The sequence below is a fragment of the Arvicanthis niloticus genome, chromosome 10 (genome assembly GCF_011762505.2).
Source record: "Arvicanthis niloticus isolate mArvNil1 chromosome 10, mArvNil1.pat.X, whole genome shotgun sequence".
In the NCBI taxonomy this organism is placed as follows: Eukaryota; Metazoa; Chordata; class Mammalia; order Rodentia; family Muridae; genus Arvicanthis; species Arvicanthis niloticus.
Genome location: NC_047667.1, coordinates 23,119,574 through 23,191,124, shown reverse-complemented (window position 1 = coordinate 23,191,124; position 71,551 = coordinate 23,119,574). Strand labels below are relative to the sequence as shown.

General features: G+C 47.2%; 1 protein-coding gene across 1 annotated transcript; it reads right to left on the bottom strand.

Moving 5' to 3' along the window:
• Positions 1-14,042: 14,042 nt before the first annotated feature.
• Fmod (fibromodulin) lies at positions 14,043-24,939 on the bottom strand. The gene is made up of 3 exons (XM_076941208.1): positions 24,689-24,939; positions 21,003-21,988; positions 14,043-15,876 (listed from the first exon to the last, which is right to left on the bottom strand). Exons 2-3 carry the CDS (start codon positions 21,979-21,981, stop codon positions 15,725-15,727), a joined length of 1,131 nt encoding a protein of 376 aa, XP_076797323.1. The 5' UTR covers positions 21,982-21,988; positions 24,689-24,939; the 3' UTR covers positions 14,043-15,724.
• Between the last annotated feature and the right edge of the window lie 46,612 nt (positions 24,940-71,551).

Sequence of the window (71,551 nt, the reverse complement as noted above, 5' to 3'; positions counted from 1 at the left end):
TCCAGAGTGCCCCTCGTCTTGGCATTGCTTTCCCAGGCTCCCTTCTCGGGCCCCCTTCGTTGTCTTGTACATCGATGGTGTTGGTGATCACTCAAGCGCCTCTCTCCTTACTGTTAGCCACCCTAACCCACTTAGGGAACTCAACATCTGTGGGAAACAGCTGGGATCCTCTGACAGTATAGGTGGTTTCTGAGGACATAGGTGCCGCAAGTTTGTAAAACAAAGTATCTTTTCCTGGTTCCTCTTTTTACCAGGACCTACCAAACACCTGCTGCCTTTCCTCTGAAAAGAGGAGGAATGTGGCCCAGGTCATCTCTGATGCACCAGACAGCCCGGATTTCCACACCAGGACATCAGCTTCACTCCCAGGTCTGCATTGGAGTGTCCTTTGTGTGGTATCTGATGAAACCTGCTGAGACTCATATGAGACGTATTCCATCAGACTACGGGGGTAGGTGAGGGGTGGAGAGGAAGGAGAGGTAGTGCTGTTCCTGAGATCCCAGTCTTGAGTCAGGCCATCACTGAGGTAGGTCCTATCGCCATAAGGACACACAGAAGCTTTGGATTTGGGCAGAGAGTTCTGCCTGCTAGTCTCTCAGCTGGGATGAATGTCAAAACACTACATGGAATCTTCAGTTCTGCTGTAATATTTTCAGTAAACTTGGGATATGACAACAAAAATATCTTGAGTGTTTCCTAACCCCTTCAGACATAAACACATATACACCTATAGACTCAGTAGTTAGCACCATAGCATCCAGATAAAGACTTTGAGAAATAGGTGACCAGGTCGGCCTCCATCCTCTGCCACTCACTGGCTGATTGTCACCCTGAGCAACAGTCACCCATTCTGAGCCTTGGTTTCTCTCTGTTTAAAATACTAATAATGACACTGACCTTCTAGTATGGTGACTAACGGCCACATGCAGAAAAATCTCAGCTAATAAAAATAAAGGAACCCCTTTCCTTTTTCACATGCAGTCAGCCTTCCAATGAGGCTTAGATGCTAGGGAGGAGACTAAATTCTTACTAACAAAAATCCTTACTAACAAAGAAAAATAAGAGCCAGGACAAAGTATAGTAAAATCTTCACACATTTATAGCCTAGGGCAGAGCCCACTTTGAGTATTTCTTGACAAGATAGGGTCCCGCGTCATCTCGTGGGAAAAAAAAAATGGCCGGGCGGTGGTGGCGCAAGCCTTTAATCCCAGCACTCGGGAGGCAGAGGCAGGCGGATTTCTGAGTTCGAGGCTAGCCTGGTCTACAGAGTGAGTTCCAGGACAGCCAGGACTACACAAAGAAACCCTGTCTCAAAACAAACAAACAAACAAACAAACAAAAAAACAAAAAACAAAAAAACAAACAAAAAAAAAACCCAAAAAAGACAAGCTAGGATTCTTCTTTTTCTGAAAAGTCTTTTTTTTGTTTCAAATTCTTCCCTCTCAAAAAATTTAGAACAGCAGTTCCAACAGCTAATTCCTCTCTACCTCCTCCTTGTCAGTTTTCAATATGTTGTGTGGACTGGCCTTGAACTTGAGATCTTTCTGTCTCAGCCTCCCAGGTGCTGATATTATACTTATATGCCAAACAGTAGCTTATTTTAATATAATTTAACATCCTCCTTTTATTATGGACTCTTCGAGTGTCCTTCCTGAGCTCTCGATGTGTGTTGTGTGTGTGTGTACGTGTGTGGTATTTATACCAACATATGCTAGAGCACCTGCTCAGAGCCCTGTCTCACCTGGAGACTTACCCAGAATGTTCTTTTGTCTGTTCTGTAGCAGTACACAGCCTTTCCTCAGTGAACAGAAGTTGGGCAGTCACAGCTCACAAATCCCTGGCAGCAATCCAGTTCTGTTACCTGGCAGACAGTGCTGACGTCAGAAGCGGACCTCTGTTCATGTTTTGTATTATTCAGAACAAAACCCCGGATGTATCTGAGGCACTTGGTAAGGCTAGGTGACTGGGGACAGGAAGGAAAACGAGGAGCACACAGCCTTAGGACAAAGTTCCCAGGAAGTCAGTGGACCTGGGTTTCAGGGCTCAGTCTGTCTTTAGGTGCAAGTCAATTAAACCTAGTAGGTATCAATTACTGCTCCTGTAGAGTGAACGAACCTACTTCCTTACCACATAGACATTTTAGGAAAGAAATGGGCCACAGAACTAACTGAAAGCACTTTTTATATTCATTTTGAAAATAAGTGTGGGTGAGGGAAAGGTAGACGGGCTAGTAAATCCATTTACAATCTATTATTCTTTACATGAGACCCAAAAGAATATAATCCTATGGGCGTTATTAAAAACTCATGAACACAGCTCTGTGCTAACTGTTGGGGGAGTGTTTGGAGGACTCATATGACATGGTTCCTCCCGTGAAAGAAGTTACAGTCCAAGTTGCTCAACAAACACATGAAACATTGATGTGTGGCATTGGCTGCAGCTCTTTAACGATGGCTCTCCAACACAGCCCGTTCTGTCCTTCAATGGGAGGGTCATCAGGCCATGTGACCATGGAGCTCTCAGAGGGACAGACCCCACTCTAAGCATCACAGTCCTCTCCCTCTCTGTCAGCTGAGCAAGGGCCTTCGCAGATGCTTCTCAAGCTCACCTGTGAGGCTGCCTTCCTCCTGTGACAACGCAGATGCCTGTTTCCAGTGTTGGCTCACCCACATCTGCCTGTGCCCCCGCCCCCCTCCTGTCCACTAATACCGTCATGGTCACTGTAGTTGCTCTCAGGTGGGCCCTGGGTTGGACACTAGGGTGCTACTGAAGGGCACTAGAGTGCCCTCCTACAAGAGAAAGAGTGTTAAGGTGCCCTTCTAATTGTACACCCCACCCACCCCACCCCCAAAGGCAGGTCACTAGAAAAGGTGCGAGCCAATTCGCTTTCCACAGGCCACAGAAAAGGAGGCGTGGCCTCTGTGGTGGAGGAAGTTGATCTTGACTGGGGCAGAGGAGCCGTTTGGCTGATCAGTGCTCTGCTGGGCAACCCCAGAGAGGTGAGGAATGCCAAAAACTTCACATCAGGGACGCGGACACACTAGGGTAATTTTTTTTTTTTTAAACAAAAGATGAGACATTTCAAATAAAAGTAAAATTAATACCAACTCACACCCTTTATGGCAATGGGTTGCTGCCCATTGTTCTGAAACAGTATTTGGTATCGGGAAGGTGTCCAGATGTGGCATTCTTGGTGACTCTTACTTTAAAGAGAGCGCCACTTACTTTAAAGCCGCTAATGAAAGCAGTGCCCTCCTCCTATCTGTAGATGCCAGAGTCTTAACTGGTGGTGCCTTTGCCTTCCAAGGGACATTTGGCAACTCAAGATACTTTGATGGTGTTCACTGGGGTGGGAGGGGGATACCCCAGAGAGACCCAAATGCAAGGACAAAGAGATACTGCATGGTAATGGACTGAAAACAGCTACCCTTCAACAAGACAGCAGACAGATAAATGCACAGTGGTTGGGATGGAGAAACAGGCTCTTCAAACGTCAATGTGGATAAACCTTGAATACATAATGTTCTGTGGGGAAAAGTCAGTTACAGACATTGTGTGAAGTCATTGTACAGTTTAAAGATACAACCTGGGTAGCCAATTAGATCAGCCGTTAAGACTCTGGTGGTAATCAACATAAATGACTCTAGCCAGTCTGAAATCTATAAATATGTAATAAAAGCCCCGACACTCCTTGGCTGATGATATAACCCAACCTAATAAACCGACCAGAAGTTGAAAGTGTGTTCAACAGACCTAACACTCTGTAGTTCGGCAACAGCGTCCTGCATGTCATAGCCTAGAAAAGAGAAAAAGCTCTGACATGCACTTTCTGCTGACAGTGTACCACTCCCTCACAATCGTAAAGTTAAACTAGAAGGCAAAAGTGGACTAGAGAGAACTTGTCTCCCGAGAGGGCAGACAGCAGGAGCTTCAGGCACGGTACCATTCATAGGACGTGAACTTGAAATTATGTTCGCCTGTACTAAGCCTGAATGGGGGATTCACGGGGCTTGTTACACTGATCTCCAGGCTTCAGCGTATGTTTTGGGGGTACTTTACAATTAATGAAAAGAGAAAGATGTAGGTTCCAGGCACATGCGTATCATCCTCTGTGCACACCAACCCAGAAATGGGGGGGGGGGTTACTTATATAATGCCCATTTTAACTATCTTTTTTTCTTGTCATGCAGCAGTAGGTTGCCTGGGTTTGTGGTGCTTGGTTTGTGGGATCACATGTATAAAATCCCCCACAAAGATCTTTCAGCCCTCCTCAGGAAAGTTCTTGTTAGATGGAGTCACGGGCTGCATAACACCTGACTCCGTGTCCACGGTCATCCAGACCATTAGAGTGTGAGCTCATCTGGAGACATTCTCTTTGCAAATGTAATTACCAAAAGCCTAGGATGAGAGCATACAGAACTAGGGAGGCCCTTAAAGCTGCACTCCGAGTCTTAGAAGAGATTACCAAAGGGACAAATAGAAGACACCAGATGGAGATGGGGACAGTAGAGATGGAAGTGACAGAGCTGCAAACCAAGCGCTTCCAGGACCTGCCGGGAACTGGAAGAGGCAAGCAAGATGAATTCCAAGCCCTTCAGAAAAAGCAGAGCTCTGGAAGGACATTGTGTTCTTCTGGCCTCCAGAATAAACAAGAGAACAGATAGACTCTAAACATCGCTAGATCACCTTATTTGTTGAGACTTTGTCAGCTGGGAGATGAGCATTGATGAGTGTTTGAAATCAACCTCAAGGCAGTGCTCGGCTCACACCAGAAGCACTATCTCTGCGCTACAAGGAGGAGGGACTCTGTAGGCGACAGTCCCTGTACCCATAAGGATTCTCTACACCCTGGTGGTGTCTCTTACTCAGCCCTTTGGATGGCACCTCGCAACCCCCATTCCACAGATTTCCTGGAAAAAAAAAATTATCTGCCAAATGTGTTTGGCTGCTCGGCATCGGAGCCGTTTATTTATTGTGGCGACTTCCCACCACGAGAGACAGAACCAGCTCCTACTCACTGGCGTGAGATCAGCAGCAATCTTGGGTGCTTCTGGGGCACCGGTATGGGACTTGGTCTTGCCAGACTGATCTAGGCTTCAGAGTTAGTGACATGAGAAAGCCTCATGAAACCTGTCCACTGAGGGTAGAAAGTACAGGCAGCCGTAGCCAGACTCCTCGAAGAAGCAGTGCACCGTTCTCAGTTCTGCTGATCCAGTGTGTGGGCCCCAGCGGTTTTTGGGGGAGGGGCACCATGGTCTTCAAGGACATGACCTTGGGGGCTGTTTCTGGGTTGCATGAGGTCCACTTTCATGTTGGCAGAAGCCCTCGGCTCCTGACTTGCCTTTATTCCTAGGCATGGTGAGGTGTGCCCCGAAGCCTTGATATGTCCAGTTCTGTTTGGGGACTTGGGCTTTCTGGTTCTTTCTGTGCAACAACTTTTGTTACAGCTTCTGAGCACCCGGCTATTATTGGCTCTTATCTGACTCCCATCTCCTCCTAAAACTGCTGGCTTAGCCTGAAGCCCATGGCACTCCTCTGTTGTCTTAGCCTGTCTCCAGAGTCTAATCTCATCAAGACCCAAGGCTCAATATGACAGCTGGGAAGGAGAGGTGGGGCTTGTTGGGATAGACTGCAAGTCCAAAGCTGTTGTCGACTCTTGTGGACTTATGAAGATTCAAGACTTGCCATTCAGTTTTCCTCCTAGCTCCAATCAGGGACTCTGACCCATTTTCTGGTGTAATTGTGCCCTTTGTCCGTGCAGTGTGCCCAGCAGCAAAGACTTAGGTGGAAACAGCTCATTTGTCTTCTGCATTTGCAATTCCTGTTGGGGCCCAGGGTGGCTGGGTGCGGTTGCTGGGCCCTTTGTCCTTCCTAGCCATTTGCCTGTAGAGTCTCCCTTCCTCTGCTCCCAGGGCTGTGCTACAGCCAAGCCTTGGCTCAGTCTAACGTAGTCCTTCTTGCTCCTCTTGTGGGCTTTGTCCCCAGGGCATGAACTAGTTTTCTGGAAAGCTTGCACAGCTGCAGGATTGAGCAAGCGTTGGCTCTGTGTGAGCACAACTTGGGGGCTTGAGATATCCATGGGCTCAACTGGTAGCTGAAGTCACGTTTATTAGCTCCTGACTGTATGACTGAGGTGGAACCTTCTGGGAGCGTTTGAGGTCCACCTGGGACCATTAATTTCCTGATGATATTGTAACTGTGGAGTCAGCACCTGGATGCATAGTAGAACGAGTGGCTTAGTCAGGAAATAAAGGAGAATGCTCAGGCCACTCCTGTTGCTTCCTTGGTCACATTGGTCCTCATCGTATAGGAGAAAGAGGAGGAGGAGCGAGTAGAAGTAACACTTCATCTATATACGTTATTTGGTACTTTTATCAAACTGCCATGTGAGTTTCAGAATGAACAGTATCTTTTACATCATTAAGACAAAAGGGACTCTGAGTCCCTACCTAACTCCACAGCAAGGACACCCCCCGAGAGCTTTATGGCTTTCACAGACAAAATGCGGCAGCTGCAAGCATATTATCTCATTCAGGGGTGCACCGGTTTGTCAAGTGATTGAGCTGTGCCCACAGAGAAGAAAGGTCCACGCCTGGCGCTCTCTCCCAGCATTCCTCCTGTGTTCTGGCCCTTTTCTTGTCTTTTCCTCAGCCTCCTAGATAAGGTCTGTGCGTTTGCACCAGAAGACAGACCTTCACTTGGTTTGTAGTTAATCAAAATTTAGCACCGCCTTCATTTCTGAAGGAGACAAACACTGCAGCACTCAAGGCTCCTCCAATTTCTCACTGAAATCCTAGATTTGAGTTTTGCTATTTTGAGACTGGGCCTCATGTAGCCCAGGCTGGCCTTGAGCTCTGAGGCTAGCCTTGACCTCCTGCTCAGCATGCTTCTATCTCCCGAGTGCTTGGATTATGGATGTGTGCCGCAATACTTGGCTTGAAGATCACAGATATTTTTATATTCCATCGCATCTATTGAAAAGACCTCAATATGCCTTTTGCAGTCAGCAATACTTTGAACTGACTTTAGTCAATAGGCCTCTAGATGAGTTTTGTTAATTGTAGCAATGAAGAATTATATACATTATATATAAATTTTATGTTTTACATTTTGATATCATACTAATTTGTTTAATTACTGACCTAGCCTGGACTGCATTTGAGATGCTGTTCAAACCAGACAAGCAAGCAAGCACTCTGAAAAGCTGAGCGTAGTGATTCCTGGAACCCTGCCTACGGTGAGACAAGAGGGTCAGTCATTTAAGCCAGGAGTTCAAGGCGAGTCTGGGTAGCATAGCAAGACTGTTTCAAAACAAACAATGCACAGACAGAACAAGATTCTGACAAGAGGCCCACAGGCCTTACCTGCTTTTGCCTGCACAAAAGGCTACTGGTGACACTGGGCCTTCTGGTGACAGTGTTTCTCAACCTTTCTGATGTTGTGACCCTTTAATACAGTTCCTCATGTTGTGATGACCCCCCCCCCCCCCCCAGCCCTAACATTATTTTCGTTGCTACTTCATTACAAAGTCACAGCTGTAATTTTGCTACCATTAAGGAATGTAGTTGAGAGCTGCTGGATTTGAACACAGGTTGGAGAAATCTGGCAGTCTTGGAAGCCTTTGAAAGGCTCTGGAGTCTGACCATGTGAGGTGAGATACTGCCCCCTTGTGGCCACAGGCAAAACAGCGAGAATTCAGAGAGCTGCCCTTAGTATGGTGGTAGTCTGAAAGAGAGAATTCAGGCAGTGTAGGAGTATTTGGTTTTAGTCTATTCGTGTGTGTGTGTGTGTGTGTGTGTGTGTGTGTGTGTGTGTGTGTGTGTGTGTGTGTGTGTATCTCCCTTCTCCACTAAACATCCCAACACCAGGTAGGTTAGAGGGGAAAGGGGACATAGGCCTCTGTATACTATTTCCTGCTGAGTACGGGCATAGCTCCTTGGGGCATGTCAAATCTTCATCTCGTCAGGGTATCTCCAAGTTCTTTTTGTTAAACACCACCAACAGCAACCAGGAGCAGCAGGGACCACCACCACCATTACCACCACCATTACCACCACCAGTGAGGAGCAGCAGCAGCAGCAACTTCCTCCTCCCCCTCCCCTACCCCATCTCTTCTTCAGAGCTCCTGGCCCCTCTCCTTGCTCTGGCATTTATACCCTCTTTAGAGTCCCCAGGATGAAACTACCTGCAGCTAGCAGAAATTCCGTCCCTGCTGGAGCACGAGGCTGCTGCTGTGGACCGTCTGAAGCAGCCTCATCTCTCATACCTGGGATCAAATAAAAACGTGTTTGCATAACAGTACTGGGTTTTAAGGAAACCAAAGCTCTCACTCCGGGCAGAAGGTGATTTGATTCCTATGTAGCATCCTGCCTCATTGCTTTAAATGCTCTCTGTGGTGGGGCCATTTTTTGTTGCCTAGCCTATCTGAAGCTTCTTTCCATATTTGGGTGTTATCCGTGGCCAGATCGCTGCCCCATCTCATCTAGATTACTGTGTCCCACTTCAAAGCCCTCGACATCCCAGTCAGACCTGTGGTCATCTTGTCAGCTCTTTCTCAGTTTGTAACGTCTGGTCCTTGGACTGTTCTTTCTGTTATCCAATGAATGTCAAGGTAGAAAGGCTGCCACACCCCCACCTGTTTACTAGTGAAGAGAGAATTTTAATTGAAAAACCACAACCATAAAGGCTAGCGGGATGGATTGAGAGTCATCCTCCACTTGCATCAGCCTTTTCTATCCTTCACCCCCTGGATTCTCGGGGCTTGGCAGAAGCACTGACAGGCTGAAGAGAAAGGTGGCTAGCATCACGTGGCCTACATGCTTCCCCTGGTGGGTGTGGCCAGCATCACGTGCCCTACATGCTTCCCTCTGGTGGGTGTGGTCAGCATCACGTGGCCTACATGCCCCCCCATGGGTTTGGCCAGCATCGTGGCCTACAGGCTTCCTTGATTGGTGACCCAAGGCCCCTGTGTCTCAGTCCTTGGTGTAAAAACAACATATAGTACATAGTGAAAACAGTAACAGCTGTGGCATAGCTGACACGCAGTAGCAAACAAGGCGATACAAGTTAAGTCCTGTGGTGGTTTGAATGAGGATGCTCCCAGAGGCTCATATATTTGAATACTTGATCCCCAGTTGGTGAGACTGTTTGGGAAGGATGTGGGGGTGTAACCTTGTTGGAAGAGGTGTGCCGCTGGAGATGGGCTCTGAGATTTCAGAAAACTTAGCTCTCTCTGCCGCCTGCTTGTGTGTCAAGACACACCCTCTAGCTGTTTGCTCCACCATCGTGGACTCTACCTCTCTACAACTGTAAGCCCAATTAGATGCTCTCTTTTATTCGTTACTTTGGTCATGGTGTCTTGTCACAGCAATAGAAAAGTAACCAAGATAAGGTCAAAGTAAGTCCTCACCAACATGAAGAAAAATGGTGTCTGAGTCTGAGGGACAGCCTCTTTCTTGTGCCTCTCATGTGAGGCATTTAGAAGTGAGTTTTGGAACTGAGGGGAAGCCTGGCTTTTGTTGATCTCTTTACCTGTCTTGGTTGGTGTTATATCCTAAGTCTGAAATGGCCTCCCTAGATTCATGCTTTAAACACTTGTCTCTCATTTGGTGCTGCTATTCTGGGAGGCTGTGGAGCCTTTAGAAGGGACCACCTTGCTGGCAGAAGCAGGTCATTTAGGGTGCAACTTTGAAGGTTATACGAAGTGCGTGGTTCCTACTCTGCCCTCTTGGTCTGCTGTGCTGTGAACAGCTTCTTCCATACACTCCCACTGCCATGAATGGATGGATTGAAACCCTGAGCCCGGATAAATCATTCTTGTCTTAACTTGTCTGTCAGATGCCAACGCAGCAAGGGTGTGTGTGTGTGTGTGTGTGTAACTAATCCTACATATTGGTGTCAGGGAAATGGGGACACTGATATGATTAAGTCTGCCCATGTGGTTCTTAGACCTTTCAAATTGGTTTGAGGGAATGTTTGCAGGGGTTTGGAGATGCAGAGTAAAGAACCTCTAATGATACAAGAAGATACTTGGTGGGTGGTTCTGGTGGGGGTCAATAGACCTCCACCCCCACTCTGTGCTAACGTAAACACAACAGTGAAGGCCTGGCACATGAGGTTGTTCATCTGTTTTTTTTTTTATTTTTTAGACAGAGTCTCTCTCTGTAGCCCTGGCTGTCCTGGAACTTACTATGTAGACAAGACCGGAACTCACAGTGATCTGCCTGTCTCTTCCTCCCAAGTGTTGAGAGCAAAGGTGTGTGCCACCATGCTCAGCTCTCTTGAGGTTTTAAATGTGAACAAGGACTCAAAGAATTTGGACGAGAGGCCAGTTGCGTTACAGAATGGCAAAGAGTTTACGTAGCTATTTCCCATGTTCTGAATTTTAAGTGAGGCTAAGGTGAAATGCAATAGATAATTGGGTGGAGGAAATACCAAGATAGCATTTGGGCTGTGGCGTGGCTCTTGCTGGCTGCTTCGGGGGGTCAGTTTACAGTGAAAATCAGGATTAAAAACAATTCAGATCAGAAGGATGCAAGAAGCACACAGTTTGGCCAGAAGAGGGAGCTGTTTAAGGTTAGGGATAAGGTTACTGTGTTACCAACAACAGTAGAAAAAGCTGAGCACTTTGTATTAAGACAACAAGAAGGATCCTCAGGGCACTGCAGAATTAGTGAGATTTTAGTCACACACATTTCAGGGTGTAAAACTGCAAACTTATTTGAAAGACTTCTTTAAACAGAGCAGGCCAATGGGGTGCCCTGTCGTGCCCCACTCGTCCAGCAAGGAAGATGCGAACAACTGGATCCTTCTCAACAGCCTTTATTGCAGAAGCACTCTTTTAGTTTTCAGGAGGAGACCCTGAGTGCCCAGGGCGAGCTGCTTATATACCCTCAGGCGGGGGGGGGGGGAAGCGCGTGGAGGTGCGTGATTGGTCAGAATTGCAGTGCTTCATTAGCATACCACATTAGCATACCCTGCCCGGGAGGGGGTGATTGGTCAGGATCGTGGTACCCCATTAGCATACGCTGCTCGATTGTGGTACCTCATTAGCATACCCCGTTTGGGAGGGGTTTGGCGCCAAACTGAGTTGACGCATGCGCAGTGCACTATTTACTAGTAGCCAATACCAGAGGCCGAGGTTGGCGCCATCTTGACCAGCTGAGTGGGGTTGGTGGCCTACAGTGCCCTACTTACAAGGGGATGCCTAAGGGGCAGCTTTTCCTAGTTCAGCTGCCTAGGCACTTAGAGGCCTCTGCAGCCATAATCCAAGGAAGCCCAGCTCTTCTCAGGCTGACAGCAGAACGTGGCAGTGTTTACACTGAGCTAGTTTTCTAGGTATGGAGAATGCAAGAGTTATGGGGCATGGAAGTTTCCTGCAAGATTCCAGAGAAAGGTCTGTGCAGCCAGGCCATGTGTGGTTAGCTGTACTGTGGAGGAGGTCTGCACAGCTATGCATGAAGCAATGGAGATAAAGCCCACGTTGCAAGAGACTCTGATGCTCTAGTTCCCAGGAACACAGGCTTTCGGAGGAGCATGACCCAAATAAAGAGATAATGTGCACTGCAAGCATTATAAGGGCTTATGGCCAGGGCAGCCAAAGTCCATTGGAAGCCACATCACACCGTCCTAACCGCTGGGCGTGCAGCTACGGGAGTTGACATTCGCCCTGCTCGGATGTGGATCTGCATTAGTTCAGTTCTCCCCCTTATGTCCCCATTCCTCCATTAGGGATAGGATGCTCACCCTGGACTGTAGGCTGAGAGCAGGCAGCATTCTTTTGACTCATAGGGCCTCGTGGTTAGAAGGTTGTCTTGAATCCCAGAAGGGTCTTTGAACTTTGGTCTTCTGTAAAGGCCTTGGGATTGTTAAAATTCTTGAAGTTCGAGTTGAGCAGGGAGTGGCACACTTTATCTCAGCACTTGAGTGGCAGAGGCAGGGGGATCTCTGAGCTCAAGGCTAGCCTGGTCTACAGAGCAAGTACCAGGACAGTCAGGGCTACACAGAGAGAATGTCTATGTCTGTGTCTATGTCTGTCTATGTCTATGTATTACTTATATATAATTATATATAATATTAATAATAATATAATATAAGGCTTTTGAAGTTGTGAGAAGCCCAAAAACTTCTGGAGGCTAGGGGTGGGCTATGATGGTTTGCCCTTCTCAGACTCCCATTTGAACGCTTGTTCTGCAGCTGGTGGTGCTACTTTGGGAGTCTATGGAACCATTAAGAGTAGAATCTAGACAGAAGCAGGTCACTAGGAATGCACCTTTGAACGTTATATCCAGATGTTGCCTCCTGCTTTGCTCTCTGCTTCCTGGTCTGCTGTGATGTGAACAGCCTTTTGCCACACACTTTGTGCCATGAACTGAGTTTTCCCTCCAGTGGTAGAGTGAGATCCCACAAAACCAAGAGTCACAATAAATCCTCCCTCTCTTAAGTTGCTTCTATCGGGAGTCTGTCACAGCAATCCCAAAGAAGTAGTACAGCTGAGGTAGCTGAGTTGCTAAGAACCAAGCTTGAAAGGCAGTTGTGGTTTGGATAGGCCCCTCCATAAGTGTCCCTTCTCCTCACCCTTCTCCAGCACCCATCTGTGGCAGATCTTCAAGGCTCTCGCACCCCACACTCCATCATAAAACACACTCTGGGCTTCATCAGTTCGCTTTGGAGTTGGAGCAGTCAGAGTTTGGCTTACACTCATCCTCTGCCACGTCCTCTCTTCCCTGTCTGGAATCCACAATCACCATCCTTACCTCAAGACAATGTTAGGTGCTTAGCCTGGAACCTGAAGGGTTTCAAGAGACACACTCTGAGAGGACCAGAGAGTAGGTAGGTGGCTCAGATTTAGCTCTACCAGAACCTGGTGGGTTGTGCATGGTGGGGCAGTGCTCAGTTTCTGGCAGATGCCACTAGAGGGCGGCAGCCATTAAAGCAATAATAGCCAGGCTCAGGTCCAGAATGACTCAGCTGACAGGAGAGGAGGCAGAAAAACATTTAGAGTGTATGTGTGTGTGTGTGTGTGTGTGTGTGTGTGTGTGTGTGTATGTGTGTGTGTGTGTGTTTATGTTTGTATGTGTTTGTGTGTTTGTATGTGTATTGTGTATGTTTGTGTGTCTCTGTGTTTGCATGTGTGTACTTGTAATGTGTTTGTGTTTATGTTTGTATGTGTTTATGTGTTTGTATGTGTATTTGTGTGTGTCTGTGTGTGTTTGCATGTGTATTTGTGTGTGTTAGTGTATCTGTGTGTGTTTGCATGTGTATTTGTGTGTGTGTTTGTGTGTGTGTTTGTGTGTGTGTCTGTGTGTTTGCATGTGTGTGTTTGTAATGTGTTTGTGAGTGTTTGTGTGAGTGTGTTTATGTGTGTTTGTATGTATACTTGTGTGTGTGTCTGTGTGTGTCTCTGTGTTTATATGTGTATTTGTGTGTGTCTCTGTGTATGTGCCTGTGTGTGTTTGTGTATGTGTCTGTGTGATTGCATATTGTATTTGTAATGTATTTGTGTATATGTTTGTATCTGTGTGTATGTTTGTATGTGTTTGTGTGTTTGCCTGTATGTATTTGTGTGTGTTTATGTGTTTATAAGTGTGTGTTTGTGTATGTTTGTGTGTGTGTTTGTGAGTGTGTTTATGTGTGTTTGTATGTGTGTGTGTCTGTGTATTTGTGTGTGTGTGTGTCTGTATATGTGCCTGTGTGTGTTTGTATGTGTATTTGTGTGTGTGTGTCTCTGTGTGTGTGCCTCTGTGTGTGTGTGTGTGTGTGTGTGTGTAGGGAAAACAATGACAATAAGAGAAACAAAACAAACAAACAAAACCCAACCCTCAAACCCAGTTTTTCTTTCTCCTGGGAGACAAATGAGTGTGTAAATAGTGAAAATAAAACAGGGACTTTCATAACACACCACCTGCTAACTTGAGTTTTCATATAGGCTACTTTTTTTTAAAGCCCTTATAAAAGATAGAGCGGATACGATTTGGGGCCTGTGTGATTGGGTGCCCCAAGGTGATGCCTCGGGCTGCTACCAAGGACTCCATCCTTGCAGATGCACGTATAAAATAACTTTATTGGTCAGGTTAGCCACCATTCATGCTTGCTTCGCTGAGGACCCTTTATAGAGACATGATGGTGTTTGCATGCAGGAGCTTCCCATGAGCCCCGGGCAGGGCAGCCGTGCTCCATCCGTGGCACTCCCTGGTTGAAACAAGCTGGTTTGGCTTTTGTGGATTTCAGGTTCTGGAACCGATGACACAGTCTAAGCACCCTGCCCCACCCTGTCTTTTTCAGAGAAGCTTGCTCCTAAGTGCACACAGAGTCAGGGGTCTAAGGCATCTGGGCAGGAACCCACCTCAGGGACCCACCTCCGGCTAAGATCTGGCTTCCCAGATGACACTATCCCAGTGGGGTCTAGAAGAATCTGTTGGTTGTACCTAGGCAACATCACCTTTAAAAAGGAGAATACGGGGTTGCTCTCTGACAAACTACAAATCGCAGGCACCATCAGGCATAAGGTGTGGCTCCATAGTGTGAAGGCAGAGGGAGCCAGGCCTAGTGTAGGCAAGACTTGGGCCTGGCTGGGGCTTCTTGTACCCCAGTGAGCATTTCCAGTAGAGCTGGTACTTTAAACTCTAGCTTTAGGGACAAGCCAGTTATTGAGATTACCCGCTAGCAGGTTAGCAGGTAGGTCCTCAGCTGGTGGAGTCTGCCTCTGCCATCTGTGCAACAAATCTACATACTTGGATCAAAGGACAGGCAGAGGCTCTTTCTCATGTTTTGAAGACCACACTTACCCCTTCGATACTAAAAGCCCAAGAAGGAGTGCAGATCGTGTTGGGTCAGATGAAATCGGAGAGGCGGCTGCTCCTTCAGTTCTGCTATTCTGAGGTGTCCCTTCCCCATCTTATTATGGATACTGGTAATGACCACCGGACCCTTCCCTCCTCTGACAGAGCCTCCATTATAAAGCTGGTTATCCCCTCTGCTAGCAAGTCGTGCCTGCCGCCATTATGCTGTTCAGTATGGTGACTTAAAGTCAGCTGAGGTTGGGTGTGTGTGTGTGTGTGTGATGATTTTAGACATCCTTTTAACCTCAGATAATAGTGTGACCTTTCTCCACAGGTTGTTAAAAGCTACCCATCGGCCTTGGGCTGTGTGTGTCTCCTGACTGCCTAAGACATTAGAAGAAGCCTCAGTCAAAGTGGGCAAAGATGGTGAGCTGGGCAAGAGGTATGCTTGATGTTTTCAGGAGCAAGGAGTAGGAGCCCAGAGCAACTGCAGAAGCAGCTGGCCATGCTGTTGAGCATAGCTCAAAAAGTCAGATTGTCTGGAAATGGTTATATGCTATTATCTGAGCAAGGTAATGGTCTGCCAGACTAGGTCATGGGGAAGGCTGAGGGATAGTAAGATTTGGGGGCTAGACTCTATGGCTATTTCTTTTTACCACCACGTTCATCCCCTGCAGAAACTGGCCTGGCCCCTGATCCCACCTAACTTTGCCTATTGGAAGGAGACTGAATAAGATCCTGTGGACTTCTGTCACATGCTTGTCCCAGACCATCCAGCAAAAGCCAAACCAGACCTTCAAGCCGAATGCAGCGGGGTGGCAGGGCGTGTGCCCGGAGCCCGGTGCTCGGTACCCAGAGCCCAGAGCCCAGAGCCCAGAGCCCAGAGCCCAGAGCCCAGAGCCCAGAGCCCAGAGCCCAGAGCCCAGAGCCCAAGGCAAAGCCCCTCAGATCTCGATGAGGCTGGCGAGGCGCAGGCAGAGTGGGGCGTCCACCGGCATGGCGCTACGCTTGATCTCGTTCCCATCAAGGCGTAGCACCTGCAGCTTGGAGAAGTTCATGACGTCCACCACCGTGCAGAAGCTGCTGATGGAGAATTCTGGGGGGACAAGAAGGGTGGGCAGGTGAGAGAAGCCCAGCTTAGGAACCAGTTATAAAACGGGCACAGAGGACCCCTTTGAATCCGCCGAAATAAAGAGTGAAGACTGGAGTGGGGTGAGGTGGAAGAGTTGAGACGGGGGCTAAAGTATTCTAGAATTGGAGTCAGACAGATTGGCACTGTTGGGGACTGTGCTGGGAGTGTGAGCTCAACCTACTACTCCCCTATTCCCCCCTCTGCTTTGCTCCCCAAATATCCTGGGTTTCTTTCCTTGTTTTTTTTTTTCCTTCCCTGTTTGTGGGCAGCAGGGGGAAGCAGAGGGTAAGTGGAGCTCACAGCATCTCTGAAAGCTTGGCTGCTTCTGGAAGGACGGCTTTGCCCGATGGCTGCGCACTACAAGAAGGCCGCTCCAGGAATGGGGGCACAGCATTCATGAACATTTCCTGTCATTTTGCAGGTACAGAAAGTAGTAGGAAGTGAAAGAGAGAAACGGCCTCTTGGCCATTTCTCGTCTCTTGGCCTTAGAGATGAGTGTCTGGGTGCTGGAGCCTTCAGGGAGCTAGAAGGAGAGGGCTGGCTGGAAGTGCCAAAGTCAAATAAATAGCTAGGTATGCTAGCAAGCAGATGTCTGTGAGTTCGAGGCCAACCTGAACTACATAGTGAGTTCCAGGACAGTTAAGGCTACACAGAGTGACCCTGTCTCAATAAATAAATAAATAAATAAAACCCTAAACCAAACAAAATCAAACAAATAACTCCCCTGCCTCTTTGTATGACCACATAGGCCTTTTTTACTTTGGGGGACAGGGTCTCGTATAGTCCAGACCACCCTCAAACTTACTATGTAGCTAAGCATAGCCTCAGACTCCAGATTCTCCTGTGTCACCTCCTGAGTGTGGGTTACTACAGTGTGTATCATCACACCTTGTAGCCTGCCTTGTTTATTTAATTTTTTTTTTCAATTTGTGTGTGTGTGTGTAGTATGTACATGTGTGTATCGTGTTTGCATATACTGCAACACCTGTATATGTGTTCACATATGTACTCGAGGCCCAAGGCTTATGTCAGGAATCCTCGTCAACCGCCCACCCTCACTGGGCTAAGGTCATTCAGTAAAACCCAGAAGGTAGCTCTACTCTCGGTAAGGAGCTATCTTGCCTTAGGGATCATTCATCTTCTGAGGTTAGAATTACAGACTGTCACCACCACTGGGGACTGTCCAGCTTCTGAAGCCCTGCCCCTTACCTCCCCACTTCCACAGGCCCTTCACAGGCCCTGAGTGTCCTGTGTGTCCTTCCCAGAGACCTTGTAGGTTCTGAGGATCTGAACTTTGGACTGGGGGTGTGGTGGGGACAGGGACAGAGCCATCCCTTTAGGCTGTGATCTCTTTTTATTCTCTGAAGTCTCTGGGGACTCTTTTGTAGAAGTGTCCCCCAAAGCCATAAAACAGACATGGTAGTTCTGGGTCATCTCAACACAACACTTCCCACAGATGTTTCTGCTGTCCTCTCGGATGAGATCACAGTCTACTACTGTCAGTAATCTGAAAGGAAAAGAAGATAACCAAGATCCCAGTTCAAACTCCAAAAGTGACCGAAAGTCCTCACTGGAAGCTGAGACCCCTGTCAGGGCTACCTTCCTTGCACTTGGCCCTCCAGAAGGGCACTTGTCATTTTCTGTGAACTGGTTTAGAATGAGGTAGCGTGTGTGTGTGTGTGTGTGTGTGTGTGTGTGTGTGTGTGTGTGTAAGGGGGTCTGGCATGAACATCATTCACAGATACGTTGCTGGCATAGAACAGGGCCAGCTTTGTCCCACCAGAGACTTCCCTCATCTTGCAAAGGTGTCTGAAACTATAATCAGAATCGATCTGGTAGTAGCTAACCCACTTTTTAGAGACAATGGGGGTTCCTCCTGAGGGAGGTAGGGAGAGTAAAAGTTGAGGTTCCCAAGAAAGATGGCACAGAAGGCTGAGGAAGAACGTGGTTTCGAGTTAGCACTGTCAGGTGCTTTTTAGTCTCCACTAAGAATTGCCGGAGATGGGTTGGTATGCTGTAATAAACCTCGCTGCACTGCATACGAATACAGAATTCAGGCCCAGAGAAGAATTAGGTCCTGGGAAGAGTGGGACCATGAAATACGCTATGAGGAGGAGCAGACCATCTGAGATGCTCTTTGGTATTTCCCTTCTGGTCCTTGGGAACGGATTGAGTGGTATAGTGCAGGTGGGGCTTGGGTCTGCGATCTGTGTACAGGGGCCAAGGGGACATGAGGTGGCTGAGCTTCATTTGTCACTTTCAGTCCTACTTGGGACTGAGCTAGAGGTCAGGACATGGAGCCTGCAGACTGTGCTAGCCTCCAAGCTCCCAGTTGTGGGCACATTCATGTGAGCCGTACCTGTGAGCCACTAGACACAGCATTTTGCCCAGATATTCATGGGGGAGCACCCCTCCACACACCTTCCTCAAGCCCACAGTAGATCAGGGCTTCTGTCAGGAGGCCCTGGCAGACATTTTTCCAGCCCAGATTAAATACTGAGTCTTTCCAAATTCCAATTTCCAGTCCTGCCCCACTCCACTGGATCCCACAGCTTCCAAATAACATTCCATGGCTCTGTCTGCTCCACCACCCTCCTCCTGCCAGGTTGGAAAATCTGAGGGAGGTATTGGAGGGAGGTGTGTGTGTGTGTGTGTGTGTGTGTGTGTGTGACTGCTGTCTAGTCTCCTGAAGGCTTGGAGCTTCTGTTCTGTGTCTCCCCCTTACCACACCTTCACCCCAACATGGTCACTGGCTGCCAGTGCAGGAAGACCTCCTTCCTGGTTACCCAGAGTGTGTGGTAGGCAAGCTAGGGAACCATTTCCTGTATCAGAGCTGGGTTGTCCCTGTTCTCAGTCAGAGATGTCTGACTTTAGGTCTTTTACAAAAGGCAGGGGTTGGGGGATTCTACCTTCCTTAGTCTGGGTGGCCTGGCTTTTCTTTTACTGTCCCAATCATGACAACTCAGAAAACAAGCCCCCAGGCGATGTCTGTGGACTCTAAAATGGCAACAAGAGGGTAAGCTGACACTGTTAGCAGGGATTGACACATGGCTTACTGATTCGAGAATGATAAGGCATGGGGGTTACTTTGCTTATTAAAGAGAAACTGAGAGAGAGAGAGACTTAGGAATAACCAGGAAGGGAGGAATTAGGTCCAAACCTGGCTCATAGGGATTTGGGGTAGCTGCTGACATTTCCCAGGGGTTTGAACAGAGAGCTTTCTTGCAGGGCCTCTGGACAACTTCCGATCAGCTTTTGGGAGAGGGGTTGCCTTGTATCTGATTGGATATTTCTGCGTAAAGACACAAGGGTGACTAGATGCTGTGACAAGTCTATCCTTTCTCTCTCCTGTCTCTCTGATTGGAGAGTCAGGCATTGGCTCATGCACTCTTTCCAGGGTGCCTTTCTGCCACATGTTCAGAGGTACAGCATATGGTGTGACATTTCGTATAGGATAACTCTTCTGGATTCAAAGTCGGTGGCAGGGTGGGACATAAAGCTGTGAGATGATGCCAAACTCTGGCAGTGTGTGATATCTTTAAAGTAGATTAAATGACTCCCACTGTCACCTTGGGACTAACAGAACTCTTCCCCCAAAAGAGAGACTTTAAGTAAAAGCCAGCCTAGGAGATGTGTAACAGTGCCTTGCTGTTTAAATGAAAGGACCAGAAAGATAGCTTTTGACTTCAGAGTCCCATTGCAACCTCCCCGATTCCCCCTGAGGAAGGCTGTCTGGATGTTAACATCTTGTTAAATGACTGATCTGTCGTCTCCTGAGAAGAGAGAGGGAGCAGGAGAGGACAGGACTGGGTCTCCCTGTGCTTTGTTCACTCATTCCTTCTCAGCAGGCTGAAAGAACTTCAAAGCCCACTGCCTGGTCCTTCCAGGCCTCCTCTCCACAGAGCAGAGAACTGAGCCACAGAGGGAGGGAGGCTAAATGCTGACATGGGGGTGGGGTGGGGGGTGGTACTTTCCAGCTGTGAACAAGACATCAAAAGCCACTGGGGTAATACAAGCACGCTCTGGACATCAGATCCTAACGGAAAGAGGCTGAAAGGCCTCTAGTCAATCATAAATTCATTTTTTTATCCCTCAGTCTCAGAGAGGTAGTCCTGCCTGTGCAGGGACGTTCTTCTAAAACACACAATCCTGTGCTCTTTCCCCAAGGCTTCTGGGTGGCCAGGCTCATGTTGCCTCAGAGAGGACCTTTGCCTGGCCACCAGGAGCTCCTTGGACTCCAGGGAGAACCGGCGAGAAGTCCCACATTCAGTTCTGGGAGGGCTGCCCATTTTCGTTCATCAACTGGTAAGTTTGAAAAACAAACAGCAAAACAGGAGACTAGCTGTGCAGTCGTGTGTGTGTGTGTGTGTGTGTGTGTGACAGTCTGCATCCTCTGGTGACTGTGAGGATGCTCAGGGACCTTGGCTTCTTACCAGCCCAGTCACCCCCTAAGGCACACCCTGAAAGAGAACACCAAGTCTCCGTGAATATCCGTCCCCCAGAGCAGTGCTTCCCAACCTTCCTGATGCTGTGATCCTTTAACACAGCTCCTCATGTTGTGGCGTCCCCCAACTGTAAAATCATTCTCATTGTTACTTCCTCACTGTAATCATGCTACTGTTATGAATCAGAATCAGAGATGCAGGTTATCTGATGTGTGGATATCTCACAGGATATCTCTTGTGAAAGGGTCATTAAACACTCTCAGGGGTTGGGACCCACAGGTTGAGAACTCTGCTCTAAAGTTTCCTTAAACTTTTTCTCAGTGCTCCTAAACCATGCATCCCCAGCTGTCTCCAACCCATGATTTGTTAAGTGGCTGGTTCTTCCCACCAATTCCCCATGCTAATTGTCTTCATCCCGCCTCCCTCCAGCCCATGTGCTCACCTTGAGACTCTTAGACTGAATCTTGCTTCTCCTAGGCTGTGGTCTTTGTAAGTCATCTCTCTTACCTCGCTGGAGGACCAGTGTGCACCTAGCTGACTACAAGGCTTTGGCCGTTGGTGTACTTGATCATTTGGTTCCCTGTGCTTATCTTTTTGGTGTTCCCATTAGCATTCGAGGAGTCCCCTCCCTCCCCCGGACCTCACCGTTGATCCTGTTGCCCTGGAGGTAAAGGTTCTCCAGATTGGTGTTGACAGGGGGGATCTTCTGCAGTTGGTTGTAGGACAAGTCTAGCTCTAGAAGGCTGCTGGAATTGAAGGTGTTGGTAGCAAGGCCGTTGTTAGTGAGACTGTTGTGTGACAGCCGGACGTACAGCAGCTTGGGTGACCCCCGGAAGTAGCTGTCAGGGACGGTGTAGACATTGTTGTGCTCTAGGTACAGCTGCTCCAGGGCTGAAGGGAGACCGTCGGGTACCCTCCGAAGGTGGTTATAACTCAGGTCTAATAGGATCAGGGACCGGAGGCCTCTCATGGAACTCCCCACTTCCTGGATCTCATTGTGATGGAGATATAAGGCCGTGAGGTTCTCCAGGCCCTCCAGAGCATTGTTGGGGACCCGTGAGATCTGGTTGTGATCCAGATGGAGCTCTCTCAGGGATCGAGGCAGCGGGCCGGGCATCCGGGTCAGGTTGTTGTGGTCCAGGTAGAGTCTCTCCAAGTGCCTCAGCTTGGAGAACACCTTCCTGCCTACCTTGTCACTGGTAATCTGGTTACCGTGTAGAGCGATCCAGAGGAGCCCGGTGGCATTGTCAAAGACACCTTCCTGGATGGCAGAGATCTGGTTGTTCTGGAAGTAGACGTACTTCATGCGGGAGGGCACAAAGGGCAGGTACTTGAGGTTCCGGTTGTCACAGTACATGGCTGTGGGGAAGTTGGGGGGACAGTCGCATTCTTGGGGACAATCACGGGGCTCTGGCGGAGGTGGTGCACCGTAGGCATAGGCTGGGCCTTCCTCCACTCCGTAGGGGTAAGGCTCGGAGGGCTCGTAGGGGTAAGGGTCGTAGGGGTCATAGTAGGTGGACTGCTGGTTTCGGAGGTATTGGATCCACCAGTGAGAGTCTTCATCATACTGGCCCTGGGAAAGAGAGCAGAGCCCGGCCAACAGCAGGATCGAGGCCCACTGCATTTCGTCTCTGCAGAAAGGGAGAGGACAGAGCAAGAGGGGGCATGAGTGAAGGTGCAAGGGGGGCAGTTGGGTGGCTCAGGCTGGCCATAGGCTCTGAACCATGCAGATGATGCTGTAACTACAGTCAAGCACCAGAGAGCAGGAGCTGAGCTTCCTCCCCACCCCCAGGCGCCTCCTCCTACTGGCTCTGCACACCTGTGGAGCTCGGCCTGGGTATCCGGAGGTCAGTGTTTTAGCTTCTGGTCTTGCAGCAATGAAAAGGGCCTGAGATTAGAGAAGAGCCTGAGAGGCGTGGGCTGCAGTTTTGGGAAGGACAGGTCCTTCTCATCCTCCAGCACCCGAGGGTCTGCTGCTGAAGCTGAGAACCTTGCAGTCTCTCTGCCTGTTCCCCCCCTCCCCCACTTATATACCTTTCTGTATATGGCGGGATACCCTGAGGCCTGAACTCCCATCTAGTTTGGACTTGCAGGGAAATTTTTTTCTGTGAGTCCAAGGACATGAGACTCCTAGTTCTACCCGTGTCCAGGAAGCCTCTAGAAAGGACTGAGACTCCAAAGGGGAATAGTTGAGTTACTTCCTGAAGATCCTTTGGGTCTCGTGGGCAGCCTGGGGGTTTGTGGTCCTGAGTGTGTGGGAGGGTGTGGCTCCCCTGTGGCCACCACAAGGTCTGGGCTACTCTCCAAAGTGCCATCGCCTGTGAGTCGTCTGGGTGAGAAAAAACGCAATGGTTAGCAGCTTGTGGCTGAGTGTGTAGCCAGACTTCAGTCTTTCCAGACTGGGGACCCAGTATGGCTCTAATGATTGTCTTCTGGGATGACTGTAATGTGTCTAGTCTGGTCTGCTTCTCTCTTCTGTGGTCCTGAAGACTGGAGGACTCCTCTCACCCACCATGGGGCTTTCAAGAGCCATGTGAGAGGCAACGGAAATAAATTAGGAACACTGAGAACTGGAATAGAAATGGAAGGGAAGGAGGGGAGCCAGGAAGGGGTTTAGTACCCCTTTTTCAGACAGGGTCTCCCTACACTGCTTTGGCTGTCCTGGAACTCACTATATGGACCAGGCTGGCCCCGAACTCCCAGAGATCCACCTGTCTCTGCCTCTTGAGTGCTAGAGTTAAAGGCATGTACCACATATGAGGCATACCTTCTCCTCTTCTAAGCTCCCTCCTTCAAGTGATGTCACCTGGCTTTCCAGGCTCAGTTATCATCCACACTGCTAAAAAGCCTGCTGCATTAGAGCTTGCTAGCAAGATAGACAAGACATGCTGGGGCCTCCGGAAGGGAATCTGCAGTTGTAAATTGATGGTGGGGGGCCAGGGGTGTCATATTTGACCTGGGTACTCTACCCTGGGCTCCTATAGCCAGTGCACTGCATCATTCCTAAGAGAAGGGGGATCTCCCGGGACACAACTATTAAGACAAAATGCTTAGAATCTCTCCTGGTGCTCTCGCCATTGGGCTGTGCTGGGGTTGGCAGCTGTGGACAGGACAGTCCTATGAACCGAAGAGAGGAGACCCAACTATAACAGTCAAACTACTCCATTTCTGGGCAGCATCCCTGTTGGGCCCTTCTGTTCCCTCAAAACAGTTCCCTTATGACTCTTCATCCCACCGTTCCCTGGATGGATCAGGACGGGCTCCCTGGCTCATCCCTGGGCAGCCACAGTCCATGAACAAAGGGCCACAGTGTTTCTGAGGAGCAGACTCAACTGCCCACTGCCTAGGATGCTGGCTGGTCCCTGACTTGGGCCAGGAGAGAAGACGGATGGAGCGGCCCATTGCCAAGAGAGCATTTTTCCATGCACAGCCCTGGGCTGCTGCAGGACGACCAAGGTGACTGTTTAGAGAGGGCTGGCACACTAAGCCTCTGTCCATTTCATCCCTCCTTCAGACTAGGCACTTTGGCAGAAGGGGACTACCTTCTTCTTCAAGGCTCAGCTTTCCATGGGGCTCCATGCCCAGCCACAGTGGCTTCCCCTCAGAGGTACAGTGGCTGGAAGGGCTTAGTAGGAGTGCAGGCCTGTCCTTATCCCACCCGATCTAGAATGTGGCTTCAGGGTTGCACACCCTTAAATGGTTTCTTGTTGTGCTAGAGACCCTCTGTTCAGTGTGAAGGTTTCAAGAGTGATTCTCTCAGACTTGGAGATCCTGACTCAGGAGCTACCAATATACTATTTTGTTTCTCCATTCTGGGGAAACTCTCTCCTAACAGAGCTGAGGTCAAACTGAAAACCATCTCCTAGCCTAAGTGGTCCACCACTCCATCCATGATTCCTTGGATCAATTCTTTATTCTCTCCCCTTTACCCCAAGGACACACATGTTACGCAAAGCCTGTCCTCTAATATTTGGGCACCATACCCCTCTCTCAGAGATTTCTGGGACATTCAGAGACTATTCTTCAAAGTGCCCTGAGTCCCAGCATACTGGAATCCATGGGTAGCAACCGTGAGGCTTTGCAATTTTCTTCATGTTTTCATGTCAGTGAAACAGAGCCCCCCAACACCCACAAGGAGCTGTAGAAGACAGGTAACATGCCGGAGCCCGTGTCCCCTGCCGTGGCCTCTCTTCAGCATCCCTGGAAGGCATGGACCAGGTGGGAAGAAAAACTCATCTCTGCCCACTCTTCTCTCCAACCTTGTCCTTCCCCCTTGTTTCTCTTTACTGAACTGCAATGGATCAAACCTAAAGAAATAGGACCACACTTACCTTGGGTTGAACCGTTCACAGAGACCACGTCCTTCTGTCTGGCCTCCTTGGGTTGGAGAATGTGGAGAGAGGGAAGAGAGAGGAGTGAGTGCTCACGGAGAGTGTGCAAGTCTGTGCCACGCCAGGCCCCGCCCCCAAATTCCTAATCAAATATCTTGAAGAGGGGCTGAGGAGCCTAAGCTGGCTTTTTCAATCCCATAAGGGGAGGAGCTCACACTCAGCTCTGCAAAATTCCGTCTGACCAAAGCTGTAAAAACCACCTTCTTTCCACTGGGTTATCTTCCCTGAAGCATTGGCAGCCTGAAGTCTGTTGCTGCTGAATGAGTTAGCGATGCCCCAGAAGTTATTTCTGCAGTTTCTTGTGTGGTGCCTGGATTTCTCATTAAGCCCGTAAAGCAGACACAGGAGAGGGAGGGCCAAGGTTTGGAGAAAGAGCCTTTTAACTCTTTCAGCAATCCTGGTCCTCTCAGGGAGCCTGTACTTATCTTTCTTGGCTCAAGCACCCCTTGGAGCCAGATGTTAGACTAGTGGGTGGGAGAGCACGCTGGGTGGAGGGCTTGCTCTGGTTCTAGTTGATGGCGACCACTGAGACCTTTCTGCCATAGGAACAAATGGAAAATCAGGGACTCTTAACTATTATGCTTTACGAATGTGGAATAGCTATGCCAAGGGAAGATGAAACTAGAGAGATGGGCTGGCTCTAGACAGTGGGGAGGCTTTAAGAGCATAGAAAAGATTTTAGCCTAAATATTTAAAACGGTGTTTTAGTGAGGGAGACTTACTAGAATCTGACTTACCTCCTGACAAGGTTTTATTTTATTTTATGTGTATGAGGAGTGTTTTGTCTTTGTACCACACGCATGCAGTGCCCATCGACCTCAGAAGAGGGCGTCAGATCTCCTGGAACTGGAGTCAGAGATGATTGTGAGCTGTTATGTGGGTGCTGGGAATTGAATCTGGGTCTTCTGGAAAAGCAGTCAGTGCTCTTACCTGCTGAGCTGGAGAAAGTCAAACATGACTGGACTTTAATTCAGCCCTTGGGTGGACAGTAGCACCACTACACAGTGTGGAAAGAGATGGAAGGCTAGAAAACGTAAGTTACACTTTGCCAAGTTAGATGCCGCTTAGACATTCCAGGGAAGAGGCAGACAGGCCGCTGGGTCTGAAACTGAGCTCAGAATTGAGGGACTAGGGGAAAACCCCTGAGAACCACGAGGCTGGCTTACACTGAGTCTAGTTAGCTTAGATGAGCAATAGGTCTAAATGCTCTTTCCTCAGAGTCCTGGCTCATATCCACACTGAAGAAACACCCTTTAATTTAAAGAAATACAAAGAGGGAAACTCTCAGAGGGTCTGAGTTTGAAAAGTTTAGAAGTGTCTGGGCAGACGGGGCTTTCAGTCGAGCTGTTGTTGAGTTAGTGAATGACTGCCAGGAAGGGGCATGTCTCCTACTCTAAAGTGTCTGTTTTGTGGGGGCTGAACATATAGTTCAGTGGTTAAGAGAACATGCCTGCTCTTCCAGAGGTCCTGAGTTCAATTCTCAGTAACCACATGGTGGCTCACAACCATCTGTAATGGGATCCGATGCCCTCTTCTGGTGTGTCTGAAGGCAGTGACAGTGTACTCACATACATATCTTTTTTTTAAGAGTCTGTTTTACATTTGTAATCTTATTTAATGACCATTGCATCATTTTGCACTGGAAATAGGACTCCTGATGCAGGGTGACTGACAGGGAAGAGGCTCAAAGAGTAAGGGTATGAGTTCAGTTTACATCACTTCACAACATACGTTTTTCTATAACTCTAGACCAGCAAATTGGCAGGGTGAAGGGGTGGTGACCATTCTGTTATCACGGCTGGGCTCACATATGGTGACATTCAAATAATCATAGCCGTCTGCTGTGCTGAAGCCGAGGCGTGTAAGGATGAGAGGATGCTGAGTGACAGGGGTTCCTGTCCATGCGTGTACTTTTATTTACATTTAGTAAAGAGGAACAGCCACCCTGTGTCAGACATGGTCCTAAGTGATGGGGACACAGAAGGCCTCAGTATAATGCATGCCCCCCGACAAAAGCATGTCTGATTTTGTTGGTAAGACAGAGTGGCATCAGGAGTTGGAAGGATAGTTCAGAGGTTAAGAGCACTGGATGCTCTTGCAGAAAGTCTCCGTTCAGTTCCCAGCACCCACTGGCAGCTCACAACTGTAACATCAGTTCCAGGAGATCTAACACCTCCTTTTGGTCTCTGTAGGTACCACACACACACACATGCGCAGCTCACACACAGACATGCACACACAAACAAACAGAAGAAGATGGAACGGCCTCAACGTGAGGAGGAAAATGAACAGACGATTTTCTAATCAATGAGAACTCAGCAGTGGACATTGGTCTTGCTGACTGGACTTAGTTGACACTTCTTATCCCCTCCTCCTCTTCCTCCTCTTCTTCCTCTTCCTCCTCCTTTTCTTCCTCTTCCTTCTCCTCCCACCTCCTCTTTGAAACAGGGTTTCTCTGTGAAGCCCTGGCTGTTCTGGAACTCACTTTGTAAATCATGCTGGCCTCGAACTTAGAGATACACCTACCTCTGCCTCCTAAGTGCTGGGATGAAAGGTGTGTGCCACCATGCCCAGCCAGTTGACACTTCTTAGATGGTCCCAGATAGCTCTGGGAAATCTACCTACCAAGTACAAATGTTTATTTTGTGAAATCCCAGCATCCCAACAAAAACTACATTTACTAACAGTGCAGATCAATAAGGGGCAAAATATCAATGGGAATCCTTCCCACGAGAGCTCTGTTAAAGACGTGTCTGGGCAGTCAGCTCTGCACCCGGCGTTCATTCCCCTACCACTGAGGCGGCCTGAAGGAAGCCTGGACCAGATGACTTTGAGGCAGAACCCTGAGGATCATGCACTGTCCAAAGTGCCTTGTTGTGACTCCAAGAGGAGGCTCTAACCTCTACTTTAACTGATACTCTGTTGTTCTAGGTCTGAGATGTAGGACCCCAGTGCTTAGCCTCTATATGAGAAGCCAAATACAGTACCAGATGCCCCCTGGGATGCAGAGAGACTCCATATGTAAGGATTCCATCTGTGAAACAGGTGTTTTCTTGAAGGTATTGAGCCAACACTGTCCAGTTACTGCAAACTAAAGAGATGGCCATAATATTCACTCAGTGTCCTCTGCCCCCAGCTTCAAGGGACTTAGTCAACATTCAGTAATTGGGAACTGAAGTTTGGGCTCAAACTCGCAGAGTGTCTTCAGTAATCAATCCTGGGTGGAGTAACCATTACGGACCGGGCCAGGAAAACTCTTGTCTTTCAAGCCAATTAAATTTTCCAGGGGTGCAGACCACTGTCGTTTCCTTCCTCCCCAGAAAAGGTCAGGTTAAACCACAGCCACCAGGCACAATTGATTGCTTCTGATGTTGGACCAACCCGTCCAGGAGGGATGAAATTACTTGTGACTCAAATCACACCAGTAAAGAGGTGGTGGCTTCAAACCCTTGTCTTTACTCCCCAAGGGACCTGTGTTAGTGACCTAGCCTTTGATCCCAGACAACCCAGCAATGGAGGAAAGACCAAAAGTCCACCCAAGTGAGATTTTTGACCAAACTTAAGGTCATTAGGAAGATGGCCATGCTAACGCAATCCAGGCCTTCTGGCCTATCCCAGAAGTCTCCTGACGCCATAGAGGGAATTTAACTAGTCTGATATTTCAATGGAAAATCTCAGTTACATTGGTACAACAAACAATGGTGCCCCAAAAGTTTCCAGGAGAGATGTTTTCCCTATCCGCTTGGCACTGAGGGCTCATTAAGAGTCTTCAGACAGTCTGCTCTTCCCAGAAGGATGAGACCGTTATGATGTTGAAGCTGTGGAAAGGCTTGTATTCCTTCATCTGGAAGAGGAGCAAGACCTCAGTTCTAAGTCCTAGGAGATGCTCTGAGGGTTCCAGACATTGTTCTACCAGTCTGTGTAAGATGACAGAGGGGGGCTCGGCTGTGGCACCAGGTGTCACTGAGATACCTTGAACACCTACCATACTGTTGGTATGGCAGAGTTGTAAGGTATGGCAGTAGGCCCCAGGCAAGGGAGCAATGTACTCCTCCTGGCCAGTGCCCCATGCTGCTCTTTCCTGGCCAAGGTGGCCAAGTGGTGGGCATGGGTTGTTAGAACATCTGTGAACACTATGACCTCAGCAAAGCCACCTACTTTAGCAGTGGGCTAGCTAGGACCTGTTGGAGCTGAGCCTGCCCTGCCAGAGGATAAGACCACACTATGAGCAGACGCCCGCCCATCTTTGTACTAGCTGCCATTTACAAACTATTACCAGCAGCCCACAGTACCTTGTGAGGTTGCTGAGAATTAAGTTCTTTGGTCTGGGTTTCAGTGTGGGAGGATGTGCAGTCTTAATGTGTGCAGAGTCAGGAAATTTTCTGAAGGTCTTTATGCAGCAAGTGTCCAAGCTAAGGCCATACAAGAAGCATCTAAGACTGTCCCCAGTAGGATGTTGCCTGTTCTTGGCCGGTGTCAGATCAAGTTCACCTTTACCCTCTTGGGAACCCAAGAACATTGCAATTCTTTGGCATGGAGATCCTTGTGTGTGAGGAACCTAACTGCCCTCTTCCTGCCTGTAGGGTGATTTCAGGACACCTCAGAGCTCTGCACTTTTTCTGGAAGAATTTCTCTAAGCATCACTTCAGATGCACCAGGACGGGCCAGTGAGTGGTGGCATCCATACACCCTCCACGGTGCTAATTGTGGAGTCCCAGGTTCTAGAGAGGATTAACACCAGGAAGCTACTGGGTGCTGTTCAGTCCACATCAGCAGGAGTTACCACATGCATATCCAACACATGCTGAAGCCGCCGGGGCAGTAGGTGGCCTCCGAGACAAAGTAGGAGCAGACGGTGCATACCATACATGAGAGGCAAAAGGGTACCCAGCTTCATGGCACATGTGAACTGGACTCCGGGCAGCAGCTAAGAAGCATCCTGCATCCTGCATTGCTATAAGCAGTAGGCTTGAAAGTCTTAGAGCTACACTGAAATGATTCAGGCCAGCGAGGGTCCATACCTGTACCCTAGGGTCTCTGCTGTGACTGAGGGGCTTAAGTGACATGTAAGGGCGGTGGCTGTGACTGCCGCCCTTCCTCACAGACTCATCTTCCTACAAAAGTGGAGGAATCAGTGAAGAACTTTCGATGCCACAGGAGCATGGAGAATGATTGTCCATAGAGAATGTCTGTCTGTCCATAACCCAGGCCACCCCTCTCCTGTCTGTCTATGACCCAGGCCACCCCTCCCCTGTCTGTCCATGACCCAGGCCACCCCTCCCCTGTCTGTCCATGACCCAGGCCATCTCTCCCCCTATCTGTCCATGACCCAGGCCACCTCTCCCCCTTGGCAAAATGATGGCCTCTGGAGGAAAAGACATTTCCACGTTTGTTATCTGAAGAGCTGGAACACTCTCTTGGGGCAATATATATTCCTCAACAAGACTGGGATGGTCTGGCCTAGAGCAGCCTTGTGCCTGCCTTGGGGATGCTGTGGTCACATTGCCTGGCCTCGGGGGCAGGGGGTCGGGTGCCAGAAGTATTCCTCTGCTGCCTTGCAGCCTACAGATGTGCTAGGCCAATGTTAGCTCCTTCATCTCTGAATCTGAAAAGCTTTAGGAACAAATGGGACTTGATAGAAACCCCTCCCTTTAATCAATAGCTGGTAGTTCAAGTCCCGTACTCCTTATATAACCAAGAAGCATGGGTTAAGTGACTACTGTATGCCCCAGAGAGAGCAGACTCTGCCTTGGCAAAGAGGGTCCTGGAGACATGAGTGTGAGGGGCTATTGGCAGGCCCAGGCTAGGAGGATGAACCTCCTCACAGAGAGTCACTTCAAGTTGTCTCTGGGACAGTGGTCATGGAGGTCTCTGTATGTCAGAAGCCAGGTATCGTCTAGACTTCTGTCAGCAAGAGCAACTTCTGCTCTGGAAGAAGAGCTAAGCAAGGCTCTCCTCCTAGCATGTAGCACCTTTCGTGAGTTTTAGATATGAGCCATTCCAAAGGGAGGTGGAGTGAAGTGGGGAGCAGACACGAGGACAGCTGTGGCGGTTGGTCTCGGTTGTCAGTGTGACTGGATTGATACATGTCTAGGACTTGTGAAGCTTATGTGTCTGTGGGAGCAGTTACCAAGAACTGACATATGGAAGAGTGATGGAGTAGCGGGAAGACCTCCTGTCAGTGTGAGAGATACCTTTAATCAGAGATCCGGATGAAAAAATCAGCGTGCATTCATTTTTTTCTCAATAAGTGGATCTATTACAGTTGTTGATGGTGATGGTGGTGGTGGTGGTGATGGTGGTGGTGGTGATGATGGTGATGGTGGTGGTGGTAGTGATGGTGATGGTGGTGGTGATAGTATGATCCTCCAGTGACAGTCTACTCTGACTCAAGCCTCATTGTCTTTTCAGTATCAGCAACTCTCTGGGGAGCTTCCAGGCTTTCAGCATCAGATTAGCACTGCTAAGCTTTGAAGATAAGGCAATTACTCCATTCTGGTTTTTTTTTTCTTTCTTCCTGGTATGCACATAGAAATACTGATTTTTCACAATTACCTGTAGTCTCTTTGTGCCCACCCCCACCTTTTATTTTATTTTATCTCAACAGCGCCCCACGATGTATCCCAGGATTGCCTGAAACACAGTGTGTGGCTCAGACCTCTATTGTGTAAGTCAATCCAGCAAATCTCCCACACCCTTTAAAAACCTTTTAGTGAGAGTATCTGTGTGTGTATATGTATGCATGTGTGCATGTGTGCATGTGTGTGCACATATTCTGCCCCTCAAGAAAACCTTGCCTAATACGGTGACTTTGCTCTGTGACTCGACATCACCTAAAACTTCCACAGTGCACTCACCACATGTTACATGTGATTAGTATGACGGTAACAAGATGAACTGCAGAGGGAGAACCTTCTAGAACATGTGTTCAGTTTAGGAAAAGGGGCTGTTCAAGGAACGAGGTCTCAGTAAGGAAGAAGGCAGAGTGGTAACCTTAGACCTGAAGCCTGGCTGGCCGGCCATTCAGTGATTCAGTACACAGCAGTCACCTTTGCTCTGCACATAGCTAAGAACTAATGCCGGAGGGAACCACAAGATAGAGAAGTCTATAGGATGTTACCAAGCACAGAGATCATTGTGGGTGGGAGCAGGTGTGGTGAGCAGCCGTTAACCCAGATAACACTACTGGGGTTCTTACCTTACAACCTTGATAGGCACTACTATATTTTAGTTTTACAGATGGGCAGGAACTCAAGCATGGACCTGGAGGCAGAAAATGAAGCAGAGGCCAAGAAAGAATGCTAGCTCTTGGCTTCTTTCCTCATAACCCTGGGAGCACGTGCCCAGGGGTGGCCACACCCACAGAGGGCTGGCCTCTCCCACATCAATCATCCTAGATTAACCTAGAGGCCGATCTGATGGAGGCATTTTCTGAGTTGAGGTTCATTCTTCTCAGATGATCCTAGCTTGAGTCAAGTTGGCAAAGCCTCACCAGCACAGAGAGGGACAATAGATGACATTAACCTTGTGAGCTATCTGGTGGTGCTATGGTTTGCAAATGAAATGTTCTCATAGGCCTATGCTCTGAACACTTGGTCCCCAGAGAGTAGTGCTGTATTTGGAGGCTGTGGAGGCTTCAGGAGAAAGGGACTGGCTGGCTAGTTATTAGGGTGGGCCTTTCTTTGGAGGTGAGTTGTACCCATGTGAGATTCTGACTCAAGTATTTTCTTGTTTCTTGTTAACCAGTAACAGTTATCCCAGGTCCATCTAAAGGTCTGAGGATGGGGAGTTCGCTGCATTAGGGCTCAATAAGGACCAGAAAGAATGACTCTCAGTAACTCTAATTCCTTTTCTTGCCTCCTCTCTCTGTTGGAACCTGTAGTGAAGCAACAGTTAAACAACTAATTAGCTAACGAACAAACGAACGAACGAACAAATGAAAACCCCCTTTACACGAGGATCCAGGAAGGCAATGCCAGTGTCTTGGAAAGAAATGGAGTTTTGAGTCAGGCAGGATCGTAGCTCAGTGGTAGGGGGCCTGCCTGGCATGCACAGGCCTGGGTTTGATTCCCATCACTTGAAGATAATTGTCACACACAGCCTCTTATGTGTTAGGGGCTTAGAAAATGTCTACCTTGTGTGTTCTGATACTGAGTAGATGGAGGACTCTTAACCTGTAGAGGGACTGGGGGGGGGGCAGTGACTGGTTTTAGCCAGAGTATTAGTGGTAGTTCTGTCTTCTATGGGTAGGAGGAAAGAATAAGAGAACTGGAGATTTAGTCAGACCAAAGGCTCTAGGCTCTGACTACACAGTGCTCCACGGTAGTGGACAGTTCCCAGCCCTGGCTGTACACTGGAACCAGTGCACCAGCTCTGGGAAAGACCAGAGGCCCACTCTGGTCACTGAAACTGTGCAGAGGGCTACCTACTGATATCTACATACGATCAGCAAGTGACCGGATATAGAGTCTCATTTGGAATAGGCATGATGACCTCAAAATCTCCACTTAAGACTGAAAACTAAAAAGGAAGGGTCATTTAAGCAGCCGGAAAGAGAGAGAGAGAGAATGCCCACATACCTGATCCAAAGCAGCCTCCTCAAGTCCAAATCTCACACTTGGTGATAAAAAGCCTTACAGGACACTCATGTTTATTTCAGTAGGATTCTACACTTGACAAAAATCTTCTTGAATAAAATTGGTGTTTCAGACATGCTGTGACTTTCTGGGGGTTTGTAAGCCCCTAGGAGCCCCAGAGTTGAGCAGTTTTAGGGTGTGCACCCCAGCTGGACAGCTGCTCACGTGTTGCCCTATCCCAACTCAAGATGATGAGGAGCTGTGGGGAAATGAGAGCCGGAGCCACAAGTCAGCACCTCGTGTCCGCTGCTGCAGCATCATGGCAGCCATCGTTGCTTCTTCTATAACTTTCATGATGGGAACTTTGCCAGATGGCTGGGAGCCAGGCTGCCTGGTAAGCTTTGAGAAGAAATACATTCCATTTCCAGTCCCCAAGAGGCTACATTTCTAAGGGAATTTGCAAGAATAGAAATTGTTTTGATCTTCCATCAAGATACAAATACATTCACCCCCTCACCCACATCCCACCTCTTATATTGTCAACCACTTTGGGAAATGCATCCTTTTGGGAGAACTTGCTTTTTGCCCACACCCCTGACAGTAGCTAGTGGCAAACTTCACCACCCTGAGACATTTCTGTCTGGCCTCTTATATTTCCTTTGGTCCTGCCCTCTCTCCTAATACATTGTTTCCATTCTCCAGCTCCCTCTGCATCAACTGCTTCAAGAGGGAACTTGACAGTGCAGTGGGTCTGTGTGTGAAGTGTATGATGGTCAAAGGATAAGTCACAGAAGCTGGATCTATTTTTCCACCATGTGCATTCTGGGGTTGGAACTTGGGTCGTCAGACTTGGTAGCAAGTGTTCTTTCCCACCAAGCCATTCTCCAGCCCGAATTGATACTTTAAAAGTCCCGCTATGTCTTCTACACAGAATTTCACTCGAGTATTTATAAAGTCCTGCAGCACAACTGCTATTTAATTTTTTCATAATTTTTTCCTTTTATTTCATGTGTGTACATGTTTTGCCTATGTATATGTATTTATGACACATGCATGCAGTACCCCTGGAGGGCAGAAGAGAGTGTTGGAGCCCCTGGTCCTGGAGTTACAGATGGTTGCAGTTGCAGTGTAGGTGCTGGGAATCGAACCCCAGACCTCTGTAAGAGCAGCCAGTGCTCTTAACTGCTGAGCCATCTCTCTAGCCCAGACATAGCTACCTGTGTAACACAGACCATAAACTGAAGTTTAAGATTTAACTGGGATTTAAACACAAGACCAACATCTGGCACAGAGTATAAACTAAGAACTGAATTTATGAATGAATGAAGAAAGCTGAAGTGAAACTCAGGGTCCTTTAAGTACTCTGCCTGCCAGGAGCCATTGCTGTCCCTGATTCACCTCTGGGAAGGCCTGAGATTTTCCTCGGGTTTTCCTAGGCACTTCCGGTCCTTCTCCATCCCTGTTTCTCTCACTGTTGAGTTTCTGGTCTCAGCAGTAGTTGAAAAGGCACAGTAACCCACTGAAAGCCATGAGGACCTTCTATGACCCACACATGTGCAGAAGGCTCAGTTCTGCCTGTTTGATTCTGCCTGTTAGAAAACTTTTTAAGAGCACTGAAACTCCACAAGACGTGCTCTGGTGGTGGTGAGGCTCTGTCCCTTGCCATTGCAGGAGTCACTTGACCACTGAGGTGCTTGCATCCCCTGCCCTTTCCTTCCTCTGAGTCCAACTCCCCCAACCCTCCACCCAGACCTAACGGGCACAGGGAAAAGGCCTTCTTCCCTATTCTTTCTTTCACTGCACCCTTGCCTAAGTCTTCTTTGAATCTGGACCAGGGCTTGTACTGGCATTTCTGAGAAAAAGTCCCTGCCCACACTCTGCACTGTGCCCAGGACACTGCAGACCCTGGAGAGAGGTTCTATGCCTTGCAATGAGTGGCAGCTGCCAGATACCTCACCATTCCTCAGCAGGAGTGAGAGAGCCCAGACACAACAGAGGAAGTGGATGATAAGATATGCAACCAGTGGCTAAGGACAGGAGGGAGCCCTCTCAGCCAGGAAGGCCTGGGTGTCCCTGGCTATGTGGGTTTGTCAGAGGAGGAAAGCCAACAGCACTAATTAGTGGGGTTGATCAAGACCTGCCATTTAGAGAAAATAAAACCAAATAAAACATTATAGGGTAGTGCCTGGTCCTGTTACGGTGCTCAGTGACCTGTAAGTGAGGGAAGGGCTGGGGACCTGACCTGTGTACATCTTAAGAGGGTGAGTATGCCACCAGGAACATTTTAAGTAAATGGAAGCAGCGACTGGAGGTCATGTGACTCTTGAAGCTTCAGTGTCCTTTGTTCTGCAAGACCTGGTTCTAATTTAACTTAGCAGGAGGGATGGGACAGCACTGGCCATTGCAGGCAAGAAAAATATTCGGGTTTTGCCTCCTTCCTTCCCTTCCTCTTTGTCCCCTCCTTCCTTCCCCTGTCCTCACTTCCCATTCTGATTCTTGTGTCAACTTGACACAGCTATGGTCACCTGAGAAGAAAGAGCCTCAATTGAGAAAATGTCTTCATGGGACTGGCCTGTTCTTTAAGGGCATTCTACTGATTAATGACTGGTGTGGGGTGTGCAGCTCACTGTGGTCAGAGACACCCTTGGGCAGGTGGGTCTGAGTTGTAAAAGAGAAAGCAGGCAGAGCAAACCATAAGGAGTAAGCCAGTAGACAGTGCTCTTCCATGGCCTCTGCCTCAGTTCCTGCCTCTAGGTTCCTGTTTGAGTTCCTGCCCTGACTTCCCTCAGCAATGGACCATAAGCTGTAAGATGAAATAAACCCTCCTTTCTTTCCCAAGTTGCTTTGGTCATGGTGTATAATGGGAATTTCTTGGCCTGCCAGCTCCTGATTAACAACACGGAGACTTTTATTTATTTGTAATATCTCAGGCCTTATCTTATTAGTTCCCAAGTAGCTCTTATAACTTATTAACCCACGTGTTACTTCTCAGTCTCTAGTCCTCCTTCGAGCTTCACTGGTGAATCTTTTTGTGCCTCACTCTTTCATAGAGCGCCTATCTCTGCCTAGTTTCTCCATCTGTGCTATAGGCCATCAATTTTTTTTATTAAACCAATCAGAAGGTTCGGGAGGGAATGTTTACAAAATCAGGCAGGAGATGATTCAATAAAAAATAATAATGCCAATGTCCGGTCTGCACTCAACTCTGCCTGCATAAAAATCAACATTTGAATATTACAAAGATAATCATGACACAGTATTCAATAATATTATCCCAATGATGGTATTTATCACAGTAACTGAAAGCAAGCCAGGGCACTTCACTTTTTTATTTTTTCTTTCCCTCTCTTTGTAAATTGAAAGCCATTGAAACCACGGAGCACTGCTTGGCAAGCACCCCAGCCCTCCCAGCTGTCACTCTCCCCCTTCTGACACTTGGTCCTTGTGGAGGTGTGAGTCTGTGTGTGTGCCTTCAGGTATGTAGAGGAGGGTGTTGGGTGTGATTATTTTGAGGGGTTTATTCAACTTCCACACCTTCAGGGACTCTTGTCTGAGCACACTGATGGGAGCCAATGGCAAGACAGTGTTCCCACCAAAGTAGCCAGCATCCTGGCAGCTGGAATCAAGGTAGACTTGGCACCCATCAGCAAGAAGAAATCAAGTAATATGGCTGGAGAGATGGCTCAGCAATTAAGAGAACTGGCTGGTCTTCCAGAGGACACGGGTTCAATTCCCAGCACCCACACAACAGTTCACGACTCTCTATAAGTCCCTTATCCTCTTTTGCCTTCTGTGGGGAGCTGCATTCATGTGGTGCACAGACATACATGCAGGCAAAACATCCATATATATATAAAATAAAAGTTAAAACAGTACAAGAAATAGTGAGAAGCAGAGAATGTAGATTTAGCTACTGAGGCCACATTTGGAAGGAATGAGTGAAATACAAGGTGCAATGCCCGCCCCCCTCCCCCACAGCCATCTCTGAAGTTCTGACAGCAGGTTTAGCTCTAGGTAGAAGGCAGGAAGTGTGCGGAGCTAAGTAACGCTGGTCAAGGAGGCTTGCTGCTCAGAACTGACGCATCGTTGTCTCACTGCTGTCCCTCCTACAAGACAGTCTGACAAGTTGTCAGACTGTGAGAAGTCTCTTTCTGGGAGACAAGCTCCCCTCTGGCTGGTGCCAGGCTTCTGCCTGCTCTGTCAGCTCAAAGCAACTGTGAGTGCTCCCCTCTCCTTACTATTCCTGAGAGCACAGGCTTTTCTGAACCTGAGAGTAGAGTCATATGACCCCCACCACCTCAAACCCCCCCACCGCTAACAAAGCTAGAAGTGGAAGGAGTCCATGCCGTGGGCTCCCGTGCCCTCGGTTGGCACCACCATGGGCTGTCAGAGCCCCGCTGTTCCCATTTCTCCTGGTGCATTGGTTCGATAGTCTGCTAGCCAAAGGGAGAGGCACCATGCTTCTTTTAATTAGGTTAACATTGTAATTTAATTAATCTGTGATGTATGTGTGGGCGTGAGGATGGGTCTGAGCACACGTACTTGCAGAGGCCAGAGGAGGATGCTGGCCCTGCTCTGTCGCTTTCTACCTTATTCTGAGTCTTTTTATGAACCGGACGCTCATCTGCTAGGCTTGCTGGCCACTGAGCTCTCAGGATCTGCCTGCCTCTGCTCACTAGTGCTGGAGTTACAGGCACAGGCAGCCATGTTTGGCTTCTTTATGTGGGTGTTGGGGATTTAAACTCAAGTCCTCCCTTGAGCACAGCAGGCTCTCTTGTCCTCCAAACCATTCCATAGCCCTTCTTTGGAGAATCTTCGTTCCTGTCAGAAAGGTTACAGAGGCAGCGGTAGTGGAGGGGTGGTTGTGTGTTAGGTGTGGTTGTGGCTGACGGTAGTTTCTCTTCAGGCCTGGGGAAATGCAAGGTGACAGGAGAAACCATTACATCACCTCAACCTGTGGCATCCAGGTAGAGAGGAAAACTTGGTGCTGCCAGCAGGGCTCTGACAGCTTGGGTGGTAGTGCTGACCCAGGGCCTAGGAGCCCACAGCTCACTTCTGGCTCTTAGCTTTGTGATGGGGGAGGTCATCTTGTAACAAGTTTGGCAACAACAATTCCAAAGAGATACTTGTGTTTCTCAACCTGACAGGCAGGCTATTGAAACAATGGACCCCCCCAAAATGGGAACTTCCCCAGGCATCTCCTGCTGGGAGAAGAAAAGGTTATCAGCCAGAGAGGAAACTTATCTCCTGGAAGTTTATTTTCCCAACAATGCTAATCCTAACTGTCAGACCACCCTATGGGATGAAGCCCAGACAATGAGGCGTCAATGGTGGCCCCAACTGTTGTGCACATCCTTGGCCTCTACTTAAGCATTACTCTCATTCTAGGACCTTTGTGAGGTTTGCTGCATCTCCTCAGTGCTGCCACATTGAGTAAATATCCTTTTTCTGCTTTCCGCTATTCATTTGCCATTTTTTTTTCTTGGCTTACTAAGGATCGATGGCAAGTGCGTCCAAACTCACAGCACAGTTTGTGGCCCCTAAGTTTAATAACAATCTGATTTCGATCATCTTTTTTCAGGAACGCCTGTGGCCCGGGGTTGTTCAAGGCAAGTCAGTGGCCAGGAACCTGCCATGCTCCTGTACCTCGAGGGCGGGGACGGATGAGGAGGGCTGGTAGATTCTGCTCTTTTGATCATCAGAGAAAACTAACTACCTTTTCCAGATGTACTCAGGACTGTATCATAGAGCTTTGTTTACCCCGGCCATCCGGGATCTGTAAAGTAAGAAGCTCAAGGCACTTAGTGGATGAGGCCTGGACATTAGTTCCCAAATGCCAAGAGCAACAACAATCCTGTATCCCCCCTCTCTCTATGATGCACATAGATCCCTCCCAGGCTCTGGCTCCTCTCCTGGCTGTTCCCTCTCCAGAGACCACCTGAAGGACAGCGGGACCATTTAAGTGTGGAAGGAGGAACCAGGGGAACACAATACACTATTTAGCTAAAAGCATATCTTGCCTACACACTACATTTCGGCCACTGTCCCCGAAGCCTCCCACTCCTGCTGGCTGCTTTTTAATTTTTTTTTTTTTTCCTGTTGCCTCTGAAGCCTGGTCTTATTTTCCTCATGTTTGAGCCTGAAGAAGTGCTTATGAAGAAGGGTGTAGGAGAGGCTCGGTGTGAACAGGAGCTCACTGTGTTTACTGATCAATCCAGGCTACATGACACAGGCAAATTTGGATCTCTCAAATATATTTGCTCACTCTAGAGGAGCTGTGTCCTGTGGAAACTGTGCTCCCAAGCCCCACAGCCTGTGGGCACATCAGTGTATGCATGGCTAACATATGCCTGGGCGCTCTGGCAACAACACTGGTCCAGGAGGCTGAATTCAACCATATGTAGTGGGACATGGCTGCAATATGCTTTCTCGGTAACATTCTGGAAACCGCTTCAACCCTTCTCACAGTAGGGGCACGGCTGGCTAGCAGCCATGCACACCAAGGGCCGTGTTTTGCAAAGATATGTATGCACGCTTATTGAGGTGAAATTCACACTTATACAACTAGCCTTTTAAAGTGCGCAATTTGGTGGCCTTGGATACATTAACAGCATCATGCGGCTACCATCTTTCTCTGATTTTAAGATTTTTGTCACCTCAGAGAACACACTGTACCCAGCTAACAGATCCTCCCATTTCTCTCCCCCTCTCATTTCTTCACAACCACTAATCTGTTTTGTTTTATGAATTTGCCTATTCTGGATATCTCATATATAAGAAGCACACAGTGTCCGGCTTCTTTCATTTAGTGTGTTGTCTTCAAGATCTTCAAGTCACAGGGTTTGTCTTTTATGTCTTTTAATCTTTCCATTTGTTTGCTTGTTTATTGAAACTCACTCTATAGCCTAGCCTGGCCTTAAACTCATAGTAATTCTCCTGCCTCAGACCCCTAAGTGTTAGGATTACAGATTACAGATACAAATCTTAACCAGCTATTTCTTTTCTTTTTAATTTAAAAAATGTATCTTTATTTTAAGTGTGTGTGCATGTGTATGTGTGTCAGAGAGACAGACAGACAGACAGACACACACACATACACACACACACAAACACATGGGGGGGGGTTATGCAGGTGCCCAGCAAGGTTGTGGGAACCCCTGGAGCTGGTTATAGGAGGTTGTGAGCCACCTAACGTGGGTGCTGAGAACCAAACTTGTCTTATTTGAAAGAGCAAACAGTAGCACACCTGCCCAGCCACCTCTCCACCCCCTTCCTTTCTGCTTATGGTTGAATAATATTCTACTGTACATCTAGGTAACACTCATCTGTGAACTGGCATTCTGGTTGCTTTCACCTTTTGGCTCTTGTGAGTTGTGTGTTACACATGTGTGTGAACAGGTATTGGTTTAGGTCTCTGTTTCCAAGTCTTTGCAGTATATTTATGCTTGGAGTGGAATTGCTGGGTCATGGGTAATTCTGTTAACTCTCTGAGGAATCCACCCTTCCTTCAGTCCTCAGAGTACGGGACAGAGCTGTTTAGTAAATTAACAATTGTTGTTATTGTTATCTTCAGAAGCAGAAACAGGCTTAGCACATACAGTGATTGCATTAAGAATATTCTAAATGACCAATCAGAATGAGATGAGGGCTTCCAATTCATAGCAACTGAACCAGAACCAAATGGGGGAGTGGACTTCCAACTCCTGGTTCATGCTGACAGTCTTCTTGGCACTCAGCCCTCAGCTTCCCCCAGGGACTCCTGGAGAGAAGCCAAGCTGCACCTTCCACTGAACCTCCTGCAAGGTCTATCAACCCATTAGAACCTTAGATTGTCCAGAGGTTGGTATGTTGCAAGCCCAGAGACTAATTACAATTTGTGTGGGGCTATCTTTCTCTCTCTTACCAGCCATTCTTTTTCTACCTCTGTGTTTGATCTAACATCCTCAAGACTATCAGGCGAAACCCTTTTAAATTTTGCACACTGCTCTCATCTGCCAGCTCTAGCCCTCAGGGTGTCATCAGAGAGCATCTGGGGCCGATGGCACAGGTTTCCCCTGCTTGGCCGTAACCTGCCTATCAGATGCTGTCACCAATGGATTTGAAAAGGATCTTGGTTTATGACTGTTTCATCTCTAGAAAAGCTTAATGAAATTGGTAACTCATTGGGACATGAAATTTGAGGTAACCTAAGACTGTGTTCTGGGGCTATGGTCACTCATATTTGGATCCAGAACAAACTATCACTTACCCCCTTTGATGTGAGAATTTCACAATATTTTTTCCTTCAACAGATCTAATCCATGTGACCCAAGGAAAGAGACAGGATACCTGAGAAGAGAGCCCATTTACCCGATCTTCCTCTAGTTGCTTGTCTTTCTCTACGGGCTTTACTGTTGTAGCCTGGACACCAGGCAGAGCCTCTGATTGCAGTTAACAGCTGGCTGAGCAAGTGTGACCTCAGAGCCTCTGCCATCCTTTCAGCATCCTTGGTCTCCTTCCTTGGTCCCCATCTGCAGAAGCTGCTGCTTGAAACCTCCAGTGTGTGTGTGTGTGTGTGTGTGTGTGTGTGTGTGTGTGTGTGTGTATTTGCGTGCCCGCTAGGGAGTGGGGAGATCCAGACGCTGACCTCTTTAGGAAGATTTGATGGCTTCTCTCTTCTCATCTGGGAGCCTGAGTGTCTCATACCTGCACCCAGCCATCTCCTGAGGTGGAGGAGGGGAAGGGGCAACCCAAGCTTTGCCCTGGCTTCCAAGGGTGCAGGATCTAAGGCCCAGGGAGTTAAGCATACATCACCAGAAAGGCCACTCAAGTTCCTGGCTGCTGTTCTCCCGACAGCCGCATCCTCTTCCTCCTTCCTGTTCTATCCTTCCACAGGAAAAACAGGATCCCAGACTCCTGAGGAGAGAAAGGTGGCCAATTTAGTGGGGAGAACTAGCTGCTTTGAGGTTTGCTCCTGCCTCCGGGGAAAACTGAGTGGATTTTCTAATCTTGGAGTGGATCTAGCTAACTCCAGCCAGGAAAGAGGAGCCATCCTGATAGGAGGGAGGAGGGAAGGTGCAGTGGAGGACAGTGAGGTGACGTGATACTTACTGGTTTGTGGCTTTAACCATCATGGCAGCATCCTCACACCTGTCCTTCCACCCCTTCCCCTTCTTGTTAAAATTCATTGGTTTCACGGCTTCAAACAAGCAGCAGCCACCCTTGGATTTTATGTCTCTGAAAATGTCACGAGGACTTGGCAGCTTTGTTTTGCCTTGTTTTTCTCCAAAGAAAAGGACTGGGAAGACTTCAGGGACAACCCAAGCCCGGGACACCCCCTAGCCCCCACCTCCAGCACCCACGCAGGCTTTGGCCTTTTTCTGCCGCCTCCTCCTGTTCCTAAAGCCACATGAGTCGAAATGGGATCTGGTGAAAAGGCACCAGGGTGAAGAATATCTGTTACGTTGGAAAGGACAGGCAGAGTGATTGGCAGGGGCATCTGGGAGGTGGGCCAAGTTCTAGTCCTCCCACTAGATGGAGGCTCCAGGAGGTCTGATGCTTTCTCTGCACTATTTGAGTCTGTGCATCCTGCCACCATAAGCATGCTGTTATACCTCCCAACCAAATCATTTAAAGAAAAGCAACCTGGCTGAAGGAACAGATGGGAGCCAGACAGGGTAGCACACATCGGCAGTCAGAGCACGCAGGAGGCAGGGACGGAGGCTGACAAGTTCAAGGCCAGGCTGAGAGCTATACCCAATACCTGCCTCAAAATAAATAAGTAGAATGCCTGGGTTCAGTCTCGCCTCGTCTGCTTGTTTGTCATGTGATCACAGGATAGTTGACTCCTGGTTACCAGTTTCCACGTCTTTCTAAAGTGGAGTCAACAAGACCATCAGGGTTGTTTTGAGCACAGAGGGAAAACTTGGATTTCGTCTCTGCCTTGTAAAGGGTAAAGCAGGGTTCACATGGAAACTCTTGCTTTCCAGCTGAGGGAAGGTCAATGGCTGAGCTCCTGCTCGAGAGAGGTGGTGGAAGTTGCCTAAGGCTTCCCAAACAAATGAATATAAACAGAGCAACTAAACAACAGGGATCTAGTTTATTCAGGTCTAGAAGCCAGATGTCTGAAATCAAGTTATGGACAGGGAGGTTGGCTGTAAGGCTCCAGGGAGAATCTTGCCTTGTTTCCTCCCAGCTTGGAGGGGCTCCCAGTGCTCTTTGGTACCTCTTGGCTTCAGTTTAACTTGATTATATCTGAGGAGATCTAATTTCCATGTAAACTCAAGGTCTTCTACATTTCTTTGTGGAGGACACAATTCAGAAAACACAGGCCCTGAGCTACTTCTACCATTTTATCATTGGGTGTACTGCTTCTCAGCTGGGAGGAAAATTAGGTAGGAAGCGTGAACTCCCTCACTAGATTCATAAAGTGAAAGATTACTGTGAAATTGTTGCTATCCTTATGTATCAGACATGGAAACTGAGGCTGGGAAAGGACATTCAGGTTACACAATCACACGCTAGTGTGAATGGTTTCTTGGAGTATGAGAGGTGGCAGTGTCCAGTGGAACACCCCGAGTCTCAAATTCAACACAGTCCATAAGGTACCTCAGGGATCAGGTTAATCCCTGGCCCCAAAGGGAACTGAAGAAAGAAAGATTAACTGTAGTTGAAAGTAGAAGGACTAGGTGTGGCAGCACATGCCTTTACTCCCAGCTGTTGGGAGGCAGAGACAGGCAGATCTCTGTGAGTTCAAGACCAGCTCAGTCTGCATAGTGAGTTCCAAGACATACAGAGATTCATAGTGAGAACCTATCTCAAACCAATCAACCAACCAACTAAACAAACAAAGAAAATAGGAGACAAACCTTTCACTGTTCTTGGAGGTTACTAAGATGCTAAGTCTTTGAAGCAGGGAATGGGGCTTGGAGAATGTCATACGTCATTCTCCAAGAGGCTTGCATCCGACAGATCCGAATCAGATTCAAATTCAAGTCTCTGCTTCACCACCGTATGGTACCCAGTTCTAACCTTCAAGTGCCCAGACACTAGCAGGGCTATGACTTAGATTGTGATGTTGGTATTAATGTCACTGTTGGATTGCCAGTGAATGGCTGGCCTGTCCACATTGTCTCCCTCTCACTGAGAGTCCCTCAGAGACCCACATCCGGTAAACACTCAGCACCTGGTAAACACCAAGCCTGCTGCTCAGGGATGCACAGAAGTACTAACAGGGTTTAGGGGGCCAAAAGAATCAGTTTTCCTATTCCCAGAATCTGAGCTTATTTCTTTCTGGTAGACATCCCCTCTCCTGGACCTGCTACCCAGCTCCTCCTCCACAGAAGCCCAGCTCCCCAGAAAGTGGTTCCTTCTTCCTAGTTCCTTTCCTGGGCCACAGCTGCAGCTGTCTGGCTCTGGTTATAGCTCCTTTGCAGGGAAAGGAAAAATGTAGTGTGTTTGTTCACCAAACAACCTTGAATAGAACCTTTCAGAAGGACCTTTACCGAGCTGTCGGGCAGCCAGCAGTAACTGCTGCCAGCTATGTCACCCGCCTTGGAGAAGTTGTCTCCTCTAGCCTTTTCCTCCCAGTAGGCCAGTGGCCTTCAGGAGACTGAAGATGTCCCTATATGTGTGTTTTATACTACTTGCACTGAGCTAGATGGATCTTAAGGGGCCATACTTGGGATGTGAATCCTAGTCAAGTAATCATGTCACAAACTTGACTCAGTACCATACAGTTCTCAAATATGAGCAAGCCAGAATGCCCTGGAATATGCTTACAATGGGAAACACCGAGCCTCATCTCCACAGCCTCTGCCTCAGTGAGCCTGGGGAGGAGAGGGGTAGCTTGCATTTTCCCCCTGCTCTTAGTCTTCCTCTCCTTCTTTATGTGTGTGTACATATGTGTGTGAATGTGTGTGTGCAACCTAGAGTGTCATTTCACATGTTGTCTTGGTTAGGGTTTCATTGCTGTGAAAGGACAACATAATCAAGGCAACTTAGGAAGAAAAATTGGGGCTGGCTTATACTTTCAGAGGTTCAGTCTATTATCATCATGGTGGGAAGCAAGGCACCCTGCAAGCAGACATGGTGCTGGAGTTCTACATCTTGATCCAAAGGCAGCAAAAGGGGACTCTAATTCCACACTGAGTGGAGCTTCAGCATAGGAGACCTCAAAGTTGGCCTGTGTAGTGGCACACTTCTTCCAACAAGGCCACACCTACTCCAACAAGGTCACACCTACTCCAACAAAGCCACACCCACTCCAATAAGGTCACACCCACTCCTATAAGGCTACACCAACTCCAATAAGGCTGCCCCACTTCAATAAGGCCACACCCATTCCAATATTAAAGCCACATCTCCTAAAAGTGCCACTCCCTATGACCAAGCATGGAAACACATGAATCTATTGGGACCAATCCTGTTCAAATTATCAGATGTGTCCTGCCCATTTTTTTTCTGTTTTGAAATGGTTTATTTCTGGTTAGGTAGCTTAGTCTGACTGGCCAGTGAGCCCCAAGGATCCATGTATATACCTCCTTGTACTTGGGAGGCTGGTGGTTAATGACAATCTTGAAGTGGGCATCAGACTACAAACTGGATACCACAATTGGTTTCAGTGACAATGGAAATATTGACATTTTGAGAATCACATCACCATAGTACATCAGATAGCAAGCTATGTATTTACTATATTGTCCTGTCTTGCTGTCTGGTTGGTTGTTCAAAGTAGGCACTGGTGATCTCACCTATAGAAAGCTGCTTTGGTGGGTTTTCTCAGCATTGATGGTAGGGGTGCATGCTGGCAGTAGGGTACCAGGTTGGTCTGGAATTCTGTCAGATCAACATCTAAGGCTTCCTCAAGTCTGAGAGATGCAGTGATGGGTGACTCAGTCTGGTCAGGGAGACCATTCAGATTGGTATAAGTTGGGTGCTCAGTATTGAGACTTCCACAATAGATGCCATTGATGGCCTTGGCATTCCCAGGAAGGCACAGTCAGAGTATTCCATAGTGGGGTGGATGGTGAGGTTGATACAAGAGAGCTCAACTGTATCTGGAAACCAACAGTCTTGGAACAGAGATATCCTGCTCAGACTTCTTGCAGTCATCAACAGAGATGTTCGTCAGAGGGTTGTGAACCCAGAGCCCGTTCTCTCTCCAAAGCTGTGGAAACCAAAAAGTCCTGAAGACCTGTGCATTGCTCAGAAGCTTGTGAATTCTAAGATGACATTAATTCTAAGGTGACTTCCTTTCCCGCCTTGTAGTCTCAATGAGTGTAGTCACTGGCAGCATTTTCTCTGCCTGTGATGAGCTTCTCTGGGTAGACAAGCTGACAGTAGCTACAAGTGCAAGCTTCATCAATGATTGGTGGCTCCAAGTCTAAAACATTGTCCAAGAACACACTAGCACCTGTCTATCTGCAGAAGGTACTATCAGGCTAGTTGCCATGTTCCAGACAGTACAGTTCCCAGCAGGCATTGCAAATCTGGACCCCAACCTAGCCAATAGGGATGGAGATACACTCACACCTGATGGCTCCAGGTTAGAAGATGAAGGTGACAGGGGCAGACAGTGGGTCCCTGTTACTGTCCCTAAAAAGAGTCAATGTAATACAGTTGAGAGCTCTGGGGACCACACCTTGTACAAGCACTGGCCTGAGAACTTCTAAATACAGAGCCTCAATCACTCATCCACAAGATTCCTAGTCAGGATAGGGTGGGGCTCATGAATCTGTCTTTCCACCATTGTGGGTGATTCCCAGTGCCTTGGGTCTACACTCTTAACTTGGTATAACCCAAAGGCACATTGGAGGGTACCCAGGATAAAGGCTATAAGCCCGTATAGGACAAAGACAGAATCCAATAGATGTCCTTCTCTGGGTTTGCCTTGTTTTTGTGGTCTTGGGGACACTGAGCGGCATGCCAGGCTGGTGCTTTCTCACTGAGAAGCAGCTCAGCCATGAGTACCTGGGTGTTTGACAGTAGGCAGCATGAAGGAGTTTGTCACTAGCTGGAAGCTGGGGCTGCCCTTACACTGGACAAAAAAAAAACACCTCTCGGTGATTTGCTCATACTATTGAGTGATAAGTTAGTTGTAGCTCGTGAGCCTGGTCACAGCATCTGATTTTGCTTGGCCTGATTAGGGGATGTCTCCCACTTTCTATAAAGGGCCAGAGTTAGGATGGGGCAGAACAAGAACCGAAATCCTAATTTGTATCCCTAAACTCTGTCCTATTAGGCAGGGCACACTTTTAAAAAGCAGATTGGCCTTGAATGAGAACCATGAAGGGCAGTAGTCTCTGGGGGAGTGCAGAGTGCACTGAGGTGTGGAGACCCTGTGGGGTTTATAGGGCAGGAAAGGAGACTTTGGGGTCTTTGGGGATGGAAGATTCCATAGGCAGACCTGCTCTTCTGCAGTCTCTAAGACTTAGAGCCTAAGTGGTAAATTCAAGGAAGTTGATGTGTTTATCTCCTTATCAGGAGTTTCCCAAATCCTAACAGTGAAGTCAACTCTCCTGTACAGGGCTTCTCAGCACACCTGAGGTTTTTGTGTTATTGGCCCAGACCCTGAGGACAGATTAACAACAGGGTTCATGAGGTAGCCTCTCGAAGCAGCCAGAGAACTGAACCAAGCTGACCTGAGTATTCTTCAAGGCTTTCTGAGAGCTGGGTAGATGGGATGATGGGTGGACAAAGAAGCCCTTAACCTGGCCGTCTTAGTTCTGAGTCCTGGGAAAATGTCCAGAGTGGTAAGAAGAGGGAACTTGGATTGTCCATGAGTCCTCTTTTCAGAGGTCACCCAACTGCTGCTAGGAATGTTGAAGGGGCCCAGATCACTCTAACTGCTTCATAGCTGGCAAAGGGGGTGATGCAGAAAAGGGGAACAGTTAGAGCACCTCAGAGGGGCTGTGATAAAATGTAACCTGATAATGATTCAGACCATCAGACAGCCATGTGCTGACAGAATGCATCTTTTGGGTGTGTTGTGTGAGTAGGTAGCATCTGTAACTGTAATGGCCCGCTCTGTTCCACAGGCCCAGGTCTAGCGAGAGAGAGTGTGGGGCAAGTGACACGAAGAATGGAGACAAGACAGAGGGTCTGATCAAGTCTCAAGTCTCTTTTATTGTGTCTCTCTCTTATTGAAGGGAAATTTGGGGTATTTATAGGCTTTTGACATGTGCCTTGTAGGCACGTGGCTACCACGTGCCTTGCAGGTGTGACATAAGCCTTACAGGCGTCTATAGCGTGGATAGCATATGCACCGTGCGCCTTGCACGCTTGGATACCACGTGCGCCTTGCAGCTGGGGGCAGTAAACAGCAAAACAAAATATGTGGGATATCAGAGTGTGCTTCAGCTGTTGTAGGCTGTTGAAAAACAAGTCTCATGTCAGGGTATATGGCTCAAGATGGCTGCAAAGCTGATAGCCACTTTCTGCTAAAAGTCGGCTCCCAACATGTAACAGAAAGAAATGAGTCTGCCCAGGCATGGTGATTAGCTGGGGTTTCTAATGCTGTGATAAAACACCATAACCACAGTAGCTTATAAAAGGAAGCATTTACATCATGACAGGTCACATGGTGGCAGGTAGCCAGGCATGACACTGGAGCAGTAGCTGAGACTCACATCTGATACGCATGTTGCGGGCAGAAAGTCAGGAAGACTGGGCCTGGTGTGGGCTTCTGACCACTTCAAGGCCAATCCCCAGTGACACACCTCCTCCAAAGAGCCACACTCCTAATCCCTCCTAAATAGTCCACCAACTGGGAACATTCAAATATATGACCCTATTGTGACCATTCACATTTGAACCACCACAAGTGCCTTTAATACCAGCATAGAAAGGAAGAGCTCTGTGATTTTGAGGCCAGCCTTGGCTACATAGTGAATTCCAGGATATCGAGGAATATAGAGTCCTTCTAAAAAAAAAAAAAAAAAACCAACCAACCAACCAATGAGACTGTTAGTACTTCTGTGACCTTTACTGAGAGTGTAGTTAAGAACGGAAATAGGCAGGGGCTGCTTTGCCCTCAGAGAACAGGCAAGAAAACTGCCTAACAAACCCTTTCTCATATGTGTTAGCAGGACTGATGCCATTTGTCACTGTTGGTTGTGACAAGATGTAAGGTCATTGGTTTGGGGGAAGAGCTATAAACATTTTTCATTGGCCAGTATAAGTTCAGAATTGGCCACCAGGCCATCAGATCTCCTCCTCCACACAATGCGTAGGGAACATTAAGAGACAAAGTTAATGAGGAAAAAAATTTAACATCATGGTTATCCTAAGTTTTGCTTAGTTAAGTGAAATTTAATTATACAGCTTAGGGCACACCTTGATGAAGTGGACAGGACAGGAGTGTGCCTCTGCCTAGAATGGTCCTTGCTAGGACATTTGCTCCAAGGGCTGGGAGGAGTCTAGTCCAGTAGTCTGGGTGCTGGATGCAGTCAATAATGGTACAGGTTCCTTAGAATTGAGCATCTGAAACCAAAGGGACAAGGTTGTCCTGCATGTGCTTGGAAATTGTGGCAGCTCCATTCATCAAGGGGCTTTAGCTGTTTGCAAGAATGGGAGCTGGGCAAAGGTGGAAAACACTGGGAGCTAATTAGCCTCTGCTTCCACCTAGATCTGAAGGAGCGGGAGTAGCCCTCTGAGGCTCCGTGTCAAGTGAAACTTTAAATCTGCCCTCAGCAGAAAATTCAGAGAAGAGTCATGTTACCGATTGAGAATGGCTACCATGTATCTCGTGGGGTTTTGCTGTCCCTGGGCAGAAGTAGAAGACTCAGGATATGAGGCAGCTCCCAGAATCAAGGGTTCAATACCAGGAGCCCTTATTGCAGGGATCTTGGCTCTCACAGTGAAAGAAACTGGGCCCCAAGAGCAAGGAAAAAGGCTACATGTCAGAAAAGGAACTTGAAGACAGGTATATATGTATGTATACATATATACACATTTATACATATACACATTTACACATATACACATACACACATATACACATATATACATACAAACATACACACAAATACACATATAAACATACACACATATACACATACACACATATATACATACAAAGATACATACAAATACACATATACACATATACACATATATACATACAAACATACACACAGACACACATGCATATATATACAATCCCACAGCTCTGAGCTTGAGCAGGAGCAAGACCGTGACACAGGAACTATCCTCTGACCCCTGCTGAAATGGGAGCCAGGCCAGGCTGCCTACCAGAAAGAGGTCAGAGAGGGATCCTTAGGGTTCCTGAGGCCTGTTGGCATTGTTCACCTTTCCACCCTAGCAGCTTTCATCCAGGCTCTACTGAGAAACCAGCTAGGCCTGGATAAGTCGTTTAGGAAGTGTCTGAAGCCAGAAGAAAAAGTCAATAGCCAGGATCTGGGAGAGCCATTAACTTTTCCACCCTCTGTCCCAGCACCTGGCTTCCACAGGGGAATCTCATGGGCCACCTCTGCCTCTTTGACCTCTGTGCCTGGCTGGACCTCCTGACTCCATTGCTTCATCCCAGGCATCAGAAGGCAACTGTGCATCAACTCAGTCAAGGCTCAACACCCTACCGACCCTCTAGCCTCCAGCTCTCATGAAACCCCAAGTTTGTGAGCAGAGCCTGTGCACATTCCTGTCTGAGAACAGAAGGGGTCGCGATGGGTTCACAATTAATTTCCTGGAGCAGAGAGATGCCAGGAGAATGTAAGGCCCAAACAGATCTTGTATAACAGCTCCGAGCTGAGTCTCAGGCTCAGGGTTTCCCCATCTGTAGTAGAACTGACAGGGATTAGAAGGCAGTCCCTTCCGCCCTCCCATCCACTCAAACAGCAAGACTGTGTAAAGCAGCCACAGATTGGGTGGTGTCAAGGACAGACATCCTGGCCCCTAGAAATCCTTCCTTTTCTGGGGCTCAATCCCTGAGAAACCTCTTATTCTTTCCCAAGGTCCCAGAGTGCTGACTTGCCCCTCCCACTTCAATAAGTAGCAGTTATTTCTACGGAGAGAGAGGAAAAGAGGCTCATCTGTGTAAAGCCCATAGAAGCTGCATCCAGATGCTCAGGAAGAGGCAGCTGCCACCCCTGCTGCTGTACGTTCCCAGCACTGCAGAGCTGTGGTATCTTGGTCTGTCTAGAGCTCTCTTCTAAAACCCTGTAGAATCTGGTTCTTACATCAATAGTTTCAAAAACATGTGTATTCAGATTACCTGTGGCACGCTGCCACTGCAGATTGTGATTAGCAGTTCCGTGTCCAATCTCAGCAACTTTGAGTTTCTAACAGGCATTTCTGGTGAACCCAAGGCCTAAGACTTTATATGGAACCAGGCAATTTATTTCCCTTTGGCCTTAGGAACACAGCTTTTTGTCCTGATGCTTCCATCTCTCAGGATTAGCCCAAGAGCCCTGTTACTTTACAGAAGCACAGCCCAGGAAGGGATTTGCATGCGTTTGCATAGAGTTGAGCACCAGGAAGGGATGTAGGCCCTTTACTGAGATCTCCCAATGGTGCGAGTGGTCCAAACTCAGAAACATGACTTTGACTGTATAATCTCAGCTTCCTGCACTACTCAGAGTGGAACTGGAGGTGGCACTGGGGACTTCCACTCCCCCTTAGCTCCTCCTGTTCACTCCAGCGGGCCACCTCCTACATCATGGCTGCCCATGGCCATCAACACCACCTTTCCATGCTGCCAAGGTCACAAGGCTGCTTTGGAGGACTTTTGTTATCTGAGCCTGCATAAGCATCCATTGGGCATTGCTCTGTAAGTCATCCTCCGTCCCATCACCATGGGTCGGGGGAAGTGAGGAAGAAGGAGGGGAAGCAGCATCAGAGGTGGTGGAAGAAGGTGACACACAGTGATATTCCTTTTGGTTGATGGCAACAGCCGCATTTAGTGACTCCTCTTGTGGCTGTAATAGCTATTATTAATTATATTAACACTATAACAATCATATTGATATATACATTATACATGACAATATATTATTTATATAACATATTTTATATGTTATGTTAAGGTTACATATTAATATATAACATATATTATTAATATAACAACTATATTGACAATAATGTTTGATATAAACAACTTAAGGGAGGAACAATTTACTTGGCCTGGTGTATTTAGAGGCTTTAATCTGTTGTGGTAAGAGTAGTATACAGCAGAGACAGAGGCTCCTATCGTGGTGGCCAGGAAGCAGAGAGAGAATTCTGTGGCCTGCTTTCTCCTTTCCCTGCATTGACTCCATCTGGGTTCCCAGCCTATAGGACAATGCCACTGGAATTCAGGGCCACTTCGTCTTTTTTAGGAAAGTATTATTTATTTAATGTATATGAGTACACTGTCACTGTCTTCAGACACACCAGAAGGGGGCATCAGATCCCATTACAGATGGTTGTGAGTTACCATGTGCTTGCTGGGAATTGAACTCAGGACCTCTGGAAGAGTAGTCAGTGTTCTTAACTGCTGAGCCATCTCTCCAGTCCCTCTGTCTCTTAATCCTCTCTGGGAACCCTCTCACAGATCAGTCTAGAGATGTCACTTTATTAATCTCCTAGTTGCTTCTCAATCCAACCAAGCTGACTTTCAGGCTAATTGTTACAGCCACCGAGGCCACACAATCACAGAGAAGTCAACCCCGATAATGCCATAGAGAGGTGTGGCCCAAAGCAGCGTTACAGCCACCACACCCACTCTGTATCAGTCAGTTCTGGCATCCGAGGTCCACGGAGGCCTCAGAAAACGTCTAGAGAGACTGCAGGAGGAAACTGCTACCACACTTGAAATCCACGTGGAGGTGATAGCTGCTGATCATCTCTGTCTAGAAAAGTGAGCAAAGCACTTGAGCCTCACCGAAGAACCAGGCTGGAGAGGTGTCTGCTGCAAATGCTGCAGGAAGGACCGGTGAGGCTCGGGGCTTGATGAAGATGCCTCCTGTCAGGGACACAGCTACCCTATCCTACCCTGCCTTCTTGTGATTACCTTATGGGTCATGGAGTTAGGACTAGCTAAATGGGCTATGAGATGCTAAGAAGCACATCCAGGCCCAGCCTCAGCCCCTAAAGGTCCCCACCCACCATTGTCCTTTGAGATTTCTCCTTCTACTCTGAGAGCCAGGGAATGAAGATAGCAGAGCCACAGAATAGAAAGAGGCTGGATGCCAGTCACTGCTCAGAAGACAGCTGCTTGCCAGTTAAGAAAACCTGTTTTGAACTTTATATGAGCAAGAAATAAATATCTCTCATATTTGAGCCGAGCCCTACGTATTTTTAGGTTTCTTTATTATAGCAGTTGGTTATGTCTTAACTGAGGCAAAGAGTACCTAGGGTGTGAAGGAATCTAAAACCCTGAAAGACCTTGACTAAGGGCAAACGAGAGAACAGAGCAAAGCCTGAGGCCCTAGAAGGGAAACTTTCTTCTTCATATCTTTTATTTATTCTTTGATAATTATATATGCATACAATGTATCCTGACCATGACTTCCCTCAATTCCCTGTCATCTCACCTCCCACCCTCACGTGATCTCGTTGGTTTGACCTTGTGCAGTTATAACCACAATGGCGGTGAGTCTCTGAGTGCAACAGCCACTTCACATCCAGAACACAGTGCTTCACAGCTCTCCTCCCCGCCCTCTGGCTTCCATTCATCCTCTTCCGTGATGTTCCTGGAGACTGGAGTGTGAGGGTTGGGAAGCTATTTCTTGTCTGGGGTCCAGAAAAAAAAGAGGACCCAGAATTCTTAGGAAGAGTAGACAGATGGATGGGCTTCCCAGAATGAGGGAAGTGGAGACGGGGAATGGCAGAGAAACCCCAGGTTGCTAAGATGCGATTCTGGAGACCAAGTGGTCCTATGGACTTCTCAGGCCTCCTGACTGCCAGAGTCCTGATTTCCCCCTTTGCAATCTCTCTGCTTGCACCCGGTGTTTTCCTGCTGCTTCCCCCATTTTCTGCCTAGAGAAAGACCTTGCCCCTTCTGTGAAAAAGAGGTATAAGAGACTTTCCTGAAATGCCAGTCCCAGGGAGGGAACAGAGGCAGGTTCAAATGCTAGCTGGCTGGAGGCCAGTGCTTTCATATTTGTAACAATAAATGTTAAACAAATCAGTCACTTTTCAGGGCAGCTTCTCAGGGGAGGTTTTGCAATCAAGGCCAGGAGCTTTAGCTGAGGGTCTGAGGGTTCTGCGCATGTCAAGGGAGACTTAAAAGCCAGCACACAGCAATCTAAAGGGAAATGGAGCTGAATGAACGACAAAGCCATTTGTGACCTTGAGAAAAATAGAAGTCAAAACCAAGCCAGCCTGCAGGCCTGAGGGGACCAGGAGTTTATTAGCATTGTGCCTACAACTTTGCAGACTCTAGCGACATGACATTTAAAGGTACGGTATCAGCTGAACTATGGCCTCAGAGGCAGCACAGATGTTTCTAGAACAGGTTCAAGGGGCTTCGTGGAGTGTTCCCTCTTCCCTTCTGGCTGCAGACTGGCGGTAGGATACAGTGACTGTGTTCTGGCTTCTTCAGGCCCTTCTTGAAGGACCATTTCCAGTCTCAGCTCTAGAATTTAGTCAACCATAAGCCAATGCAAATCATGAATTTCCTTTACAGAAATGTTCTGACTTTGTAAATGTCAATGAGAATTTCTGGAAAGAAGCTGTGTCTGCAGACACTAATTGGCCGATTAAGCTGGAGACATGGCTCAGCGGTGAAGAGGACTGACTGTTCTTCCAGAGGTCCTGAGTTCAATTTCCAGCAACCACATGGTGGCTCACAACCATCTGTAATGGGATCTGACGCCCTCTTCTGGTGTGTCTGAAGACAGCAACAGTGTACTCATAAATAAAAAATAAATAAAAAATAAATAAATCTTAAAACTGCAGTAATTTAGAGGGGTTGGAACGTTGCTGGTCCAGAGGCTCGTTAACTTCATCTTAGCTCCGTGAATAGCCACTCCTTGAGCACTTCTGAATACTGAATAAGAGATAAAAGCCTTTTGGGATCTACTAACCTAGCAGACCAGTAGCTTCTACTAACTCTAAACCTAATATCATAGGCCTGTAGGAGAGTTTTCCCATCTCTGTTAGCCCCTCTCTGATGGTCTCGCCAGTGTATTTTTAAATTGTCTTTTTAAATGACTTTCTTTGTACTGTGAAAACTTTATAAAAAAAATAAAACAAAAGAATCAAAGACTTCATGAAACTGCTTCCATGTTGGAGCATAGAATTTGGGGTAGCCTAAATCTGTGTTTCTGGTTCATGGTCACTCAAATTTGATTCTAGATTGCACTATCTTTTAGAGTTGCTTTTGTTGGTTGGTTGGTGTGTATATGTGTGCCAGCCTATATGTGTGTGTCTATGTGTCTGTGTATCTCTCTGTCTCTCTGTGTCTCTGTCTCTCTGTGTCTCTGTCTCTCTGTGTCTCTGTCTCTCTCTCTCTCTCTCTCTCTCTCTCTCTCTCTCTGTATGTATGTATTACCAAAAGGAAGGGTAGAGGCAGAAGAATCAGGAAGAACTTTCTAGAAGGCGATTGCTGCAACATGTCAGAGATGTCAGAGCTCATGTTGGAAACTAGCCACAGAGGTAGAAGGCAGAGGAGAAGGTCCATCATTTTCCTTTGTAGGAAGAAGAGCATTTCTGCATGTGTGATTCCGGAGTGGGAGCGTTGTTGCCTTCTGGCTTCCCCTCGGCTACTGGGGTGTCTATAATGAGCCTGTGTTACTGGCCAGTGGTTCCCGTTTCTCTCTCTGGCTGTCAGATCTCTTAACTCTGTTCCGCTTCAGTTTCCTTGAAACCTGCCAGCAACTTTCTTTTCATGCACTCTGCTTTGTGTATGCCGTGTCTGCTGTTTGTGCGTCTCACAGACTAGCCTTTCTCTTCACAGTCTGCTTCTGCTCCCTTCGTTCTCTTCTTCCCCCTGTGAGACTTCTCGGGTTGTTCAGTTTTATACTTCTATCTACCTATTTTAGGGCTTTGGTTGGTGGTGGTGTTTTGTTTTTAACCACTGTGACAAAACACCAGGGAAGCTCAGATTAAAGGAGGAGAGCTGGATTTCCATTCAGCTGTCACCACTTGCAGTCCATGGTTGGTGGTTGACTGGCTTCATTGCTTTGGGCCTGGGTTGAGGCAGAGTATCATGGTGGTGAAAAACATATAGAGGAGGAACCTGCTCACCCATGGCATCCAGGAAGTGCAGAGAGCAAGAGGGGCTGGGGTGGGGCGTTCAGGAGTAAAATCTACTTCTTGGTGATTTCCCCCATAGCCTACTTCCTCCAACTACACAGAAAGCACCTCAGTTAGACCCCTTTCTGTGAAGGAATGGTGGTTGCCATATTCAGAATCTAGTTATCACTCAGGAGCCTTGTCAGCTGGTGACTAAGCCTTTACTCAACACGGGGACCCTGGCAATACTTTGTGGTGGTTTGAGTAGGAATGGCCCCATAGACTCTTGTGTTTGAGTACTCGGTTCCTAGGGAATGGCACTATTAGGATGTGTGGTCTTCTTGGAGTAGGTGTGGCTCTTTTGGAGGAGGCCTGTCATTAGGGTATGGAGCTTTGAGGTCTCAGAAGCTCAAGCCAGTTCACTGCCTGCTGCCTGTGGCTGCAGATGTCGAACTCTCAGCTCCTTCTCCAGCACCATGTCTGCCTGCATGCTGCCATGCTTCCTGCCATGATGATAATGGACTGAACCTCTGAACTGTAAGCCAGCTCCAGTGAAATGTTTTCCTTCATAACAGTTACTTTGATCATGGTGTCTCTTCACAGCAATAAAACCCTAAGACACACTTTGAATACAAACATGATACCTCCATATCGATGAATAATTTTAATATTTCTTCTTTGTTATTATTAACAATTCCTTTACTTTTATTGTCTAGTTTATGAATTTTTTTTCATCCAAGTCTGAATTTTTTTTTTTAAATTTAAACTCTTTATCGTGTTTTCAATTTTAACTAGTATTTCTCTCACTTATCTAATGTCTGCTTGGTTCTTTCCTAAGCATGCCTGGTGATTTTTGGCAATATAATATTGTACTCGTGTTTGTCTTTCCATTGGTTCGAGTGAATCTAAACATTTAACACAATGCAACTTTATATTCTCTGCCTGACAATTTCTTTTTAAAAATTCGTTGTCAAGGTTTACCTTTATGTTTTCAATATATCTATTTACCATATATTTTTTTCATTTAAAAAAATCTAGATGAGCATTTTTTTAAAAAATGCAGTATTTCTATTATTTGAATTTCATGTATTTTGGTTGAATCTAACCCTTCTTCCCTCCAACTCCTCCCAGACTCCTGATCAAGTCTTCTTCCCAACTTCATATCCTCTTTGGTTGATTTTAATCTTTGAAAGTCCCATCAAGGGGGCTGGAGAGATGGCTCAGTGGTTAAGAGCACTGACATGCTCTTCCAGAGGTCATGAGTTCAATTCCCAGCAACCACATGGTGGCTCACAACCATCTATAATGGGCATCCGATGCCCTCTTCTGGTGTGTCTGAAGACAGTGACAGTGTACCCACGTACATGAAATAAATAAATAAATCTTAGAAAGAAAGAAAGGAAGGAAGGAAGAAAGAAAGAAATGAAGGAAGAAAGAAAGAAAGAAAGAAAGTAAGTCCCATCAAAGGTCCGGAGAGATGGTTCAGTGGTGAGAACACTTGCTCTTTCAGAGTCTCTGGGTTCAAATCTCAGCTGGCACATGGCAGTTCACAACTGTTTATAGCCCCAGTTCCAGGATGAATATGATACATAGACATATATGTGAGCAAAATACTTAGATACATAAGATAAAAGAAATAAATCTAAAGAAAAAAATTAAAAATAGCAGCAGGCTAAAATGAAGATGCTTTCCTTGGGGACAATGTGCATTTGCTTCTTCTCCTAGTGGGGAACGCTCCCGACCAGTGACCGACCAGTGACCACTTATTCCCAGGTGAATCCTTGGCTTATTCTCAAAGTCTTGAGTTCAACTCCCCTAATCTGCAGATGTACCAGGAGAAGCCCTATGCTGGCATTTGCTGGGGATAACCCTTATACCACATTGGTATTTTCTACACGGTCATCCTCACAGCGTGTCACCCTTTGTTCCAGGGAACTCTGGTCCTTTAGGCATGCTGAGCAGTTCATAGCTTTGGTTTTATGTCATGGGTTTTCAAGCCCTTCTTGGCTCGTGGAGTTTTTGGCTATGAGCTTAGTTTTGTACAGGCTCCATCGTGGAGGATTTCTGTAATGATTTGTATATGCTCAGCCCATGGAATGGCAATAGTAGAAGGTGTGGCCCTATTAGAGTAGGTGTGGCCCTGTTGGAGTAGGTGTGTCACTGTGGGCTTTAAGACCCTCATCCTAGCTGCCTGGAAGTCAGTCTTCCACTAGCAGCCTTCAGATGAAGATGTAGAACTCTCATCTCCTCCTGCACCATGCCTGCCTGGACACTGCCATGTTCTGCCTTGATGATAATGAACTGAACCTCTGAACCTGTAAGCCAGCCCCAATTAGATGCTGTTCTTATAAGAGCTGCCTTGGCCATGGTGTCTGTTTAGAGCAATAAAAAGCTAACTAAGACCACCTCAGAATCTCCAGTGCTTTCAAGCTGCTGGCATACAAAATCAATACCAAAGTTTGTAGTCAGGCATGGTGGTACATGCTTGTAATCTCAGAACTCCGGAAGCTAAGATGTAGAAAAGGGGTGCTGTCAGTGTAAAGCAAGCCTGGGTTTAACAAGACTGTCTCAAAATCACTGGGGGAGGAATCCAGATCTAAGCTTGTAGTTCCCTTCTGGTGCTTCTGCATGAATCCTGGGAAAAGAACTTGATAGTCCGAGTCTCCACTTGAGCATGTCCACTTGGCAATGGGAATATTCACCTTGAAGAAAAATAAGGATAATTTATACCTGGAGTGCTCTCCTACTTTCCCATAGCCACACGTGATGATGGCACTCACATGCACGACACTGAATTTTCTGGGAAACAAAGCCCCACAGTGACCTCCCTTTATCACGCTCATGACTCCACCTGAGAAGAGGTCACTCAAAACAGGCCCAAGGGAGACAAATGACATCAAACTTTCTGTTATCGCTGTGTTTCCTCCCACCCTACTTAGTGTTTGGGTCATGGCAACACAGACTTTCTAATGTGATAACTTCAGATGTCCATCTTAACACAACATAAAAACATAGCCTTTAGTTGCACAGAGCTCACTCAGGCTTTTGGGGGCTGAACTCACACCAGGCCGTCACTGAGATTCAGTCACTATCTCCATCTCTCGCTGGCCTGGTGTCTTCGCTTCTCTATGTGTCTTTTAATCGTCTCTTTACTGTTGGCTTCTGTTCCCTGTTTTTCTACCTGAACAATCACTCTGAACTACCCATTTCTTCCAGTGGCTCCTGGCTAGGCTGCTTCCCCTTGGGTCCTGAGAGCAGTTATAAATGCATCTCAGTGAGACTGCTGAGCCAAGGCTATGACCTGGCCAGTGCTGGCCATCTTTGTCTGATCACAGGGTCCCGTGAGACAGGACCACAGAGACAGAGGGCTGCAGGCAGGGCAAGCTTTCACTGACGAGGCATTCCTAACCTCATGGCTGAGAATGAAGAGCTGACAGCGGCGGAGCACAGGGAGCCCTACAGTCGTTCTCAGTACCCTTCAGTTCCTCTTTGGATAGGACAATGTCAACTCCAAATGTGTAAGGGCAGGTGGTGCCAATGTTTTGTTTCTTTTTTTATTTATTCTTTGCCTAGCTATTTATTTTTGTGGTTCTAGACAGAGAACCCAAGGCCTTATGCAGGCTGTACCACTGAATCACATAGCCAACGTTAGCCTTGGGTTTTAATGGGGTGACCACACATATATTGACGAGTGACATTGTTGCTAATTGGGAATTGTCAATGCTCACTCATTCCCCGTATCCTGTATATGTGAGCAGCAAAGAGAGAAAGAAAGAAAGAAAGAAAGAAAGAAAGAAAGAAAGAAAGAAAGAAAGAAAGAAAGAAAACCATCTGAAGTAACAAAGGAGATCTGGGGCTGTGCTGGAAGGACGTGGATAGCCTAGTGGTTAGCATCAAGGACTCTGGAGTCAGATAGCCTCGGTGCAACTCTTGGACCATCATTTACTAGCTGTGTAACCTTAGGCAAAGGTCTCTATCTTTGTATGTCATTTTCCTTATCTGCAAAATAAGGACAATTGTCCTTACACAGTTGTTCAATGAGTGGATACAGGACACCCTTAACCCAGGCACCCACAAGCATCGTAAAGTACACATCCATGTACTTCATTATTCACCCCATTATTGTGGTCTTAGAACTTCTAGAAGTTACCTTGCTGACAATATGCCTCTCATGGTCCAAATTCTAAATCTCCTTGGAGCCGAGTCTCCTCTAAGGCTCACCCGAGGGAGACTTCAGGCCCAGCTCAAAGAGTATCTATCTTAGCTGTGGGAAGTAGGCATTTCCCTCAGTTCTCATGCATCTGTTTAACGAGAGATTTAGAGGGAGGGTATAGGCCTCCCCTGGGAGCGAGCCAAGTGGAGCCACAGGACTCCCCACATAGTGAGTACAGGAAGAAGGGTCAGGGTGTTTCAGAGGCAGAGCAGGCAGCTGAAGAGGGGCAGGGGGAGGAGTGAAGGTGTGATGCCCTGCTTCCCCCTGTTGCAGCCGAATAATGGAATTCTGCCTTTGTGTGGAAGTCAGCCGCCCTTGGCATAATGAGAAATGCAAGTCTTCAGTACTTCTCTGTTTCACATAGGATTTGGGAGAACCTAGTGAGTCTCAAAAAGAGATACATTTGGAAGTGTGTGTTTTGTTTTTAATCCTTTCTTCCAAGCCTTTCACATCCTCTATTTTTAGAGGATGATGACATTCTCTAAAAGTTCCACCAGGCTTGTGTTTGAGCACGTCTATATATCCAGGCTCAGTCAGCAGGACTTACACGGTTGCACACATTCAAGCACACATGCATTCCTGAAATGGCGCGCGCGTGAACACACACACACACACACACACACACACACACACACACACACACGTGCATGGTTCGCACATATCTGAGCTCACACTACAACAGTGACCGATATGAAAATCTATTTCTGCAGGCTTCCTACATGTTTACTGACACACAGTCATGTGGGTGAACTTAACTCACTACCCGGTTTGAGTTAGGGAAGGAGATCATGCGTTTTCAGGGAAGGTCAAAAATCTAGCTGAATTCCTAAGCACCACCCTAGGTTCTGCATCTGGCTGTGGTGACCCGAGAATACACCCAGGGCTTAGAAGGGGGAAGGTCCCTGAGGTCACTGGGCTATAGTCATTTTAACTGACTACTGGCATTCAAGTGAAATGACCAGCTTTGATTGGGGGCTGTTCCAGCTCAGGGCAGAAGACCCTTGAGCAGGGACCTTGGAAGGGCAGCTGGAGGTAGGGCACTGACTACTCTGGGTTTGGAGAGGTGAAGGGTTCCACCATGAAGCAAGCGTCTAGGAGCTGTAAGTTTACTTTGAACTGGAGCCAAGGCACAACCAGGTGTTGCTTCTAACATCAAGGGAGTGAGGAGGGCAGTGTGGACACAGTTGGGCCTGTGGCAGGAGATGGGAGGGCAGGAAGCAGCAGAGTCTGAATCTATACACTTTCTCTTTATGCGAGCCAGACTCATAAGTTACCTTTTCCCCCCAGCTGGAATTCACTTCACAGCTGCCTTGTTTACTTACCCACCAACCAGTTTTGTTCCTGTCGAAAGAGAAGCCAGGCCAGGTTGGACAAATATTTCCTCAGCCGGCTGCTTAGCCTCTCTGTCTGAGGGAGACCATCCGGCCACAGTGTCCTTTAAGCAAAAAAGCACAGAAGATAGAAAACCCAGGGTCAGGAAGGGGCAGGTTCTGGTCATCTGAATTGATCTCCCCCAGACCCCTGGAGTCCAATTATGCATGGATGTTTATCATCCAGCTCCCAGAGAATCTGGGGCGGTGGGTGCTAACTTCTGTGGCCTGTGTGGATCTTCCAAAGTGAAATCCCCGGATCTCAGTGGGGGAAGAGACCCTTGGTCACCTTCCATTTCATGCCATTGCTGTTAGGCCCGTAAGTAACCTTAAGAGCACAGGTACACAGAAAATACAAAATAACTAACAAGTGGGTTCTGAGCAGTCGGTGGCCTTGTTTTTAGTGTGAGGTAATGGTTAGTTTATGTAATTTAATTTCAAATGATGTATGTCCTTAACAACCAGCTCACAAAGTTCTGGAAAATTTAACAGTCAGCTTTTGTGAGCCAGTATGGACTGACTCCAGGGCTCCACAGCCACAGTCCTCCTCGACTTAGAGCATGAACATGTCCCTGTTAAATCGCCCCTGTTAGTTGCCAAGGCCCCATCACCAAAGGAGGACTACAGAGGGCTTGGCTTCTCTGAGATGCTGTGTCCAGAAGGCAGAACAGACACCTGTTCGGGGGCGAGCAAAGCTAGAGAAACGCTGCGTGGTTTTGCCTTCCTTCATCAACCACGGATGCTTGACCACAACACCTCGACCTGCAGGTCAGCCATTCCCCTGTCACGCAGCTCCTCCTTGTGTATGCTTCAGCTGTGGCGGCAAAAACAGCTGCTCAGCATCCAGCTCTATCCACTTGAGACCAGCTCCTCTCAGGAAGGCCTTCTTTGCTATTTTAGCTAGAGCACACGAGAGCCTGTGTGGCCTGGTTTCCCGTGATTTCCTGGACCTCATCAGAAGGAGTGGGTACTTTAGGTCTCTCCAAGACTCTCATAGAAAACATTCTGACACAAGAAACCATTTTCCATGACTGAGGCTGTACCTCCATCCCTGGTCCCTGAGCATTTGAACAATTGATGAGATTTACCAAAAGCACAAAATCCAGAGAGTGGCAGTTGAGAGTGAAGACAGGAAGAGGACACAGGAAACCAGTGTGGGGGCTACCTGCAGCACAACTCCTGAGCCAAAATCTAGGACTCTTTTCCCAGCCTTGACACCTTGTGAAGGGGTGCATTGAGTATGTCAGAGTGGCAAGAACAGATAGAAGGGAAGAGGTTCAGGGGCGAGGAAGGGGAAGGGTATGTTAACGTACATGTTTCTTCCATTTTAGGGGTGTCTGCGATGGCTGCTGATAGACTGGACTCATTCCCACAACTCTTCATTCTTGTCAGGACCTTTGATATCCACGGCCTTCCTAACCCACTGTGGGTTCTATGGCCTGTCCATATAGACAGCTTCTTGTTCTTATCTACTTCCATCATATTACCTGAAAGCCGTAACAGATGCAGCTTTCTGTCTATTCCACACTATTCCCAAACAAGTAGACATGATTATAGGACAGTCCACTGCATCCCTAGATGTAAGGTGATGCATCTCTGTGGTACTCAGAACTCCCTGGAAATCCAGCCATATCCTTTGTCAGTTCACACAGACATACCTTCCAGCTCCCGAGTGAACAGCCCCGACTCTCATGGAAGCAGGTGCCCGCTTTACCTTAGGTTGAATGAGCCCATTGCTTCCTGTCCACGCCTGTCTCTGACTCTGAATCTGGAATCTGTTCCCCTCACTACCGAGATGCCACTTATTTCTTTCATCCTGGACCCAGACTCCACATTTCTTAGGACATTAAAATGTCCACTCAGAAGCTAAAGTGGTGCTGGAGGGGTAGCCAATCATGTGGGCCACCCTCCAGACTGTGTCTCACCCTCCAGGGCTGTCACTCGGCCAGGGAGGAGGTGTAAAGGCAAGGAAGGCATGACTCAGACTGTGCTGTCACAGCAGCAGTGACATGTGTCCTCCCAGGCAAAGGTTAAAGCTGGTTTTCTCCCCTTCATGAGGGCCTTGTATGAATTCCTTGGTGACACCCTCCTGGCTTTCAGGTGTCTGCTTTCTTGATGTAGACCTTGTTCTTATGGCCCATGCACCATGCCTTCTTTGGTCTGTACAACAGGATTCTGGTTGGGCCTATGGTCTCTCATGTGTTTGTTGGGAACCTTGTCTAAAACCAGGACCATGCTTGGCAAGGTCGGTAATGACCTGGGACAACGGTCTTGGGGGAGCTGCAGATCCAGATTCTGGGAACCGGACTTCCCGCCCCCTACCCCTACTTAAAGGGCTGTGATTATCAGTCCCAAGGCCACTGAGCAGTAAGTATGTGACACGCTTGACATATCCCACGTTATTTTTTATTAGTTTCCTGTTGACATCATCCAATGGTATGATAGTTTTCTATTGAATCTATTCCACTTTCCCCATGGGAACTGTATATAAAAAGCCATACTTATTAATAAAGTTGCTTGGCATATGCCATCAGCTTACGCAATAATCCCTGGTCCTAATTTTCCCGTCTTCTTTATTTTCTTATCCCAATTACCCACCTCAGGTCACCGTGCCCAGTGTCAAATGGACTTCTAAAAAGAAGATTTATTTCTGGGGCTGGAGAGATGGCTCAGTGGTTAAGAGCACTGGCTGCTCATCCAGAGGACCTGGGTTCAATTCCAAGCACCCACATGACAGCTCACAACTATCTGTAACTCCAGTTCTGGGGGGGAATCTGACACCCCGACACCTATGCACATAAAATAAAATTAAACAAATTATTTCTTTCTTACATGTATGTTGCAAGTGAGTGGGTGTCCATAGAGGGACAGAAGAGGGTGTCAGATGTCCTGAAACTGGAGTCATAAGCAATTGTGAGCTGCTTGACATGGGTCCTGGGAACCAGACTTGGGTCCTGTGCCAGAGCAGCTTCGGCTCTTAACTAATCAGTCATCCTTCTAGCCCCTGTAAAATGAGTTTGTTTGCTTTTTTGAGGTCAGCTTGGGCTATATGAGGTTCTTGAACTCTAGAGTTTCCCCTCCAACTCCACCGTGCTGGGATCACAGGGAGCACACCTGGCTTCTGCACCGTGGACTTACGACTTTCCATACTGCCACATACAGCTCCAGTGAAGTTTTCTTTTTGATTTCTGAGGCAGGGCCTTGCAGTGTAGCCCAGGCTGGCCCTGAACTCACAACACTCCCTCCTCAATGTCCTGAGTGCTGGGATTACAGCTGTGCACCTGGCTAGTGTTAAGTTCTGTGTTTTCAGTTGCTGCCCAGGATACAGTGTGTCTCCTTGCTGCCAAACACCTGGGTTTGCTGTTTTCGCCAAAAAGAGTGTTGCTGAGATGAAGCCATCGTTTCAATCATGTGAGCCTCTTTAGAATTTTGATCTAGTGGAGTTGGATTCCTGCATCTTCCACACACTACACACTGCCAAATGATTATTCCAGAGTGTGGGGTTTTTTGCAGTTATGTCCCAAGCAGGGGTGAATGAGTTCACTGCCTTGATGTTGTCAAACTTTAAAAAGTTTTGCAGTGTGATGGGAATGTGAGCGTGGCTCATTTCTGGGAAAGCTGAGAATCTTTCACAAACACAGGGGCATGCCATCTCTTTTGTGAGTGACTTGTTTATATCATTTGTCCGTTTGTCTTCAGGGCTCATGCTTATCTTACTGATTGAGATTTTTTTTATGTGTATGTTCAGATTCTTTATTCAGTTATAAATTATTTCTCTTTTTGTAGGCTGTGGTCATTTCATTTGTTGAAATTTTTTTTGGCATACAGATTGTAATTTTGAGACAATATATGTTGATTTTTTTTATAGCTTCTAGTTTCCAGTTGTGTGCATTTGTGGTATTATTTAAAATATTTGCCCCTATATGAAAGACATGAAGACATGTCCGTGTTTTCTCCTAAAAGTTTTGAGTGTCCGTTCCCCCGGAACACATTTTTTGAGTGCAGCATCTGGACGCTGACTTGTCTACACGTCCTCTGCAGCAGGGGCATCATCTCCCCATCCACTCAAACACTAGTGAGGTTTTTACATCTTGTGAGTTTGTTTCTGGGATCTTTAATCTGTTCCGTTGTATCATTTCTCTCTCCTGTAGGAATGCCACACTCTTAGCTGTGGAAGATTTCACATGTTCAAGTGGGGCTACCTCCTCTGTCATAGCTCCATGTATACTTTGCTTGTTTGTATTTGTCTATAATTAGCCAGCCTTCACCCGCCCCCCTGACTTTTCAAGACGGGGTTTCTCTGTGTAGCCCTGGCTGTCCTATCCTTGAACTCACATTGTAGACCAAGCTGGTCTTGAATTTACAGAGATCTGCCTGCCACTGCCTCCTGAATGCTGGGATTAAAGGCATGCACCATCACCGTCTAGCTAATCAGTCTATTTTGCTTGTAAACTTTTTGCAGCTATGGCAATATACAATAATTGCACATTTCAAACATACACAGTCGCTAAGTTTTGACATGAGTCTAAACCCACATGTAAGGTCAGTAGCACTGTCAAGTGTTGAACCTACCTGTGGCAGACAGACTGTGAGATGGAGCCCAGGCATCCCCATCGTTAGCTGTCTGTGTCCTGGAGTGTCACCTCGTATGGGCAGGAACCCTGGCTTGCTTCTTATCAGTAGAACACTGTATAGCACAGGTGCTGGGATATCACCTCCATGAGTGTGCCACACAAGGCTGTCTCCATTCTGCTACAGATATTCTCCTTTGGGTAAAGCAGCTGCTGGGTTGTGAACTGCCCCAAGGAGATGTCTCTATGGAGGGCAGCCTCTAGCCAGGAATCAATAAGAAACTGAGGCTCCAACTGCAACAACTCACAGGGGCCTGAACCCCACAAACAATCTCAGAGCCTTGGGAAAAAGATCCCTTCCTAGTCAGGTCATGAGATGAGTCTGTACCCAAGGCACACAGTGGCTGTAGCCAGACAGAGAGCCTTAAACAGGGAAGCCATTATGCATTCCTAACCCACAGGAACTGTGGGGCAACCAGCAGGCACTGTGTAATGTGCTAACTTGGTAGAAATCTATTACATAGCAGCGAAAAGCTAATAACTACCCATGGCTTCCAAAAGGTTGACTGTGCCTCCTCTGCCTTCTTCTCCGGCTCCATCTTCAAGTGACTGTTTCCTATCACTATAATCGAGCCATTCATTTATTATTGTTATAATTATTGTGCAGAACAGTGGGCCTTGTAGTGATGTTTCTATGCATGTCATTGTACTTTGCGCCTGTCCCCTTTGCTGTAATTTAAGATGTTCTAGGCATTGGAGAATTTGAGCACTTGGTAAGGTCAGGTGGTTTAATTCTGTCCATTCTCTGGGGTGAACTGGGGTCTTTTCTCGTGTGCTAATTTGCCATCAGTATTTCCTCAGAGACACGTTTCTTTGTGTCTTTGCCCATTTCAATTATATTACTGCCCATTTATAATAAATCTTAGAATTAGACATGTAAAAATATCTTCACCTGCTTCTTCTCTGCTTCCACATAGCTTTCTACAAACCCCTGTAAGAACTTTGACCATGATTGATTTGGAGGAGTCGGAGGAGGTGGCCACCTTAAAATATTGACTCCTCTGGTCAGTGAACACGAAGTGTCTTTCCAGTTGTTCAGATCATCTGCATTCTTTCTGTAATATTTCATAATTTTCAAGGTAACATCCTTACACATCTTTTGTCAAACTGGTCCTTGTTTCCTACTTTGGATGGCGTTTCAATGGGTAATTCTTTGATGCTGATGGATAGAAATGCACTGAGTTCTACTTTGCGTCACACAACACTGCTGAGTGCATCTACGAGCTGGAGTGATCTTTTAGTCTTTTTAGCAGATGCCTATGATTTTTTACAATGAAGATCAGGTGCACTGAGAATATAGATAGACTTGCTTCCTTCTTCCCATTAAGCCTCTTTTCAAATTACATTTTCAATAACAATTAAAATTTTTAATTAGATTTAGTTAGTGTGTGTGTGTGTGTGTGTGTGTGTGTGTGTGTGTGTGTGTGCCCATGTCACACAACAGAATGTTCTGAAAAGGTCATATATGTCCGACTGGTTAAACAGGCTTCCTCAAGGCGGTGGCATTTTTTTTTTTTTTTTTTTTTTATGTTCTACGTACTTGTTATTCTTTTGTTCGTAGCTCAGGTTGGCCTGGAACTCATGCTGTAGCCCAGGTTGGCCTGGAACTGAGACTCCTCCTGCATCAGCCTTGTGATTACAGGTGTGCATCTCCATGCCTGGCTTCTGTTTATACTTGTTTTACCACTTGTTTAATTAAAGTAGAATATCAAAATATCTAAGTATAACTGTAGAATTTTATGTTTCTCATTGTATCTGTACCAATTTTTCCTCCCTATATTTTGAAACTATAACACTAAGTGCATATCTAATTTCAGATTATTGTCTACCTGAGGAATAAACTTTTTCACCATTTTATGGCTCTATTCTGTGTGCTGTGTCTTATTCTGAGGTGTTTTTCTTATATTATCCCTGCTGGTGTGGCCCTTTGATGTTAGCATGGCATCTCATTTCTACCTTTACCTTGCCTTTGTATTCAACTGAAGTATCTCAATAGAGAAAATAATTAGGTCTTGCTTTAAAAACAAAACAAAACAAAACAAACAAACAAACAAACAAAAACAAAGTGAGGCTGGAGAGATGGCTTAGCAGTTAAGAGAACTGGCTGCTCTTCCAGAGGTCCTGGGTTCAATTCCCAGCAACCACATGATAGCTCACAACCATCTGTAATGGGATCCGATGCCCTCTTCTAGTGTGTGTCTGAAGACAGCGACAGTATACTCACATATATTAAATAAATAAATCTTTTTTAAAAATCCAAAGTGAGTTTCTGCCTTTGACTAGAGGGCAGGATGAAACACTCTTCCTATGACATATACAGATCTCTCCACCGCCTATCTTCCCTGTGCTGTGTCTTCAGTCCCCACTGGACTCCCCATGCTTCCATCGTTGCTCTGGCATCCACACAGGCACAGGGCCCTCTTTGTCTCCGTGTCTGCCCTGTTCTACTGCAGCTGTCATGCAGCGTGTCCGACAGCTGAGCCCCTTTTCTTTGCTCCCAGCCATACATTTCACGGTGCAGATTTTATAAACTGACTAATACGCTAATAATACCTTTCTCTTACAGAACAAAATAGCTCTTCAAGATTTTATTTATTTATTTATTTATTTATTTATTTATTTATTTATTTAACAGGGTTTTTCTGTGTAGCCTTGGCTGTCCTGGAACTTGCTCTGTAAATCAGGCTGACCTGGAACTCAGAGATCTGCCCGCCTTTGCTTCCTGAGTGCTGGGATCAAAGGCGTGCGCCACCACTGTCATCACCCTTGAAGATATTTTCGAGGTAGACAGTTTTGATGTGCACCCACATGTTGACCACGTCCAGCAATTTCTTTTGTGTAAATACAAGTTTCTCGCTGGTGATATCTTTCTTTTGTTCAAATAACTCCTTCTACTTTATTTTCTGGTCTGTTTTTAGACAGGATTGTGTTACATGGCCCCTGTTGGCCTCAAATCAATATGTAGCTCAGTCTAGTCGCCCATTTGAAGTGATCCTCCTGCCTCAGCCTTTGGAGTACTGGGATTACAGGTGTGTACCACCGTGCCTTGCAGCAACAACTTTTATTTTTCTGGTCTTTTAGAGGTTTTGTCTCCGTGTTTTAAGACTTTCTTTTTCTGGTTAGTTTTAAGAAATTTGAAGACTGGCGAGATGGTTCAGCAGATAGAAGCACTTGCTGTCCAAGTCTGGTGACCTTAGTCCAAGCCCCATAAGGATGGGAGGAGAAAATGTACTTCCAGAATTGTCCTCTGGTCTTCACACCCATGGTATGACACCTCTATTCACATGCGCGCGCGTACACACACACTCGCACAAGGACACACAACAACAACAACAACAGAAATTGGACTGTAACATATTACCTGGATGTAGTTTTCTTCATGTCTCTTCTACTTTGATGTGTGCACTCAGCTTCCTAGATATGTTTGTAGCTTTCATCAAATTCAAAGTTTTGATCATCTTCAAAAAAACAAAAACAAAAACAAAACAAAACCAAAAACAACCAACATCTTTTTTGCCTGCCATTTTACGAGATCCTGATTACATATTTATTAGTTAGCTTGGTATTTTCTGTCAACTTCCTGACACCTTGTGGGTTTGTGGTTGTGTGTATGCACAGATGCGTGTGTAAGATGTGTAAGTGAGTGAGCACATAGAGATAGCGTTGACATGGGCTTTTTTCCTCAATCCTTCTCCACCTTATTTGAGGCACAGGCTCTCTCGCTGAGCCTGGAGCATATTGGTTTGCTTAGACTGATGGGCCGGCAAGCCCCAGGGTCCTTCCTGTCTCTTCCTTCCTAGTGTTAAGATTTTAAGTGTGAGCTACCTCGTGCTTGCATAGCAGCTATACTGACTGGGCCATCTGCTTGGCCCCAGACCTTTTCTTGATGATACAATTCGAATCGTTTCTATTGATATGTCTCCAAGTTCAGTGATCTTTTCTTCTAGCATGGGTGACCAACATGTGTGCTCTAGGGGCTGCATGGAGCCTACATGACTGTGGATTCAGCCCAACACAAAGCTGAAAACTTGCTTAAAACATTGCGAGGATTTATTCTAACTCGGCTACACAGTTCTTGAATGTACACTTTGTAAATGACCGTGTTGTGTCACAATGTCTGTGATGCCTAGTTTTATGTCAACTTGACATCAGCTACAGTCATTTTGGAAAAGGGAAGCCATCTCAGTTGAGAAAATGCCTCCTCCAGATTTACCTGTGGGGAAGCCTGGGGTGCATTTTCTTGATTGTTGAGTGATGTGGGAGGGGCCAGCTCACTGTGGATGGTAGCACCCCTGGGCTGGTGGTCCTGGGTGCTATAAAAAAGCAGGTTGAGAAAGCCAGAAGCAGCAAGCCAGTAAGCAGCACTCCTCCAAGGGTTATGTTTTAGTTCCAGCCTTCAGGTTCCTGCCTTGAGTTCCTGTGTTGACTTCCTTCAGTGATGGACTGTATAATACGAAACTGTAAACTGAAATAAAATCCTTTCCTCTGCAACTTGCTTTTGGTCATGGTGTTTTATCACAGCAACAGAAACCCTAACTAAGACAATGTCAAAGGCTGAATACCCTGAAAGAGCTTCTAACCTGCTGTTACTTTCCTTCAGTATGGTTTTGAAATTTAGAAGTCAGTTGGATCAGGGGAATGTGGTAGTCCATGCCTGTACTCTCTGCACTTGGAGGGCTGTTGCAGAAGTCTGCCATCATGGATTTGAGGCCAGCCTGGGCTACATAGCAAGATCTGCCTCAAAACAACAACCAGAACAAACAAATAGAAAGAATGGACCAAACAAGCAGTGAAACAAAAACCCATAAAGAAGTAAGTTATTAAGCTGTCTTCCCCCACGCTCTCCTTACTGTGCTTGC

Coding starts and splice junctions, on each gene's coding strand:
- Fmod (XM_076941208.1), bottom strand. CDS start 21,981: ATGCAGTGGGCCTCGATCCTGCTGTTGGCCGGGCTCTGCTCTCTTTCC. Junction 15,877..21,002: donor CCAGGGCAACAGGATCAACG/GTGAGGTCCGGG, acceptor TTGTCCCCCCAG/AATTCTCCATCAGCAGCTTC.